At 45.4% G+C, this 71,445-nt stretch overlaps 1 protein-coding gene and 2 non-coding genes across 3 annotated transcripts; 1 reads left to right on the forward strand and 2 right to left on the reverse strand.

Moving 5' to 3' along the window:
* Positions 1-20,268: 20,268 nt before the first annotated feature.
* ARC (activity-regulated cytoskeleton-associated protein) lies at positions 20,269-26,512 on the reverse strand. The gene is made up of 3 exons (XM_014965168.1): positions 23,233-26,512; positions 22,472-22,642; positions 20,269-22,060 (listed from the first exon to the last, which is right to left on the reverse strand). Exon 1 carries the CDS (start codon positions 25,999-26,001, stop codon positions 24,784-24,786), a length of 1,218 nt encoding a protein of 405 aa, XP_014820654.1. The 5' UTR covers positions 26,002-26,512; the 3' UTR covers positions 20,269-22,060; positions 22,472-22,642; positions 23,233-24,783.
* A 16,068-nt stretch (positions 26,513-42,580) lies between these two features.
* TRNAF-GAA lies at positions 42,581-42,653 on the forward strand. The gene has a single exon. It is a non-coding gene; the product is annotated as a tRNA-Phe (tRNA).
* Positions 42,654-52,600: 9,947 nt separating this feature from the next.
* TRNAF-GAA lies at positions 52,601-52,673 on the reverse strand. The gene has a single exon. It is a non-coding gene; the product is annotated as a tRNA-Phe (tRNA).
* Between the last annotated feature and the right edge of the window lie 18,772 nt (positions 52,674-71,445).

Here is a 71,445-nt window from a genome sequence, read left to right on the forward strand (position 1 = left end):
GAGTAGACAAGATGAAGGGCGGAAATGGAGACCCAAGGTCTCAGAGCAGCATGGCAAAGGAGGCAATCCCTTCAGGCACTCAATTCAGCTCCTGCTGTGGTGGCCCATATGTGGCCTCATGCTCAAGGAAGATCTGCCTGTTACCTCTGCAGCTCCATCTGCTCCTAAAGACCCTTTTTGCCGTACAGAGCCACTGAGTAGACAAGATGAAGGGCGGAAATGGAGACCCAAGGTCTCAGAGCAGCATGGCAAAGGAGGCAATCCCTTCAGGCACTCAATTCAGCTCCTGCTGTGGTGGCCCATATGTGGCCTCATGCTCAAGGAAGATCTGCCTGTTACCTCTGCAGCTCCATCTGCTCCTACGTTGCTCTTTCTACAGCCCAGTCGAGGACAAGGCGAACCTGGGAGAAAAACAATAAATGCTGGGTCTGGACCGTGGCTCACTGATGTCCAAGGCAGTCACATGATATTGTTTATTATTTGGTGTTGCTGCTCTCAAGCTTTTTGCTAAGGGATGTTCAACTTGAGGGCATCCATGAGGCTCTCCTGCTTAGTTTTGACCTCTCTTATTTTTGGTGGACAGAAGTTATAGTTTCTAGGACTGGAGTAAGATCCTCTTTCTCCCACTGGAAAGAGCATCCTGGTCTCTTTATCTCTTTGCTCTCCTGCTGGCCCTGTTCCTCATGCACATACCCAATTAAGTCCAGAGATGTTCTTTCATTAGCAGAGCTGAACTAACGTCGCCTGTTTTCCCCTTTATCATTTTGATAAGCTCCATCTGTCCCAGGGGGAGGCAGGGAAGAGTTTCAGAGTGTAACGATGGACTGCTCGAGCCATCTGAAGAAGAAAACCAAAAAAAGGCAATGCACACACAAAAAGGGAAAACAGAGCTCCAGCTTGAGGGCATCCATGGGGCTCTCCCTGCTAAGTTTTGACCTCTATTATTTTTGGTGGACAGAAGTTATAGTTTCTAGGACTGGAGTAAGATCCTCTTTCTCCCACTGGACAGAGCATCCTGGTCTCTTTATCTCTTTGCTCTCCTGCTGGCCCTGTTCCTCATGCACATACCCAATTAAGTCCAGAGATGTTCTTTCATTAGCAGAGCTGAACTAACGTCGCCTGTTTTCCCCTTTATCATTTTGATAAGCTCCATCTGTCCCAGGGGGAGGCAGGGAAGAGTTTCAGAGTGTAACGATGGACTGCTCGAGCCATCTGAAGAAGAAAACCAAAAAAAGGCAATGCACACACAAAAAGGGAAAACAGAGCTATGTGTTGATTCAGCCGTGGTGTTGTGGATAATGGATTACTGACTGGTTCTCTGTCTTTGCATGAGGCCATTAATGATGACTATTGCCTGGCTTGATTTATTTTTAAAGACTGCAGTGCACAGGCAGTATCTGTGAGGGAAAGTATTCAAGCTTTACATATGTCAGGCAGAGAGAGCAGAGCGCGATGGGAACAGGCAGCAGACGGTGAGCTTCAAAGGAACAGACAAAAAAAAATCCCCCTGCAGCAAAGAATGCCTCAGAGACAGAATGAGAAGCCTACAGCCCATGATGCTATTCAGGAAGATTTTATTAGTAGGCTGTAAAACCCCAAGCAGGAGAGATGGGTTGGTCTGTTTTAAAGGGAAGTGGAGGAGAGTTGTAGACTGAGGCAATTCTTAATTCCTGCCAGAACCAAATGTTTGTTATGTTGAAGCCTCAATTGTATTGGTTTTGTCTGGCAAGGAACACATCCATTCACACTGGAGAAGAAATCTTACGCTGTGAGAGTGAGATACTTGCAATCACCTTTCACAATCCCAAGTAGCCAGGCCTGGATACCAAGTATTTGTAGTGCAAACTTAGAATCATAGAATGGTTAGAGTTGGAAGGGACCTGGAAGATCATCTGGTTCCAAGCCCCATTAGATTAGGTTGCTCAAAGCCCTATCCAGCCTGGTCTTGAACACCTCCAGGGATGGGGAAGCCACAAATTCTCTAGACAACCTGTTCAGTGTCTTACCACCCTCACAGGAAAGAATTTTTTCCTAATATCTAATTTAAATCTCTTCTCTTTCAGTTTTAACCATTAGCCCTTCTCTTATCACTCCACACCCCGATCAAGAGTCCCTCCCCAGCTTTCCTGTAGCCCCCTTAGGGACTGGAAGGGGCTCTAAAGGTCTCTTCGAAGCTTTCTCTTCTCCAGGCTGAACAACCTCAAGTCTCTCAGCCTGTCCTCATAAGAGAGGTTCTCAGATCATCCCTGTGGCCTCCTCTGGACTGAGTCTAACGGGTTCATGTCCTTGTTGTGTTGGGGCATCCAGAGCTAGATGAGTCTCTCAGCCTGTCCCCACAGAGATCATCTCTGTGGCCTCCTCTGGACTGAGTCTAACAGGTCCATGTCCTTGTTGTGTTGGGGCATCCAGAGCTAGATACAGTACTTGATCATGGACTTTCTCCTGTTGTGGGTTCCCATGTTGCACTGGTTGACCAGAACTTGGACATCTTAACCAATAGAGCCAAAGACTGAGTAGTCAGTCCTCTAATTAGGCCCTGTAGATACTGAAAAGAAATAAAGTAGGGTACCCTTTGTGACAGGAAAGCTATAAAATGCAAGACATATGTGTGCTACAACTGCACTTGGAGGCCTGGCAGACATAGAAGCCTCCTACCAGCTGGCATTGTGTGTGTATGTGCACATATAATCATAATTATCATAGAATCATCATAGAATGGGTTAGTTTGGAAGGGACCTTTTATATGTGTGTGCATGTGCATATAAGAACCTCAGGAGATCACAGTCTGAATAGATGAAGGTATGAGAAGATGAGAGAGGGGTTTGTTTCAACAGGAAGCAGCTCTAACAGTGCAATTTCTCTCATCCAGGTTGAGCTCTTGAAAAGCTGAGAACTTGATACCTTTCAAAATTCACTGCATATTTAAGCGAAATCATGAGATAGGACAAAAAGTCTTTGGGAGATGCCTTTCTCTTTCTGTTGTCCAGAAAGAAAACCAAGTTATCTAATTTGCATCAGGTGATTAACTTCTAGACAAATTTCAGCCTCTTTTTATGAGTTCTCAGGCTACTATTTCCTCTTTCCCCCCGTGTAGGAGGAGGAGGGAGAAACTAATGGTCATCTGGCTACCTGCAGCTCCTCATGAGTTGTTCAAGTGCGGTTACAATGCAAGCCCAATGATATTAGTTTTATGTTTCCACACTAACAATAGAGCTGAGTTGGTGTGTGACTAACAGGTCAACACAGCAGTATCTCAAACAACATCAAACAGGCAACTAAGCAGTTCAGGGACTAGTGGGAACCTGAGTTTCTTAGACAAAAATCCTTGTCTAGAACTGAGTCATCATGACAGCATTAATGACAGAAGATAAAGTCAGGGGAATAATGAGAAAATGTTTAAACTATGTCATTACAGAAAAAGGGCAAAATGCAAATTAGGCCACTATTGCTGAAAATGAGAGGTGAAAGAATGGATGAGTCCGATTAAAACTGGCAGGCTGAAGTTGCAGAATAACACTTTGTTTTCCCTTAAAAAAGCCACGCTCAAAGAAATGATGAATACATACATTGGAGAGTCCAAAGTGGTCTTTTCCAAGGATACATTCGGATTCAATTGTTAGAGACATTTTAAAATGCTCAGCGTGTCACTGCAGATAAGTGGAAAAAAATCTGGGGAGTAAACTGGTAACCAACATAGCTGTTTTTCTGGAAGAGTTCTGGCCTGTCCTAAAGGCTAGTAACAGCAAGAGAGTGGGAAAAGACAATCTGAGGGACTCCAGAGCCAGGACCCTTTTGGGGAAACCTCTTACAGAAATAGGTTCTCCAAGGTCTGAAAGCCCTTTGGGGTGCAATTTAAGGTCTGAATTCCTAAGTAACTTCTCTGTAGTCATGTTGCTTCATCTCTCCCAACAGGCACAACCATACTTGTCCTACACCTCTACTGAGTCCAGAACTAGTTATAGACAGTCCCACATCTACAGCACATGTGTAATCACCTCTTCGTTAGAGGTTTGAAAGAGCAGAGCCTTGACCCAAAGACTGTTTTACACAGTGTGAATCTTTCTATTATGTGAGTAAGGCTCTGAAGTGGAGGGTAAATGTGTGTGGAGACCTTTCCTCCTCCTTAGCCCCCTGAGTAGATCAGGGCTGAGATGTCTTGCTGGGAAGAGTAGAAAAGGCATAAACTCAGCCTGGATGCAGAGTCTCAGCTACTGACCTGTATAGTTGTTGCACACAGAAAAAAAGTGATTCAGCATCTCTCTTCATCATCCTCATTCCACATCTTGACTCGGAGACTCCATCAGCACTGGTGTAGAAAACCCTGCATCATCAAAAGTGTGTGGAAAAAAAAAAAGAAGCTTTGGGTTTGTTTGCTTGTTGGAGTCTATAAGGGTATTTTCCCTTTTAAAATTCTGCTCTTCCTTTCTTCTCATCACTTAGTACTTGGGAGCCTAATTTCTAAAGTTAATGGTAGGGGAGTACTCATCATGCAGATGCCAAGGCAGCAGTCTCCTTAGCAACAGCAGCCATGGAAGCACTCAGATCTGATTAGCTCTTCAACCCATTCATGTCCCTTGCACTCCCAGCAGTGTCCTGCCTGAGGGATAAGTTGGCCTCTGTATTATTTTACATGTCCTGGGGTGGAGATAATTCTCTAGTGAACATTTGAGCTTACTCCTATTAGAAATCTTTTGGCTTCGTCATTTGAAAATGTACCTGTCGGAAACTCAGCTTCAGTGTTCAGAAAAATGACTCCCAGAAAAGATATGGAAAAAAGAATATTCTTGAATTATGCAGAAAACATACAGATGGAAGCTGGGGAATTTTCTTCAGTGGTGGTCCTCTGCAGTGATATAATTTCCTCAGTGAAATTCAGCCATAGAAAGGGAGAAACTTACTCTCCGAGGTCCATTTTTCCTCAAAAAGGGTGTTAGCCGAGGAGTTTTCCTGAAGGTTATAAATACTCTCCAAAAACATAGATGCCAGATATTCTGGGAGCAAGTAACAGTTCCATGGCAGCTGCTGTCTCTGGTTAATAACCTGCTGAGGAGACCTAAGGCAGGTCTCAGTGGAGCTGAGAGATTTATATAATTCGAAGGAGGACATTACTGGGTGTAAAATAAGCCTGATGAGTGGGAGGACAGACTGGACAAGAAATGGGTGTGCAATGAGAAAGTCCTGGTGCAGAAAATATGCTTAATGAATTAATAAAATCCATACGAAGAAAACAGATTGGTTTACAGCAGCAACCCTATTTAAAGCATGGTCCCATGGACACTTGTATCAGCGAACGGGGAAGGAGACAAACTGAGCCTCCTGGTTCCGAAAGAGAGAGCATCAGTCGTAGGAAGGAATGTGGGAAATTTTTACACCAATTTTTGCTACCGAATTTCCTGTATTTGGAAACTACACCCTGGGGGGTGACGTGAAACCATAGAATTTTTGAACAGTTTGGGTGGGAAGGGATCTTTAATCCCTGCAATGAGCTGGGACATCTTCAACTAGGTCAGGTTGCTCAGAGCCCCGTCCAACCTGATCCTGAATGTTTCCAGGGATGGGGCATCCACCACCTCTCTGGGCAACCAGGGCCAGTGTCTCACCACCCTCATTGAAAAACATTACTTCCTTATATCTAATCTAAATATTCCCTCTTTTTGTGTAAAATCATTACTCCTTGTCCTATTGCTACAGACCCTATTAAAAAGTCTATCCCCATCTTTCTTATAAACCCTCTTGAAGTATTGAAAGGCCACAAGCTCTCCCCAGCGTCTTCTTTTCTCCAGGCTAAACAACTTCAAGTCTCTCAGCACCATGAGCCTGCATAGTAACAGCCCTTCAGCACAGAAAAAGCTTCTGCAAGCAGGAAGGAGCTGTCTTGTTCTCTCTAGCCATTGGTAAAAAAATCCTTACGTAAACTAGTTGGAGAATATGTGAAGTCTCCACCATTAGAAGAGCTTTAAAAATGGTGTAGAACATGATCTGTGGGTTGCAGCATGGCAACAAATAATATTATCCTGAAGCAGGTGGGCAAAATGATCCTACAACTCTCTGTGATTGCGTGATCCCCTAACAAGTGAAGCAGAGTTTCCCAGACTTCCCTCTGCAATGCCACTAAATATACTAGCATGAAACATCTGACTCTTGCAGAAGACAACCACAGGAAATGGGCAGGTGGCCACTTTCCTTCTTATAGCACGGGATGAGCCACAGGAAAGTCTTTGCCAAGTTTTAGCAGGGGACAGGTTATGACTCATTGTATTGGAGGACCAAAGAGCAGCAGGATTCATAATCGACACCATCATCAGCATTTCCTGCAGGGACACTTATTAAACCACTACCCCAGGAGTGACACCTCCTGCTTGACTTGCAATCAGTTTTGGCAGGGACTCACTGAGTCTGTGAGGAGCAGCGCCAAGATCCTAGTGGACAGTCGTCTCCACCATCACTGCACGGTAGTCACAGCCACGTCACACTGCTTTTTATGTCTAGCAAGCTTGTTAAGTCTGATGCTTGGTCCTTCTCTATCTCCCCTTGGTCGTCCCTTGACACTCCACAGTCTTATCCTCAACATAATTACTGCGTGGGAGCTTTTTAATTTGAAGATTCATCTCTAATTTTTCAACCACATCCATGGCCACACTCCATTTCAGATCCCAGACTCCACAATGGCAGGCATAAAGCAACTCATGAACTTTCAACAGTGAATTCATCCCTTCAACTCTTCAGATCCAGTCAGGATGTGGAATAGTCTACCCATTTCTCTTCTTCTCTAGCCCAAGAACAAGCAACTGAGCAACAAAAGAGAAAGGGAAACCATCCACCCACAGAGCAGCTCTGGCTTTGTTTCCTGGCTTGCTTATGACAAAAAAAGCAAAGCAGCAGCAAGGGAACTGTGAGAGGGATGCTCTTGTGGGGGATGCTCAAAATGAGATGATGCAGGGTCCTGAGATCACCTGCCTAACAGGCAAATTTGGGACTGCTTTGGAGAAGTCAGAGCTGGATGCAGTCACGATATGACTTTTTGTACTTTGCACTTTTGACTTTGTACTGAGACTTCTTTATCATGATCCCCCAGGAATAAGTATGCTGCACTGGAGGACCCTGTGTAGTCCCAAAGCAGCCCCTCTGCTTGTATCTCCCTGTTTAAATTCATCCTGGGAAGCTGCAAATCCTTGTTATATCCTGATACCCTCTATGGAGAGAAACTCATTAGATTGATTTTTTTACCTGCATCAATAATTTATTTATTTATACTACGGTGGTAAATAAATAAAACCAGTCAAAGGGTATAGTTCCTTGACTGAGGCTAGAGGGGAGAGGGACAACATCAGGGTCTGCAGTCCAGGGAAGCTAAAATGTTTTTTTTTTTATCTTTTCTAGAACTACAGTGTTATTAATATCTCCAGCAAATGTAAACTGTCAGGATGGGAATCTATGCAGAAAGCCTCTCCATAGGCACCGTCACCTCCATCTCGTTTCCATAGAGACATGGGTCCCTTCTTCCAGCAGTGAAAATCCTGATTGACACTTTGTACCTTCTGAGAGGTAGAGCCTCAGCGTCATAGAAACAAGCTCTGAATGTTTATTAAGCTAGATACAGTACTTGATCATGGACTTTCTCCTGTTGTGGGTTCCCATGTTGCACTGGTTGACCAGAACTTGGACATCTTAACCAATAGAGCCAAAGACTGAGTAGTCAGTCCTCTAATTAGGCCCTGTAGATACTGAAAAGAAATAAAGTAGGGTACCCTTTGTGACAGGAAAGCTATAAAATGCAAGACATATGTGTGCTACAACTGCACTTGGAGGCCTGGCAGACATAGAAGCCTCCTACCAGCTGGTATTTTGTGTGTACATACATATATAATCATAATTATCGTCATAGAATCATCATAGAATGGGTTAGTTTGGAAGGGACCTTTTATATGTGTGCGCATGTGTGTATAAGAACCTCAGGAGATCACAGTCTGAATAGATGAAGGTATGAGAAGATGAGAGAGGGGTTTGTTTCAACAGGAAGCAGCTCTAACAGTGCAATTTCTCTCATCCAGGTTGAGCTCTTGAAAAGCTGAGAACTTGATACCTTTCAAAATTCACTGCATATTTAAGCGAAATCATGAGATAGGACAAAAAGTCTTTGGGAGATGCCTTTCTCTTTCTGTTATCCAGAAAGAAAACCAAGTTATCTAATTTGCATCAGGTGATTAACTTCTAGACAAATTTCAGCCTCTTTTTATGAGTTCTCAGGCTACTATTTCCTCTTTCCCCCCGTGTAGGAGGAGGAGGGAGAAACTAATGGTCATCTGGCTACCTGCAGCTCCTCATGAGTTGTTCAAGTGCGGTTACGATGCAAGCCCAATGATATTAGTTTTATGTTTCCACACTAACAATAGAGCTGAGTTGGTGTGTGACTAACAGGTCAACACAGCAGTATCTCAAACAACATCAAACAGGCAACTAAGCAGTTCAGGGACTAGTGGGAACCTGAGTTTCTTAGACAAAAATCCTTGTCTAGAACTGAGTCATCATGACAGCATTAATGACAGAAGATAAAGTCAGGGGAATAATGAGAAAATGTTTAAACTATGTCATTACAGAAAAAGGGCAAAATGCAAATTAGGCCACTATTGCTGAAAATGAGAGGTGAAAGAATGAGTCCGATTAAAACTGGCAGGCTGAAGTTGCAGAATAATACTTTGTTTTCCCTTGAAAAAGCCACGCTCAAAGAAATGATGAATACATACATTGGAGAGTCCAAAATGGTCTTTTCCAAGGATACATTTGGATTCAATTGTTAGAGACATTTTAAAATGCTCAGCGTGTCACTGCAGATAAGTGGAAAAAAATCTGGGGAGTAAACTGGTAACCAACATAGCTGTTTTTCTGGAAGAGTTCTGGCCTGTCCTAAAGGCTAGTAACAGCAAGAGAGTGGGAAAAGACAATCTGAGGGACTCCAGAGCCAGGACCCTTTTGGGGAAACCTCTTACAGAAATAGGTTCTCCAAGGTCTGAAAGCCCTTTGGGGTGCAATTTAAGGTCTGAATTCCTAAGTAACTTCTCTGTAGTCATGTTGCTTCATCTCTCCCAACAGGCACAACCATACTTGTCCTACACCTCTACTGAGTCCAGAACTAGTTATAGACAGTCCCACATCTACAGCACATGTGTAATCACCTCTTCGTTAGAGGTTTGAAAGAGCAGAGCCTTGACCCAAAGACTGTTTTACACAGTGTGAATCTTTCTATTATGTGAGTAAGGCTCTGAAGTGGAGGGTAAATGTGTGTGGAGACCTTTCCTCCTCCTTAGCCCCCTGAGTAGATCAGGGCTGAGATGTCTTGCTGGGAAGAGTAGAAAAGGCATAAACTCAGCCTGGATGCAGAGTCTCAGCTACTGACCTGTATAGTTGTTGCACACAGAAAAAAAGTGATTCAGCATCTCTCTTCATCATCCTCATTCCACATCTTGACTCGGAGACTCCATCAGCACTGGTGTAGAAAACCCTGCATCATCAAAAGTGTGTGGAAAAAAAAAAAGAAGCTTTGGGTTTGTTTGCTTGTTGGAGTCTATAAGGGTATTTTCCCTTTTAAAATTCTGCTCTTCCTTTCTTCTCATCACTTAGTACTTGGGAGCCTAATTTCTAAAGTTAATGGTAGGGGAGTACTCATCATGCAGATGCCAAGGCAGCAGTCTCCTTAGCAACAGCAGCCATGGAAGCACTCAGATCTGATTAGCTCTTCAACCCATTCATGTCCCTTGCACTCCCAGCAGTGTCCTGCCTGAGGGATAAGTTGGCCTCTGTATTATTTTACATGTCCTGGGGTGGAGATAATTCTCTAGTGAACATTTGAGCTTACTCCTATTAGAAATCTTTTGGCTTCGTCATTTGAAAATGTACCTGTCGGAAACTCAGCTTCAGTGTTCAGAAAAATGACTCCCAGAAAAGATATGGAAAAAAGAATATTCTTGAATTATGCAGAAAACATACAGATGGAAGCTGGGGAATTTTCTTCAGTGGTGGTCCTCTGCAGTGATATAATTTCCTCAGTGAAATTCAGCCATAGAAAGGGAGAAACTTACTCTCCGAGGTCCATTTTTCCTCAAAAAGGGTGTTAGCCGAGGAGTTTTCCTGAAGGTTATAAATACTCTCCAAAAACATAGATGCCAGATATTCTGGGAGCAAGTAACAGTTCCATGGCAGCTGCTGTCTCTGGTTAATAACCTGCTGAGGAGACCTAAGGCAGGTCTCAGTGGAGCTGAGAGATTTATATAATTCGAAGGAGGACATTACTGGGTGTAAAATAAGCCTGATGAGTGGGAGGACAGACTGGACAAGAAATGGGTGTGCAATGAGAAAGTCCTGGTGCAGAAAATATGCTTAATGAATTAATAAAATCCATACGAAGAAAACAGATTGGTTTACAGCAGCAACCCTATTTAAAGCATGGTCCCATGGACACTTGTATCAGCGAACGGGGAAGGAGACAAACTGAGCCTCCTGGTTCCGAAAGAGAGAGCATCAGTCGTAGGAAGGAATGTGGGAAATTTTTACACCAATTTTTGCTACCGAATTTCCTGTATTTGGAAACTACACCCTGGGGGGTGACGTGAAACCATAGAATTTTTGAACAGTTTGGGTGGGAAGGGATCTTTAATCCCTGCAATGAGCTGGGACATCTTCAACTAGGTCAGGTTGCTCAGAGCCCCGTCCAACCTGATCCTGAATGTTTCCAGGGATGGGGCATCCACCACCTCTCTGGGCAACCAGGGCCAGTGTCTCACCACCCTCATTGAAAAACATTACTTCCTTATATCTAATCTAAATATTCCCTCTTTTTGTGTAAAATCATTACTCCTTGTCCTATTGCTACAGACCCTATTAAAAAGTCTATCCCCATCTTTCTTATAAACCCTCTTGAAGTATTGAAAGGCCACAAGCTCTCCCCAGCGTCTTCTTTTCTCCAGGCTAAACAACTTCAAGTCTCTCAGCACCATGAGCCTGCATAGTAACAGCCCTTCAGCACAGAAAAAGCTTCTGCAAGCAGGAAGGAGCTGTCTTGTTCTCTCTAGCCATTGGTAAAAAAATCCTTACGTAAACTAGTTGGAGAATATGTGAAGTCTCCACCATTAGAAGAGCTTTAAAAATGGTGTAGAACATGATCTGTGGGTTGCAGCATGGCAACAAATAATATTATCCTGAAGCAGGTGGGCAAAATGATCCTACAACTCTCTGTGATTGCGTGATCCCCTAACAAGTGAAGCAGAGTTTCCCAGACTTCCCTCTGCAATGCCACTAAATATACTAGCATGAAACATCTGACTCTTGCAGAAGACAACCACAGGAAATGGGCAGGTGGCCACTTTCCTTCTTATAGCACGGGATGAGCCACAGGAAAGTCTTTGCCAAGTTTTAGCAGGGGACAGGTTATGACTCATTGTATTGGAGGACCAAAGAGCAGCAGGATTCATAATCGACACCATCATCAGCATTTCCTGCAGGGACACTTATTAAACCACTACCCCAGGAGTGACACCTCCTGCTTGACTTGCAATCAGTTTTGGCAGGGACTCACTGAGTCTGTGAGGAGCAGCGCCAAGATCCTAGTGGACAGTCGTCTCCACCATCACTGCACGGTAGTCACAGCCACGTCACACTGCTTTTTATGTCTAGCAAGCTTGTTAAGTCTGATGCTTGGTCCTTCTCTATCTCCCCTTGGTCGTCCCTTGACACTCCACAGTCTTATCCTCAACATAATTACTGCGTGGGAGCTTTTTAATTTGAAGATTCATCTCTAATTTTTCAACCACATCCATGGCCACACTCCATTTCAGATCCCAGACTCCACAATGGCAGGCATAAAGCAACTCATGAACTTTCAACAGTGAATTCATCCCTTCAACTCTTCAGATCCAGTCAGGATGTGGAATAGTCTACCCATTTCTCTTCTTCTCTAGCCCAAGAACAAGCAACTGAGCAACAAAAGAGAAAGGGAAACCATCCACCCACAGAGCAGCTCTGGCTTTGTTTCCTGGCTGGCTTATGACAAAAAAAGCAAAGCAGCAGCAAGGGAACTGTGAGAGGGATGCTCTTGTGGGGGATGCTCAAAATGAGATGATGCAGGGTCCTGAGATCACCTGCCTAACAGGCAAATTTGGGACTGCTTTGGAGAAGTCAGAGCTGGATGCAGTCACGATATGACTTTTTGTACTTTGCACTTTTGACTTTGTACTGAGACTTCTTTATCATGATCCCCCAGGAATAAGTATGCTGCACTGGAGGACCCTGTGTAGTCCCAAAGCAGCCCCTCTGCTTGTATCTCCCTGTTTAAATTCATCCTGGGAAGCTGCAAATCCTTGTTATATCCTGATACCCTCTATGGAGAGAAACTCATTAGATTGATTTTTTTACCTGCATCAATAATTTATTTATTTATACTACGGTGGTAAATAAATAAAACCAGTCAAAGGGTATAGTTCCTTGACTGAGGCTAGAGGGGAGAGGGACAACATCAGGGTCTGCAGTCCAGGGAAGCTAAAATGTTTTTTTTTTTATCTTTTCTAGAACTACAGTGTTATTAATATCTCCAGCAAATGTAAACTGTCAGGATGGGAATCTATGCAGAAAGCCTCTCCATAGGCACCGTCACCTCCGTCTCGTTTCCATAGAGACATGGGTCCCTTCTTCCAGCAGTGAAAATCCTGATTGACACTTTGTACCTTCTGAGAGGTAGAGCCTCAGCGTCATAGAAACAAGCTCTGAATGTTTATTAAAGTCCCTCATGGCAGGGGGCTGAGCTTTTCAGGGTTTCCTCATTTTCTTTATTTTTAAAATTATTCACTTTTCTTTTTTTCAGGCTTTTCTCATGCCATGGCAAAGGTGCTGGCTTGACAGCTTTGGAGTCTGTGATGACATCTTGAATTCAGCTACCAGGTAAAACTGCAGACAAATGGCTAGTTCGCACTCCGATTGTTAGAGAAAAGGCTGAGTAGGAGGGAAAACCAAAAGGGCTTGATTGCTTCTGGCAATTAGAACTGCGAGGGAATGAGCTGTGGGTAGTTTCGATAGGGTCTTTCAAAAAGCAAAACACAGTGGTCACCTAAAGCCCTGACAGTGCAGAAAGGGCCAGACAATTTGATTTTATTTTCTGTACCCTGAATACATTGTACGGGTTGGGATGAACTGGGTCCATTGAGTGAAGCCAGTTTTTTCTTGGATGTTGAATGGGCCTGATGTCTGGTCTCATGACCGCCGTGTGATGCTGGTTTTAGACATTAGGCACTAAATATGTCCAGTCCCTGAGGAGACATCTCTGCATGAGTTGGGTGGGTTAAAAGGAAAAAAAAAAAAAATTACCATTAAGACTCTTCATGGGGATTTTTTTGGTGCTTCTAGACCCTGTTTCACACTGCATATTTTTAGCCAGCACAGCTCCACTGTCTTGCTCAAAGGATTGCCAGACAGTGATTTCTGCTGATACAGGTGACAAACGTCCCAGTTTTATTGTGGGTGGTTCCAGGAGAAATCAGCTCTACCATTGTCCCCCTGTTTTGCGTTGACTCTTAGTGGTTTCCTCTGGGGTCATCTAGCTTGGTCCCAGCAAGTAACATCTAGCAGGGATGTTGAAAGAGCCCACCCTCTTTATATAGTATGATTTAAAGTAAAAACAACAAAAAATAGGGAGAGTTGTCAGGAAAAATGTGGATTTTGCATGATCTTGATAGATTATACGCGATATATTCTGAAAAATTACATTTACCAGCTGTTCAAATCTGATGTATAAAAAGCCTAAAGGAAACAAAATTTCCTGGGTTTTCATGGCATTTGTCTGCATTTCCAGATGCTTGGGTTGTACCTACAACATGAATATATGAGTCTGTACACGCTTGCTGATCTAAGGTTGAATCTGTATTTCATTGGTAATGACTGTGATGCAGTAGGTGACCTGTGCAAAGCAGAACCTGGGAAGATTTGAGTGACCTTGTCATGGAGAGGCACCCCTGGGTCTGACCTTCAGGGGAAAAGAGGAAGAGAAGGTGCCTACTCTCTCAGTAGCGTGGATCTCAGGACAATGTCCATCATGTCAGGGAACAGAATTTCATTGGTAATGACCATGATGAAGTAGGTGACCTGTGCAAAGCAGAACCTGGGAAGATATGAGTGACCTTGTCATGGAGAGGCACCCATGGGTCTGACCTTCAGGGCAAAAGAGGAAGAGAAGGTGCCTACTCTCTCAGTAGCGTGGATCTCAGGACAATGTCCATCATGTCAGGGAACAGAATTTGCTGGTAGTGGGTTTCAGCAAAAAAGTTGGCTGGGCTTAGCTGCCTGTTTTTCCAGCAGTTTCTCTGCAAATTTATAGCCTTCCAGTCCCATCAGCACTCTCTCTAACAGAGAAGGAAGAAGAAGTCATCTGTGTAGGAAGGAGACTTCTATAGTGTCTTACAGATGGAGGTTTAAATGCTTCTATTTTCATGGAATCATAGAATGGTTTGGGTTGGAAGGGACCTTAAAGACCATCTGGTTCCAACCCCCTGCCATGGGCAGGGACACCTCCCACCAGACCAGGTTGCTCAAAGCCCTATCCAGCCTATCTTGAACACTTCCAGGGATGGGGCGTCCACAGCCTCTCTGGGCTACATGGGTTGTTATTTTATAGCTTGTTAGGATACTCTTGGGATGTCTGCACCTCCCCATCAGTCCATGGCTTCTGGATGGACTGTCATTGATGGCCTGAATACCACTGCCTGTGACTGAGCCCCCGGGTCCCATCCATGATGAAGGCAGCTTCCTGCAATTGCCACGATGCCTATCAGCTCAAGGTCTATGGGACACGATCAGCCTCAGAAACCATGCCTTCCTGTGGGGTTTGAGAGGCAGAGAAGTGCCAGACCCATTGTAGCATTTGCCTATATGGAGAAGTGCAGGAAAGCTCTTGGGACTGACTTTTACGGTGGATAGCACAGGCTTGGTATGTACAAACCTAATGAGGATCAAAGGAGGCGTTAATTCAGCCAAGCTTAACTCACTTCCAGACATGCCTGTCTGATCAAGCCAAAGGGAAGTGAGCCACGTTGCATTAAGGTCACCTTAATTCTGAAGTAGATTGAATATACAAGTCTAGAAGTCTGCCAAGTAATTTCCTTTACAGCCATGCTTTGACTGTGTTTGGATTTGCTTTTCTCAAAGTCTGTGTAGAGGAGGCCTCCCTGATGGAGGGTCGTTGGAACAGGGTAAATTAGGGTCCGGTTTCTACTTGATTGCAAGAAGATTGAGGAACCTGAAATGTCCATGAGAAACAAGTGGTAGTGATGGCAGAGGAAACCGAAGCTGAGCAGTGGAAGCACAGAGCAGCGACAGAGGTGTTGTCCTGGGAAACCCCACACTATCCTCTGCTTCTCACACTTGCAAATGGTTCAGCTGAGGGCCTCATTTTCCACACCTATCAAATGAGAATAATGTCTGTTAGATGGATGTGAAGCAGTATGTCAGTAGGAGTCCTACTCGGGTCAGAGGTGTCTGCAGCCAGTTTTCTTTCCTGCCTTCACCCTCAAACATTTAAGAAATCCCTCTCTCCAACCTCTGCCTCCTCTGGGAAAACCAGGACATGCCCAGCCCAGAATGTCCCCAGTGACAGTAGGACCACAAGGTGTGCAGGTTGTGACAAAGAGCTGTTGGCCTTTCGCTGGCTGGGGAATTCACTCCATGTCTAAGCTCAGCCTGAATGTGCACAGCAGCTCAGCAGTTGTTCACATCAACATAAGTAGAAGCAGATATTGTGGTGAGATGTTGCTCCAGGTTTATATCAAAGCCAAACCTTATTCTGTAACCAAGAAGAGCATTGTTTACTTGGAAAATTTAGCCAGCTACCATGTCAGATGGACGTGTTAGTGTCCATCAAGTCCTCTGAGTGCTTTTTGGCCACTGTTAAAAGGTACTCTAACCATGCTAGCCCCAGAAGCTGCCTAGGCACAGGGCAGTCCTTGGGGTAAATTTGTCTCTGGTTTCATGGTAGGTCAGGACTGGATCTGGAAAGTGTGTTTTTGGATGGGGCACTGACTGCAAGTGAGCCAGTTTTTCTACCCAGTTTTGAGTACTGTCAGGTTGCTGAGAGGTCTACTAAGCTATGGGGGCCAGGGCAGAAGGGTGGCCACTGGAGGTTCTAACAAGCCCAGGAGCTACGTGAATGGGGACAGAGTAACCCCACAATTTCCTCTGCTGTCCTGGATACGGTTGGTACATGAAGTCCCTCCCAGGCCTTTCTCCACCAGAAGAGTGCTAAAGGAACCCCTGTACTATCTAGAAAGTCTGCTTTGGTATTGCCCTCTCCTCATCAGGTTTCCAGGATCAATTAGTCCATACAGCATGAAAAAATGTCCACAGTGCTTGTGAGTCTCGAAAGAGAATTTTTGGGCAAGGAAAAGGTAATTGGGGAGCCAAAGTGGGGAAGAAGTGCTTTGCTTGGTATCTACGGTCCCTGTCTTCATTGAGAGCACTTTTAGACTATTGTCAACTTCCCCATAACCATGGTTTTGATGCAGGGACACAGCATGGCCAGTTGGGCAGAGGGCTAGATGAGTGCAGGGGGTGGATAGGATGTAATTGAGATCCTGAGCTAGTGGGAGATGATAATACAAGCCAAAATCTTCCCCCCTTCACTGTTAGTCTATATCTGCCTCCACAGCACAACATCATGGCTTTGCCATACACAGCCTCTTGGAAATTCCAATTGTTCTTGTTCCTCAGCCCTGTTGGAAAAATAACTCCGGTTTGGGTAAGGAAGGGATTCACGCTCTTCAAGTGACACCTAGAAAATTCTGTGTCACTGAAGCGTGCAATATAGTAGCACAGAGAGTGTCTGTTTTGCAACAAGGGAAATAATGGAGTTTTTTTAGGTGACTGATCAAATCAGGACAGGGCAAAGTGGGGCAAGGTCAAGTCAGAAGAGAAACTCTCCAAATATCTCAATTGAATGAATTGAAGATGAAAAGAGATTTTTTTTTTCTTGCACCAATTCAGCAAATGCCTCTTAGTCCCCAAACAGATCACTCCAATGTTTTTTTGAGTTTTCTAACCTTTCTCTTCCCTCTTCCCCCCCTCCCCTTTTTCCTTTTGTGTTTTTTCAACTTGAAGTCAGTTTTTAAGTGATGCTTTTTAGAAACAAAAAGTCAAAAAGGTTCATTTTGAAAATGTCAAGATTCTATTCCTTTAGAAAAAAAAAAAAAAGAAGAAACACTTTATGCCACCAAGTGGTTCTGTAAGCTTCAGGACTAAATGAAATATGATTTTCTAGGGACTAATGGCTTGTGTTTCAATTCTTTTAGCTAACATTGCCTGAGCACATTCAGTTTGTGCCTATGTGAGAGCAATGCAACTAAGGTCCTCTTCAACTTTCAGAAATGGGATCCTGAAAGTTCCTAAAAGTAGCCTAAAAGGCAATGAAAATGCCTGCCTCTTCGACACTTATCACCTATATTATTATTTTTTTTTCTCCTAAAACTGCTGAATTGAGAATTGAGCCCAGTTTCGCACATAGCCATCCTTCTTTCAATTTTTAATGGTTAGATATTAGCTGTAAAAAGTATGTCACCTGCCTGCAATTCGTTTTTAGTACGAATTAATATCTGCGGGACTAGATCTAAGATAACGTCTCGCTCAGTGATCAGAGTGAGACACCCAGAGCTCACCAGAGCATCATATTGACGTGATAAGTGGAGCCATTAGAGCCGATTGTGTCAACAATGAAAGTTTCACAACCTTCCTAATTACCCATTGCTTTGCTGGGAAAAGTGGCTCCAGGGGAGCAGTTAGGCTGTTCACAAACACAACCTGCCTGAAAAGTCAATAAATATGATTTACGTGACTGACCGGTGCAATCACTTTGATTAAGGTAAAGGGAAAAAAAAAAATATCATAATTTTCATATACGAATGCAATGCTCTGACAGGGTCCATTTTTTTTTTGTCACTTTCTTTAAGCTACCCTGAATAAACAAATTAAGGAGCTCGTCAGTGTAGCCACAATAATGAAAGAAGTAGAAAATAATAATAGTTACCAAGTCAAGTAAGTGTGAATTAATGACTTTTTCTCAATTCTATAAGTGCCACATGACTTCTCCACTGATGGAAGGATGACAAGGTCCATTTTTTTTGTCACTTTCTTTAAGCTACCCTGAATAAACAAATTAAGGAGCTCATCAGTGTAGCCACAATAATGAAAGAAGTAGAAAATAATAATAGTTACCAAGTCAAGTAAGTGTGAATTAATGTGCCACATGACTTCTCCACTGATGGAAGGAAGGATGCTTGTGAATATCCCTGCATTTTGGATAATGGCCCAGAAAGCACAGGGATGGTTCTCACTTTGATTTCAGAGCAGGTTTAAACAAGTTTGAGGCTGTTAGTCCATTGCTGGGCTATTTCTATCCCAGGTGACTCCCTCCTGATAGAGCCAGGAGCAGTAATAAGGCATTTCTTCATGAAATTAAAGTGTAGGCCCAGTGATTCTTTAGGGATTTTCATCTGGAACTGTCAGAAAGAAAGTAAATAACAATTATTAGATTCAAATCCAGAAGGCTCTGGAACAAAATTGGAAACCTTCTGAGATTATCCGTCACAGTCAGGAATTTCCAAGTCTCATCCACCTTTCACACCTTCTTCAGCAGGGCATCCCCATCCCATCCATCTTGCTCCACCATAACTTGGTCATCTCTCCTTGTCACCTCACCACATCGACCCTTCTTCTATCCCTCTCTCCTTGCCCTCAGACCTCCTCCACTAAAGCAACCACTGATCTCGTATCGCTGAAGCTGTGGAAGTGGGCTGTGCGGGGATGTATGATGACAAGGACAGATTTTTTTCTCTTTATAGCATATTTTAATTTTAATTCCCACAGCATACAATGGAGTTCTGCCCCCCTCTGCTGGAAGAGCTCAGCACCTCCAGCTGAGCAGCTCTTGCTTTTTGCTCTGCAAGGCACTGGGTTGGTCCTTGCAGAAGACCCAGCCCTTTGGCCATGTCCCTAGATCATGCAAAGTCTAACCTTGCTTCCCTGCCCAGTCTCTCCTACACTGCCCCAGGATGGGGTGACAGTGGTTGCACCTCTTTTTCTGGCGTGTCCCCTCAATGCTTATTTTCTCCTCTTTGTTGTTAACAGTAGTAGAGGGCACAAAGGCAGAGTTCAGCTGTGGACCCAAATTGCATCTTCAAGCCTTCTTTATTACTCTTGATAAAAGTTTGTGGTTGAGTGAGCTGTAAAGAGCTGAAGACACAAGGGTTAGCAGCTGTCCATTAGGTGTCTTTGGCCATCAGACCATGTTCTGCCTTTCCAACACGTGTCCAACAGGGATATCTGGGAAGTGCATTTGTCAATGAGCATTTAGTGCCTGTTGTGAAAGGAATCAATCCATTTGTTTCCCCAGCCAACCTATCCAAGTGCATGTTACCAGTTGCATCGCATCCTGGGGTCTTAGTCCTAAATTCCTCCTTTTTGGAGACCAGGGATGGATGGGGGAATGGGGGCAAAATCCACCTGAATGCAAAAGCTTTTCAGAAGAGGTGGGATTTATAGGGGCAGAGCAGAGTCCTCTACCCCATGGGCTGAAGGTCTTCAGTGCTAGAACTTTGAGTCCAGCCTATTGTAAAAATCCTCATTTCACTTTAAAATGAGCTACGTTCCCTGCTATGTTCCCTTCCTCCAATCCCAATGACCCAGAGGTTTTATAGGTCACAAACCCAAGGAATGGAGAATTACCCTGCAGTAGGGGAACACATCAGGTAGCAAAGCACCAGTCTGATAGTAGCTCCTGGGTCTCTTTGGGTATCAAGTAGAGATGAGTCAGGCTTAGAGATTTTTTTGCCTTGCCCTGACTTGCCTCAACTCATCCATGCCTATTACCTCTCAAGCATAGGTGGAAATCTGATTGCCCTGTGTTTCATTACCCTTTCTCTTAGTTATATGCGACAAGAGCCCAGCACAACCCACAGTCCCACAAAGAACTGTTTCTCTCAGCCTCATGGGCTACATTTGACTCAATCTGAGATGCTAAACAACCCCCTTAAACCACCCCCATATTTTCTATATCCAACCCCTCTTCTTCAAAGGCCCAGTACATTTCATTTTTTATGTCAATCATCTGCTTTTGCCAAGAAGGATAATTTAATGAGTCAAATAAACCCAAACAGCTGACAAGACCAAATCTTCAGAGGGCAATAGATAATTGAGTCTCCCATGAACCAAGGGAAAAAGACCAGAAAGTAGGCACAAGGCAATTGAAGCAGATATTTCAAAGTTTTATTGTATAAATCTACAAAAGGCTTTGCTACAATAGCAAACAGAGCGTAGCACTATTCTAATGACAGGTTCTAGTGGCTTGGTGTGATCTTGTAACTCCAACATGACACATGAGGAATAAACTGCCTGATACAGTCAGATCTAGGGCAAGTGATGTCGGCTTACAAAGACCTTTTGGCTTCAACCTCTATAACCTGTGCGATTCAATGTGTTTGCCTTTTGTACAAGGTTGTTTGGATTAATAATATCTCTAGTAAAAATAAAAACTCTGAAGTAGTTTTGTCAGAGTCAAATGTAAAATTTCCTAAGGAAAAAAAAAATAATCCAGTAGTTGAAATTTGCTAAAGTTTCATAGACACAACACATACACACTCCTTCATTCACGTGACTCTGCCCCAGGAAAATAAATTACCAGTCCTTCCTGGAGAGACTGGTGATATAAACCAGGGTGCTACAAGTAAAGCTCCAATCCGCTAGGAGTAATAACTGAAATAAAATCAGTCCAGGAGATTCAGTTCTGCACAATCCAAAAAGTCAGCTGAAAATGTATAAACCTCAGGACCAACTGATCAAGTAGCACACATTGGCTAATTCAGTAAAAAGGCAGCAAAGTCTACGGAAAAATAAAATGCCTGCTGAGGCAGACAGATCCCTTGAAAGGAACTAAGGAATTAAGCACCTCAAAATCAAACATCATTTTGACCTTGGGATAATGCCTATGACGTCTGCCTTGACATGGTTTTATATAATTTTCCAGTCCTGGACATTTTTGCTGAGCATTGTTGGAATGTGCGTTAGGTTCCATTGGCTTAGTTCAAATGCAACAAAACACCACAGAATTTGGTTTGGTGGATTTGATTGCTCAAGACACATACACCCGCACTGACACACACACACTCGTACCCAGGACAGTTGGCTCTGGAAGAGAGAGGAACCAACTGGACCTCTTAAGCTGAGATGTGAACCAAAACTGCCTTGTTCAATTCACTTGAGCTCTTGTCTTTTGCCCATCTTTTGTGCTTCCTGGGTCTGGATGGAAACAGTCATGCCAAAGCCAGCACAAGAACCTCAGTTCTTGCAGTAACTCCGGCCCATGCAGATCCAGGAAGCACCTACTGTCTCACAAGATTCTCCTTTCTGGCAAGACAGCTGGCCCGGTTGTGCAGGCTCAAGCAGTTCAGACAAGCTTCTGGACCACAGGATGCTTCTCCGAACCTCCAGAGCCCTTTGAGGTTTGAAAACTGATACCCGCATGAAATGAAGCTACCCTCAACTCAGGAAAAATGAGTTACAGCATTAAGAGCATGGAGGGTTCGTAGCCTAGACAGGGTCAGTCATTTGGCAAAGTTAATAAGGAAAGGGTTTTTTTTTTTAACTGTTAATCTAGAGAAGATTTCTTTAGGTGAGTCCCAGTGGCCTCAACTTGCAGAGGTATGGTTTCTTCTCAACAGACAGTCAGTACAAGCCCAGCATGCTTGCTGTCCCTGAAGCCCACACAGGGTTCTTCTATTCTCCCACTTCGTTTCTCTTTTCATTCTCAACGCTTACTTCTGTGCTTGGAATAGCTGGACCAGCTCAGACTTTTCTTCGTCCTGTTGGAAGTGGCTTCTTCCTTTCATTCTGGCTCTCAGCACCTTGAACATGGCATTGCACTACGTGGGAGGCTCTTTGGTGCATGGTTTGCCCTCTGTCTTCCAGCAGCACTCTCTTCTCCCCTGAGAAAGCAGGACTCTTGGACACAGAGAAGGAAACTCAGCAACAGCAGCAAGGCTCTCTGTAAAAGAAAATAAAAATGCAGCAGCTCTGGTTAGATATCTAAAGTGGAGAGTACAGGGGAATTCCCAGGACATGGGGTCAAATTCAGCTGTGCCCACTAGGTGCCTGCAGCCTGGAGGTCCCAGTAGGTACTGGTGTCAAAGCATTTGCTTGACAATCTGCCTTCCAAAGCAGAAGGAAAGGCATGGTGTCCACTGTCCCTAGAGCATCAATTATTGGGGCTGGTGCTTGGGTTCCTACATCAAGAAGCTGAAAGCCCACCTATCTGGTTGTGCCAGCCTCTTGCAACTACTGGGGCTGAGGTCTCAAGAGCAGAACAGATATTTGCTCCAGGGCCATTCAATATATTGAGTCAGGGCACTGAGAAGGCTAAGAAAAGGCCCACAAGGATAAGATGAGAGGTAGTTACCTGTTTTGTCCTTCCTTCAGCGGACAGTGGATCCAGCAGTCGGTGGCTGGGGATCCTGAGACCAGGTCTGAGGCTGAATCCTTGGTTTTGAAGCTTTTTCTCTTTGGCTTTCCTTCCAAATCCTGAGCACTGTGAAGTGATTCCTTCTCAGAGGAGGATCTGAGTGAGTCACTGTAACCAAGAGAAGATAATGCTTGTAATGCACGGCCAGCTCATCCTCAGCAGTGACACCCACTCCCCCACCACTCATCCCAGGTCATTAGTGAGAAATGCTCCCTTCTCTCTGCAGACACAGCTGTTACCAAACTAACTCACTCTGAACAAGTGAGAGGAGAGCCTCCCTGTTGTTTCTGATGCCAACTCACTTCTAGCAAGGGTGCAGAGCAGACACACATCTCCCTTGGCCTTTGCATGGACCTGTGATGTATTGTCACAGCTGGGGACTCAAGCCCAGGGTTTCATCTCACTGGTGCTTGGTCTGGGCTGATGAAGAACCTTCCCATTTCCTCCCCATATTAATCAGTGAGTGCAAGTTATTGTCCTGTTTGGAAACTTTTCCCACTCACTGTCCTTTATTTCCCTTTGGCTGACTCTCCCTCCCCCTTTCTCCCAACCCTTATCTGTCACTTAAAATCCTTCAGGTCCCCTTTTAGGTTTTTTTTTTTTTTTTTTTAATCCCAGTGCAAGGTTCCTACTGGGCAGGCTATGGCTAATTTGGGTCTGAGAAGCACAGACAGGAGAATGTCAGAGAGTTGTTTTACCTTCAGCTCCTTGGAAGGAGGCACGCCAAAGGCCTTCTGAGCCACCGGTGCTGCATGTCGCTGCTGAAGTAGTGCCAGGAGCATCTCAGGGGCATTCCTGTTGCTGCATCCCTGCTGCATCTCTTGCAGAGTTGTTGCTTATTTGGTCTGGTGGTGAATGCAGATGATGCTCAAGGTGTGTCCAGCCTCAAGAAGCTTTGAAGAGCCAAACTTCCTGAATCTGTCTTCCAGCAGTTTCATCTCAAAGTCCTATCATCAGCTGCTAGCCAAAGCAAGGTGAACGCTGAGCATTACTGTCTTGACATGGAAAATGTCACAGAGTCCAAGTCCGTCTCCATCCATGGCAAGGAGATGTTGTAGAAAGTTCTTTGTGAATAGACAACACGCTGTCCTCAGGTGCTCCAGGACAGGGGTGCCAGGCTTTCCAAGAGCATTTTGAGTCTGTTTGTGTGAGTAGAAACTCTTTGTTGTGATGCACAGGCTGAAACTGTGCTAGGACACACAGCTCTTCTCTTCACTTCTTTTTGCTTTTACATGGCAAAAGCTCCTTTTTTCTCCACACATCAGCATGGACACGATTTTCTGCTCTGGGGATATTTTGCTCTGGATTTAGGTTGTGTTTTTTTTGCTTCATTCAAAGTATAAGGATTTATTTCCCTTACCTCCCCCCACCCTCTCAAAATAGCTCTGGTGCCTCCTCTCTCCACCTTTATAACCTCTCTTTTCTGAGAGGAAACAGAACTGCCCCTTCAATAAATGTGCTCAGAATTTAATTTGAAACTCTTGTTTCCTGCTGAATGCACAGTATAATGAGCAGAGAAAGGGTGAAATTTGCCTCTGCACTGCAGTGGCCTTGTTTGGAATAAACCAGCAAGAGCCTCTCGAGAGGAAAAACATTAAAGCAGGTATTAGGTGCAGTGAAATGAAAAACACTAAAAATAATCCAGATTCTTAAAGTTTTCAGTTCCTGAAGTCATAGTCTTTCTTCTAAAAAAATATTTAAAAACTATTTAATCCTTTGGAGCAAGTAAGAACAGAAAATTGTCAAGTGAACAGAAGCCCAGTGGTAAATCAGAAATGAGCAAGGGTCAAAAGAAAGATGTCTCCTCAGGACAGGGACACCTCATCAGAAGAGGGAGGAGAGAAGGAGAAGGAGAGATCCAGATGGGTAGGAACCCTCAGCCAATCGCTGTACTCATATGAAGTCCTTGAAAGCTGCCAGCGCTAAGCGGCTGCCTCAGAAGTTGGGAATTGTCTCTAGTTTCTTGTCAGGGATGTCATAAAATTGTCCGTTCCCCACAGTGATGCAAGCAGTATTTCCAGCACCACTGTATTGCATGGCTCAGATGAGGTGGGCAACCACATCCTAAGGTGCCTCTCCCCCCATCTCCTCCCTCCCCCCACAAGCAAAGTCAATTCCTCTGCTATGGGCTGTTGGACTGAGCACCTCATGTCTTGTCTCAGCCGGAACCTCTCTCCAAGGAGAAGCTTCCTAAATATACCCCTTTCTCCCTTTCATGTAACCCAGATTTCTGCCTCCCTTGGACTAACTCATATGACAGTAGCTGGGGGGCTGGGGGGCTGCTCAGGTTGAGTCCCATTGCTCGGCACAGGACTAGCAGTGGTTGAGGGAGGCACGGTCTCCACAGAATCTCCTGATTGAACCTCAGGGGTCCTCTGTGGGCTGGGCTCCTCGGAGTGGTCCATGTTGCCTTGGACTTCCTTCCCTCTTTGGATCAGCTGCTCTAAGGTCTTGGGCAAGGGGTAACTCAAGAAGCGCTTCAGTTTGGGCTGGAGGGTGCCTACCACATACTGGATAATTTCCTCCTCATCTGCATCAACATAGAGGGTCTGGTACAAGTCCCTCTTGCGCCAAAGGAACTGGTCCAGGGGCTCACCCTCTTTCTGAGGCAAATCCAGCTCCCTTTTGATAGCATCCCTAGTCAGAGTCCCCTCGCTATACTGCAGGAACTCCTTCTTGAACTCAACCCAGTTCTTGACAGAGTCCTGCTTGTATTCCCACCACTTTTTAGCTGGGCCGTTCATGTGGTTTTGGATCTGAGACAGCCAGTACTCCTCTGTTCCACCCACCTGCTTTAAGTATTCCTCCAAGTGGCTCAAGAACTCCCGGGGATCCTCAAAGACCTGAGTCTCCACCGGAGAGGCTGGAGCATCCTCTGAAACAGAGACCCACTGGTAGGAATCATGGGCCTGGGGGATGCTGGGCACTTCCCCAGGAGGAGGGGTCAGTGCATACATTTGGCTCATATCAAGGGCATAGTCATAAATCTCACCCTCACTTGGCCTTATCTCTGGGCCTCCCACCCCGACAGACACAGTCTGCTTGCCATGGTCCCCAGGGCAATATTTGCCTCCCATGGACTCCAGACGGTCTGCCCACTTCTCCAGACGGAAAAAGACCTCCTTCCAAACATTCATCTCTCTCTTGACCCACCTCTCCAGATGGGCAATGGTTTCCTGGCACCTGGCCAGGCAGGCCTTGATGGACTTCTTCCATCTTTGGTTATCAGTCGGGACATGGTCCTCTAAGTTATTCTCTAACTTCCCCACTGATTTCTGCAAGCCTTTCAGTTCGCGCTCCACCTGCTTGGAGACCTCAGTCAGGAGGTGCCGGTGGGTCCTCCTGACGTGCTCCAGCATTTCTGCCCTGCATTTCCCTATCTGCAAGATCACATTGGGCTTGTTGGCAACTCCACGGTGCCCCTGGAAGGAGTGGATGCCCGCATTGGTGACATTATCCAGCTGCATGGCTCCGACCGTGCGAGTGTCAAACACAGACAGAACTGGGTTATAAGCCCTGGCGCTAGAGCTTGTTCTCAAAAACCCCACCACAACACTTCCCGAAAGACACACAGAGACTTCTAAACCCCCCTCAAAGGACTTTTCAACACAAACACAACCAAATCAGATATCACCGCAGAGCGAGCTGTTCGGTCCCCGTGGATCCCAGAGAGAGTTGTAGGCAAATTTCTTCCTGTCCCCAGCTGGAAACGGCCGGTCTCACGTGTTCAGAGTGTCCCAGAGAGAGCCAAGATGCTCCAGGAACAAGGAGAGGAGTTAGTTAAGATGTTCCAGTCCTGCACACGTGCCCGCTACCTGCTCGTCCGGAGCTGAGAATCTTGAACAGCAGAGAGTCGAAAAATCACACAGAGATGCACACAGAAGCTGGAAGCTGCTGCAAAAAATCCCTGTGATTTCTCCTCCGGTAAACTTGGCGAGTCCAAAGCGCTTTCACTAGAGATGCAAAGAGCTGCTTCTCTTCCCTGTCTGAACTGCCACTAGTCCAGGCTCTTCCATCTACTTATACCCCACACAGCTCAACATGTGGGTGGTGCCCTGCCTCCTCTCGCACTCTCAGCGCCGCGCTCATTGGAGGAAAAGCGAGGCCGGTGTCTGTGGCAACCCAGATCTTGGCAGCCTCCCTTCGCTTCCCACCCCCTCGCACACGCCCCCAGACTCGACGCGAGATGCACTTGAAAGGTGCTGGAGACAGTTGGGTAGATGGATGAGTAATCGCACCTTCCGCCTTTTTCAGATTGCAGGAAAAATACTTATTCATTCCACAACTATTTACTCAGCAAGGTCATCATTAGCATGCTTCCCCTGGCAGGGCTCACAGTGGGGGGAGCTGGGGAGGAATTTCGGTGTGTCACACCAAGACGGACGCCCACGGGCCCCCCGCACACCCTCCCATGCGCACACACACACACATACGGAGTGTGCTCCCTCCTAATGCAAAAGCTTTGGAAACGGTGGTAAATCAGGGCGGGGGGGGGAGAGAAAAAAAAAAAAAAAGAGAAAAAATGTGCGCTCCCTCCTAATGCAAATGCTTTGGAAATGGTGGTAAATCGAGGAGGGGGGGGGAGAGAGAGAAAAAGAAAAAAAAAAGAGAAAAAAGAAAAGAAAAAAGGAGGGGGGAAGGAGAGGGGGAAACACTCAAAGGAGGCACTTTATTAAAAATTGGAGCACTCTGGACTTTCTAAAGCATTGATAGGTGGAAGTCATCCCCACTGCTTAATTGCACCAGACCAACCGCTATCTTGGGAATATTCGTTAGGGGATGGGGGACAGCATCCTGGTTTTTTTACACCAAATTAAATCCGCCCGTCAAAGCCTGTTCCGTACTTAGCTTGAATCAGATGCTTAATCAGTTAGCCAACCCACAAGCGCAGATGAAGCTACATTTGTTCTTTGCTCTTGACAAAGCAGGAAAAGCCAACCATAAAAGGAGTTCCCGGGTCTTACATAAGCCAGAGATAAAGGATTCCCTAATCCGAGAGAGTTCCCTGCCGGAACACCCTCGGAGAGGTTCTGAGGACATCGGGGGCTTCTCATCCTCTCTCAGTGACAGTGGCTGGAGGCAGTGGGATGCTGATTCATGAATATCACCTAAAAAAGGGGTTTTCAAGCCCGTTGCCAGCAGGGAGGTGCCTTGCCTCCGCTTGAGGTGTGGGCAGGGTGCCAGGGAGGCTTAGGATGGGTTCCCTCCTCCGTGGCTTGTGGCCACGCGTTTCCCAGTGGGACTGCAGCCAGCCTGGTACAAGCAAAATGCAGAGGAGATGGATGGACAGTCCTTCAGTGAAGTCCTGCTGAGAGAAGGTCTCAGTGGTTAAAGCGGAGTCCCCTCAGAGCAAACCAGCAGTGGTTAAGCTGAAGGGCTGGACAGTCCTTCAGTGAAGTCCTGCTGAGAGAAGGTCTCAGTGGTTAAAGCGGAGTCCCCTCAGAGCAAACCAGCAGTGGTTAAGCTGAAGGGCATGAGGGACAGGGGTCAGGACCCCTTTTGCCACCCCATATCCACGTGCTGCATGAAGGCACATGTCTGTTCCTTATCAGGTGATGGCACATGGACAAACGCTTCTGCCATATGGCTCTCCAGAGAAACAGGAGGGTTATTTAGGGCAGCAGCAAGCTGACATAGAAGGGCTGCGTGGTTTGGTTGAAGGTGGGGAGTGCCAGTGAGTGAGAAAGAGGACAAAAGCCTGAGGGTGTGAATTGAGATTCGTAACCCAGCAGACCTTCCCAAAGCCACTTTATCCCCCACAAATATCATGACAGCGATATGACTGGCAGAGAGCTATGCCCTCTGCCTTGCTTACTTTTCCACTTTCACTGAGCTTTCCTGAGCATGAGATTTTTGTGCATCTGTCTCTGTGTTTAGAAAGGGTCAAATGGCAATCATCTGAGGGTTTGGAACAGATCTGGAGACTTTTTTGCTGCAGTCTTTATACCCCAGAGAGTCCACCTTAAACCTGCCTCACCAGTGAAAGGACTGGATTGGGACAGACTTGAGCTGTCTATGTATCTCTGGATTAACACAAAGGTATTCTCTGGAAAGGTTCTCACCCAAGATCCCCAGCAATGGCCCTTAGGAGATTGCCAGTGGATGGACACAGGATGGGGATTGGATTTAACTTCACAACATGACCCAATTTCAACCTCACCTTGTCCCATCAAATGCCAGAGTCTGGGATGAACTGGCTGTAATGCTTACTCCATTAAATCTGTGTCTTTCTAGCCCCTGCTACCTCTTTTTCCTTTTCCTTTAGTTTTCAGTGTGCATGAAACTCATCAGAATCTGAACAACCTCTTTTGGTGCTTAGGTCTGGCCATTATTAAGGTGGATGGGACCTCAGGAGGTTCCTAGCTCAACCTCCTACTCTAAGTTGAGTCAGCTACTGGGTCAGATGAGGTGGTTCAGGTTTCAGATGCTGAAAACCCCAGGGATGGGGATTGCACAACACTCATTGGGCATCCTGGTCCTCTTCATGACTGTCCTTAGAGGGAAAGCTCAAGACTGAGTGTCTTGTTTCAATTTATGCCCAATGTCTCTTGTCCTCTCACCAGCCACCTCTGCACCAGGCAAGTGCTGTAGCCCTGACCATCTCAATGGTCTGTGCTGAACTCATTCCAGTTGATGAACTAGCCTTGTACTAGAGAGCCTAAACTTGGTTGCAGTAGCTAATTATGGTCTAATAAGTCCTGAATAAAGGGGATAATTACTTCCATTAGTCCTCTGGCTGTGTTTATGCTCCCACAGTCCAGGATACTTTTTTTGCTGCCAAGACACACAGCTGGATCACGTTCAGCCTGCTGTCCCCCCAGAGCTCCCAAGTCCAATTCTGAGCCCCGATCAGTCAGTTGCTGCCAGGGACTCTTTCTTCCCAGCCACAGAATTTGTCCTTGTTGAGTTTCATAAAGTTTCTGTGGACCCTTTCCTCCGGCTTCTCCAGATCCCGAAATACCTCTTCTTCAGCAACCTTTCCATAGAGCTCTCCTCCTAATCTGTGTGGTTTTCTTCTGTGGAGGTGGTGGGGGAGACAGGAGAGGCAAGGAGGAACGGGGGTTTTCCTTCTGGACCTGCTGGGGAATGACTTGCTGATTAAGACATAGTGATGAGCGTTTTCATTGTATTTCTAATTAAAGCAAGGTGCGTGGGTAGAGGAGGAGGAGAGAGGGGAGCCGGAAGCCAAGGGAGGAGGGAGACAGAGTGCTGGGAGCTGACGAGGAGAGGCAATTTGAGGCAGACAGACATTTTCCGGGCACAAAGAGACAGACAGGCATGGAAGGACGTAGATAGAGACTGGGACTGACTGGGAAGGGGGCTGTCATTGCCACAGCAGCTTTTTCCCAGGGCTTTACAAAGAGGCAACCAGAGTCATGTTGAAATTAGTTGCCTGGCCTTGGGGGACCTGGCGGTGGGTTGGATGGAGGAGACTGCAGGGCATATGGTGCTCTGGGTGGCCATGGAGGTCCAAGACAAAAGCAGGGCAAGAAGAGCAAAAGGGAGGTGGGAAGAGAGTATGAGGGAGGAAGAAGAAGGGTTAGCAGTTGATCAGAGGTAATTTCCTTCAAAACAGCTGAGCAGGAGCACAGAGGGGAGAAAAAAACAACAAAATCTGTATCTCACAGCTCTGCAAGGATGGTCTAAACGTGGGTTGTCTCCCTGGAGCTTCTTGGACAGTTTTAAACCCCTGTGGATTAGGATCAGACTCCCCAGAAAATGAGGGGAGAGAAAGAGAAAATCAAACAGTAATTACAGGCAGAGAAAAGGAATGTGTGGCAGCGAGCAGCAACAGAAAACCCCTCTGCTGAGGGGACGGGGACCAGATGACAGGGACACTGAGTTGTAGCCAGCACTGGCACCTTCCCCAGGGCTGTCACAACAGTGTTTTGCCAAGGACATGGTGCACCCAGAGCCTGGTGGTACTTATCCCTTGCAGTCGTTCAGGGTGCAGGCTTCCTCTGCACCTCACTTTAGAGCAAACTTGATGGGGTTTGGTGGGTTTTTTTTGGTTTGTGTCCCTTTGCCACCTTGTCTGGATGAGCGTTTTGCTCAGAACTACCTTATGGCAAGATATGCCACTTCTCGGAGATGAGCCTGAGCTGTGAGCCAGATGAACCTCGTGGGTGAGTGAGAAGGGGGAGATCCCAGGGCTTGGGCAAGTTTATGGTGCAGCTGAGTTGTGCTGTCTTTTAGTCTCTTATGCTCAGAAGAGCTCTGCTAGATGTTATATTACCCGACTGTGATGCCAGGGTCCCTCCCCAATTATGGATTGTGATGTGCATTGCGTTTCTTCTCTGAATCAGTGTCTGGAGGACCCTGTCTTTCATCAAGGACTCTGTGAAGTGTCTGAAGTTAAAAGTCTGAAGGCCAGTGTGCAATTAATACCATAGTTTTGCAGGAACTAATTTTTTCTATTGGTAAACAAGGGGGTTTCTGTGTTATGCTGTATCTGCTGTGCTAGAATTTTCCATTTCACTTCCAGAATTGCTTCCTCCTTCAAAGAAATGAAAGAAAAAAACCAAAAACAAACAAAGAAAAGAAACCACAATCCCTCCCCTCCACCTCTGTGCCCTTTCAATCCCTATTGATTCTCCTATAGGTTACCACACAACATTGGCCAGTCATTTGTTTGGTAACAAAACCCCTAGAAGGGCATAAAATTAAGAGAAACCAAGGTGTCAGGCTTTTTAATTTATTAAAAAAAAAAAAAAAGGTGGAAGAAAAAGAATAACGTTTTTAATTTACACCATGCATCTCTATTCATCCGTCTCCAGCACCAGAACCCTTTATTGCATTGAAGCTGGCACTCACAACGCAGAGTTTCGCATTCAAAACAGGGTTCGCGTCAGTGGCTGCATTGTTCCTGGCCACCCATTGTCCTCCACGGCTGGGGCCCACACGTCACGTGCTGGGAGGGTGGGCAAGCAAGCAAGATACCGAAGGCAACCTGCTATCAATATTAAGAATAATCATAATAATTATTATTATTATTATTAGTGCTACTCCTTCTGGTGCGGAGGAGCCTGCAAGTTCTCTCCTTTTTTTTCTTTTCATCTGAAAAGCCCTACTTTGTGGGGAAGATAGAGTGCTTTGTTTTCAGACTAAAAATATCTTCTGTATTTTAGAGGTTTTTTTCCTCACCATATTTAATAGGATGTTTGTTATTTTCGTTTCCTCACTGGGCAGAGGAAATGTGCCACTCCTTCTGGTGCGGAGGAGCCTGCAAGTTCTCTCCTTTTTTTTCTTTTCATCTGAAAAGCCCTACTTTGTGGGGAAGATAGAGTGCTTTGTTTTCAGACTAAAAATATCTTCTGTATTTTAGAGGTTTTTTTCCTCACCATATTTAATAGGATGTTTGTTATTTTCGTTTCCTCACTGGGCAGAGGAAATGTTAATGAGTGCCTCCGTGTACTGCGTTTGCCTCCTCAAGCCTGCCTGAGGCTAAATCAAGAAAGTCAAAGGAGCTCTCAGTATTTTTCATGGCAATAATCTGAACTCTGGTATTGGCTGTTATGACCCTCACGAGGTCAACACAAACAGCAAAACATCTCTAAATGAACTTCATTTTCCTCCCATGCACATCACCGATGAGCTGGTAGAGTATATTTGTTACCAGCAAAACAAGCAAGCCCCATGTCGAAGGGCCTGATTCATACGTGGTTTATGAAATTTCATCTGCCTTTATGCCGCGCGGTTGAGAGCTGAACCTGGTCCAAGTTTGACCACACACTTCACTCTTCCCTCACCTGCCCCCTTTTAGGGTGCCCCTCTAAGTGATCTAGTAAAATTTTCTGAATTTAGGGCTTTTTTTTTTTCTCCTCCTTAGCAGCAAACACTGAAAATCACAGGTCTGCTAAGTAAGGAAAAGCAGTGGGGTGGCTGTGAAGTCCCCAGCTCTGGTTCATCTCCTGGTGTGGCTTGGCTGATAGAGTCCCCTCAGTCCAGGAGAGCTGTGCTCCTCACCATCTGCCAGGATGATGTCCTCGTGCTGATCTAAGGCTTATCTGTGGTCCACGGTCCCAGTCCCACCCTGCCCTGCAGTCCTGGCTCTGCTTTGCCATTTCTATCTGGGTTTCATGTTATCACCTCTATGGCAGTGTGAGATGAGGTCCAGTGGTGATGGTAGAGGATCGCTGGGAGATCACAGCCACACAGGGAAAATGGGACATTGTCCTTTTTGGTGGCAGATTGCCAGTCATCAGACCATACCATACAGGCTGGTCTTCAGTTCATCCAAAAATACTCTTCTCTGACTGAACCACGGATCAGTTGTTGCCTCACTGAATAGAAGGGTAGGGTTTGTTTTGTTTTGTTTTGTTTTGTTTTCTTCCCTTTAGGCACATATAATCCCCTCTAAATGCTTTCTTTGTTCTTATTCAGATTGAAATCCCAAAACATGTTCAAATCTGTCTAGGCCAGCCTGGATAGGATTTGGCCTTATAGGTGCCTTCAGACAACACCCAAGGTTCAAAGTCATCTTTTGCTAATTTAGCACTAGAGTTTCACAGGTCTCCTCAGTGTTGGGACATTCCTAGAGGTAAAGGAAACACCAAATGCATTATTATAACTCATTTGTTTACTTCCTTGTTTCTTGTAATGCTTAGACAGTGATTTCCTTGCCCACAGACCATGAACAACCTTCAGTGGTGGGGTCCAGGATGCTCTGTCCCTCTCTCAATAAGAATGTGTGTCTGGCTCTTTGCAGTGGGCTCCATTAAGGCATCACAAAGGGCACCATAGGGACACAAGGCTTTTCTCTGGTCACAGTGGGGCACGAAATTGCTGTTCCCAGGCAAACTCTTGTCTTCAGAGCTCTGTATGTTGATGTCTGTCAGTTCTCAGACAGCTGCTCTCACAGCCATCATCGACATGAAGCCATAAACTAAGCCACTGCTCACCCTCTTTTAGCAATTGTATCACTTGGTGGTTACAGGATTTACCTTTTTTCAAACTTTTCCTTTTGCTTCTCCTTCTTATAAGCTATTTTCCCTATTTTGTTCTCCCCCAGGCTTCCTTGTTAACAAAGGATTTCCCCTAAGCATCCTTGCTTTCTGTTGCTAATCTCTCCTAGCCACGGGGAGCCACAGCTTGAGTCAGTGCAGGAGATGTGTCCCCTTGGCTGAAGATAACAACAGAGCAGCTGCCTCACGAGGTAACGGGGGAGCCTGCACCAAGAATAACAGAAAGGGTGATGTTAGGTCACTTCTGAAGTGATGGGGGGCTCATTCAGCACATCCTCATCCTTGTCTACTTCAACCGCTTTTCCCATTTCCACCATCTAAGTCCCTCTAAATGAGAGATGGATAATTAAGGACAGCTCAGGGGAAACAGAGAAATGTGAGAAGCAAGCAGCAGACTGCAGTAATTTCTTCTTTCCAAATGTATGAGGCCCCAAGCATCACTAAAAGACATATTAGATCAGGGCTAGCAGGAGCTGGGGAGTGAGCTGCTGTGTAAAGCTCTCCAGGAGCTTTTCCTTCCCCCTCAAAAAAAAATTTGGCACAGTGCTATAGGTCCCTGGTACATCACTACCCCCACACCGAACACAAATGTGTGATGGTCTCAGGCGAGAGATCACGAGGTCCATGGGAGAAAAGCACTGCAGAGGCTTCACATCTCTGCCCTGAAAAAGGTGTGTACTTGGGATCATGCAAAAAATTGGGGGTGTTAGGTGGAGGTGTGTGTGTGGGTCCTATTCAGAGCTTGAGACCTGAAAGGTCCATGGGGCAGGAGCTACAGGTCCCACAGGAGGTGCAGTCTGCTGTGAGACAGCATGAGGAGGACAAGGACAGGGAAGGAGGCACTCTTTAAGGATTAAGCAGCATATGTCTGGGACAAAAGGGATCCTGACACTGGTCTTTTCCTTGCTAATACCTCCCCACACAATCATGGAAATTCACTCAGTCTCCCTTCTCCTCGTGGAGGTTGTCTCTCAGGAGGACCAGTCCCATCTGGATAGAAGACTGGGGAGAAGGGAAGATTTTCCCCACAAATCTGTTCAGCCTTAGCAAGACCAAAAACAGGGAAAAAAAAAAAAAAAAAAAGAAAAATCTCCCCACACAATTGTGGGACTTTACTCAGTCTCCCTTCTCCTCGTGGAGGTTGTCTCTCAGGAGGACCAGTCCCATCTGGATAGAAGACTGGGGAGAAGGGAAGATTTTCCCCACAAATCTGTTCAGCCTTAGCAAGACCAAAAACAGGGAAAAAAAAAAAAAAAAAGGGAGAAAAGGGAAAAAAAAAAAAAACCCCCCCCTCACCTTAAGAAAAACAAAAAAAAGGAAAAAAAAAAAAAAAAAGAGAGAAAAGGGGAGAAAAATAGCTGCAATTGTATCCAGGGTTATTTATGCCTGATTTTAATGAATGGTCCCTAAGGATTGAGGACTTATTTTTTTAATGTCCTTTAGACATGACCTGGGGAGAGCTAGTCCTGCTGTAGGGCTATGGGGATGGGACAGGGAGTGCTGTCCTGTTCCACAGCTCCTGCCTGCAGACCAGTGGGTGCTGGGGAGGCAGTGGCAGCTCCTCCCAGTACAATAGGATTTAGCTCTCCATGGGTCCTCACAGGAATGTTGCAAGAAGAGAGAGGGAAGGATCTGGGGGGAGATGCAGGGGAGTCCGGCCAAGCGAACCGGTGCTTCTCTGCCTTTTACCACCGTTTCTCCTCGCTTGACACAGACGGTGGCCTCACCACTGATCTTCTCAAAGAAACCCCAGCCCACGCTGTGGGGGAGGATGCAGTGTCTTGGGTTTCCCACCTCACACCCCCTGTTTTCTGTCTTGCAGCAGTCGGGGTTGGCTGCGGGGAGGAAGGGGAGGGAAAGGCAGCAGCTCTGTATTAACGGGCTCCTTAACGAGAAGCCTGGTAGAGGTTATCATCCATCCCCGCGGCTACCTGAAGCGTCCCGAGCCGCCCCTGAATGAGACACGGAGGTGGGTGGGTGTGCAGGGGAGAAGGAGTGAGTGGGAGCAGGGGCAGACAAAAGGGATGAGTGTGTGCCAGAAGAGATTGGATCTGCTGCACGCTCCTGTCTGTCCCCCACCTGCCGGCAAACAGGGAAAGGAGACAGTCTGCCAGGTGGGGTGAGCTTTGTGGGGAGTGAAAATGGATCAGGACAGCACCCCTGGGGGGATTGCTAAAATAGGGATGCTGTGGGCATAGCTCCCCAACTGTGGTACCTGCTCCGGAGGAGGTTATAGCTATTTTTCCTCCTCCCCAGGCTCTTAACTGGGGAGGGGGAGAGGGTACCTGCAGTGCTGCTTTGGCCAGAGCCTGGAATGCTCTCTGAAGTGATGCTGGTAGTTAGGGAGTTTGTGAAGGAGGGAGGGAAACCCTAAGATTTCACAGAATCACAGAATTGTAGTGGTTGGAAGGGACCTCAGAGATCATCGAGTCCAACCACAAAAAAAAACCAAAACAAACAAACAAACAAAAAAAAACCCCACACAAAAACCACAAACCACCACCCACCACCTAAACACACAACAACAACCACCAAACCAAAAACCATCACCCACCCACACAGCACCCCACCACAAACCAGTAATCTTGGGCACTGGAGCATGCCCTGAAGAACCATGTCTACACGTTTCTTAAATACCTCCAGGGATGGTGACTCCACCACCTCCCTGGGCAGCCCATTCCAATGCTGGATAACCCTTTCAGTAAAGAAATGTTTCCTACATTTGGAGTTTTATGACCCCCATGATGAACACACACAGACTCCTCTTTTTCATCCACTGCTTACTCTCCAACTCCCTCCCCAAGTTTTGCACACGCGGGATGTGCACCCTTTGTCTGCTATCTCAAGTCTTGTGAGGGCAACAGAATCTCATCAGGGTACCTCCATGTTTCTGCCAGCAGTTGTGCAGGAAGCTGACTCAACATCAACCTCTACCTAAAGCTCTAGTTGCGGACACAAGGGGTCTTAAAATCATGTTTATCGCTTACACTATTAACAGGGAGGTTGTCATTGTCCCGAATAATCATAGGGTAGGGTGTGCTTCCCAGGACTTGCAGAATCAAAACACCTTTCTTTTAACTAGGGCAGGAACTGTGATTTCCTCACAACTGAAGAGCTCTGACCTCCTCATAGCTAACTAACCATCTTCTGCAAGAGCTTTACCAGTTTGGATAACTGATCAAACATCCATCAGGCCAGACCAAGCTATAGACCTGCCAGCCTTAGATCTTGGAATACATACCTCAGTACATGCATCCCATATCTCACAGGAGAGCTAAAACCACCTCCCTACTTGCTCATATTCAGTCACACACAAAGCATAGGGATCTCACAAGGAGTGACCGAGTCTTCTCCTGACCCAGAACACCTCATCAGGTGTTCACCAAAGTTCCCCCCTCAAGAAGGGATCTGAATTCACATCATCCCAACTGGTCACTCCTGTTCACCCACCCTGAAAGCTCCTTCTTTCTTTGCTCAGACCCATAACCAAGGATTTCCCATCAGGCCCTATTAGCTCTGGATGAGTTTGCCTTGCAGCCTGGTAGAGTGCAGAGAAGACCATGGAAGCTCAAAAATCAATTACTCGAGAGCTGCCAGGCAGGGTTCTGCTTGATCTCTGAAAAGACACATTCCTCCCCTTAGTTTGGGGACTGAACAGCCAGAGCAGAACTTTTTCTTTCTCCTTCCTCATCTTCTCTCTCTAAATATTTGTTCAGATTGCCTGTGGCATTTAGAACAGCTAAAATTATCTCAATTAAATATCTCTATTCTTTTCCTTTGTTCTCTTTTTCTTTCTGGCTTTTTCCTTCCAGGCAGCTGGAACACATTCTTTAGACACTCTTTAAAAACAAAAGAAAAAAACCAACAACCCTACCCCAGACACCCAACAGCTAAGACTCATGTAGCTTCAGTTTTGCTTTATTTAGAAACACGAATTAAATAGATGATGTGAAAAACATGAAAAGATCCATGCCCCACACTTCATGCATAGGAAAGAGGGGAGCAGTCTTACTCACCTAGTCTCCACCAAAACCATCCCTTTGTGGATTACAGGTCTGCTGGAGCTGTGGGAGAAAGGGCTAAAGGGTTGTGCACTGATTTTTGGGACGTGCTTTGTACCTTGAGGGAGGATCGTGATAGTGTTGTTGTGCTCCAGGATGTTCCTCCTGCCTGTCCATGTGTTCATCATAACAATATCTAACCCATTTTATTGACCCCTCAGCTTTGCAAATTCCCTGCCAGTCTGTTCTGGGAGAGAAAATTCCTTCCCAGCATCAAATTTGGCAGCTGCCTCATCCCTGTGCCTGACAGCATGAATCACCAGAGTTAAGTAACAAACCCATTTATACATCAAGATACCATCACTGTCCAAGCAATCATTCTTATGTTTTTCAACGTGAAGCTGATTACAGTCGATTCTGCCTGTACTCCTTTTATTCCCCCTCCTTTGTTCCCTAATTTACCTCCCAATAACTTCTGGATGTTTTGCAAAACAGAGAAAAACTTCAGAAGGGGGCTGGGATGCTAGGCAGAATAAGAAAATATTTTCCAGCCCCCAAGAAAGGTTGTTTACTACTAATTTTGTGAGTTTCTGGGAAACCTCTCAGGGAATCTCATCAAAGCCTGTTTGGCAAGAAAAAGTGATTTGCTAATGAGGTGGTACGCCACCTGGTTTGTGTATTATTGTCTTACAAACATACCTACATACCCACACACACTTTAAGGCACCTGTTATTTTTACAAGGGTTTTCTTGGTGCTTTTTTTCCTTCCTTCTTAGTACCTGTTGTATTGCTCCGGTCTATTGACAGTTATTAAAAAGTAATTCCCGAGTGCATTTGGTTTATCCTTCTGAAAATGAAGTTTTGATGGGTTGAAATGGCAGTGGGCGATCCATCTCGAAGGAAAGATCTGGGGAAAGCAGAGTGCACTGTGAGTTTGTGGAGGCAGCGCAAGAGCTGCAAATGTTATTAAGCCTGGGAAAAGCAACAGGACTTGTACAGTGAGAATAACTGCAGAATTGCAATATTCAGTAATAGGCACAAAACAAATTTAGGCTGAGACTTGTGTCTCCCAGCGCTTAGCTCCAAGACAGAACTCTCAGACTAGGTGTTCTGTTGTCTGGTCAGCCTGGGTCCTTGCAGGACACAACCAAGGGGATGGCCATTGCCCTCCCTTTTCTGCACAGCAGCTGAGGTAGCCCCCACAAAGCCCAGAAAATTCTGCCTCAAACACCTTCCTTTGTCTGATTGGAAAAAAGAATTTGATGAACACAGACCTCTACTTTTCCAAATTGCCACACCACTCTGAGTGAAATCCATCCAACATTTCTCAGGTCTCTCTCTTTGCATAACAGACTCACTAGAGCAAACACAGAAATGTAGTTTTCACAGAAAAGAGTGATTCAGACTCAGGGACAGCTTAAATGGCAGGTCTTGGCTTTGTTCTTGCTGTGTTTCCCTACCAGTGACTGTGGGGGTATTTCAGTACAGGGCAGACTACAAATATTTGCCCAGACCCAAGTAATTTCTCTCAGGCAGAGCAGGACCACACTCTGCATCCCTCCATCTAAGGTACATGCACCAAATTTGGGGATACTGCACACAATGACAGCAGTGCTGTTATTCATAGCCTGGATTCCCAAGAGCCAAACCTTAAAGGAAAACTTTTAAGAACCACTAGTGACCCTCCCCCCCCCCGAGAATGAAGTAACAATCTCAGCGTCTTTTAGACATCAGACTTAAGGAGGGAGAAGGAATGGGCTATGTGACAGGCAGAGTTTGGCAGCTGGGCTTCATTACCTCTGTTTTTCAAAGATGCGTTTATCTCTGCAGAATAACAATTGAGTTATCTCAGGCCCCACATTCTGTCCTCCCGCAGCTATTGCAGTAGGTACGGAGCACTGACAGTCCCCTTTGTGCCATTATCTCATTCTTTCCCTAACATATTAAACTGCCATCAAAGATGAGGTTTGTAAACCTAGTTTGTTGCCTATTGGAGCCTTACATTTCCGAGCTACCGCTGCTGCTGTTGCATATTTTGTAGAACTTTTTCCAAGCAGACCATCTTTGTTAATGGGCTCACTTGGGGGTCCGCTGAACTGCGGAGAAAATGGAGACAAGCAACCTTCCTGCTGGGAGACCTTTGCAAACCTCAAGGAACCTTTTTCAGAAACAAGAGTTCCATGTTCTTAATGAGATCGTTTTCAGAAAAGTCTGGAAAAAGAGAAAGAAGAGAAAATAGCGACAGCAAAATAAAGATAATCACTAAAAATGTTTTTCAAGTAAACCGGGAGCCCACTCAGTGTAATGAGACAGAAAAATTTCAAGAAACCTAAAGGCAGAATGTGTGCTTTATTTGACACATCAGAGCAAAGTCAGTATGTGAAAAGCAATAGCATGTCAACCTTGCCATTGTCTGTCACTCCCCTGGTGCAGAAAGCTGGGTTAAGAGTAGAGAAATAGGACAAAATCCCATCAGTGGCATAGTTTGGTGCCAGGAAATCTGCAATAAAACCTAAGATTTCTGGCAAATCTGACGTGCTGAGTTGGGTAGGAAAGGTCAGCTCTCTTCACCTCTGTCTGCTTGATGTGTTGAACCCCATTTAAAAAAAAAAAAAAAAAAAAACAAAACCAGTGTGCTCAGCAAGAGGTGATGAACGCAATCTGGCTCACAAAGACCAGTTTCATGCCTCTCAGTATGGCCAGACACATCAACTGTTTGGATAAGCCTTCAGTGGTAGCTTTCTACATGGATGTAATGCAAGAACTTTTGAAAGGCTGCGTCTGGCTGATGCCAGATGGATAATTTACAAAGCACAGGCAGATCAGTGCCTTGAGTGGCAGGAAACTGGAAGAATGGTAAGAGGGAAAGTGTAGACAGAGGGAACTCTTGTCATCTGACATGGCCAAAGCCTCAAATGTCTGTGTGGGAGTGGTAGATCAAACAGTTGGTTGATGGCATGAAATGACACCTTCAGCATGTCTCTTCCCATTGTGCCAACATGGTTTAACAGGTTGATGCTCTCCTGATGTCTCAAGAAACCAGGGCATAAGCATAGGGAGGTGCCAGCAAAGATGTATAAAAGAGCATCTAGCTCAAAGCCCAGTCTGCAGCATTTTCCATGAGTTAATGTCTATAGAAGTGTATAATAACAGAAAAAAAAAAGAATGCAGTGTTATATCACCAGATACTCTCTTAATCTCCAGAGATTTGTAGCTCAAGCACTGCATGAACCAAAGTAGGTAGTTTCATATTTGCATGCTCTTCATGGAGTTTTTTCCTTCCATTAGTCTGCTCAGTCACCTTTTGAATGTGTCTACAATTTGGGGATCTGTAATATCCTGCAGCAGGGAGTTGCACAGATAACCAGATACTGCATGAGGAAACTCCTCTTTTTAATTTGTTCTGAGCTTGGCACTTGTTTATTTTAACTGATAACCCTTCATCAAAAGACACAATAATCAATCAACTGCTAATCTAACTCTCTAGATCCTATCCTTCCTTTTACCCTTTATTTTTCCAGAATGAATAAAGGAGATTTACACAGCCATTCCCTGTGTGCAAGTGACTTTATCTCTCTTTTGCACTAGTTAGGTTTCTTTCACATCCTTCCTGGCACGGGGACACCAAAACAAAACAGACAGAATTCAAGATGTGTCTGAAACAGGAGTTTTGGTGGGGAGAATGAGGACAGATGAGAGAGGACAACAAGGAACCTTGAGTACAGGGAGCCCACGCCCTACAGAGCCTCTGGGCTGTAGGACATACAGGTGACCAGACGAGAGCACCAGAAGAAAATCAAAGATGAAGTACAAGGCTACCTATTAGAAAGTTTCTGACAGAGGGGGCAAAGTGGGGACAAAGATGGAACCAGGGACACTCTCAGTGTGGGAAATAAGTGTCATGAAGACAGGGTATATTTCCAGCAGGAGGTCACAGTGGCTATATGTCTGTCTTTCAACTGCTGTCAAAGAAGTTTTCCCCCATCTCTGTATTGCACAGCGCAACACTGTGTGTAGTAGGGAGAGGTATCCACAGCTCTGGTTCAAAAAAGCAACATTTGCTAAAAGCTGTGATTTGACCTGCCACAAGGCAGCCAGAGCGGTCACCCTACTTCACTCCTCCTTCCACTTCATTCATTCCCCATAGCAGAGCTGTCTGTGGAGCTCTAAACCTTAGGTCTGAATTGAGCCAGAAGGAAAGGTTTAATATTTTTCTCTTCAATGAGGGAAAGTCTAAGCTTCCAACTTCTCCCATATGACATGTTAAACTGGCAACACAAGTCTCCCTTCTGATGACTTTGCTCAAGACTTTCAGTTGTGATGTTTCACCATCTGAATTAGCCAACTTCCCAGCAAGACAGTTCTCAAATTTCTAATTTAGCTGCAATGTAGCACTTCCTTCAAGGCTTGTTCTTTACCAGATCCTTCGCTTCATCGTTTCCACCAGCACTGCTCACATTTGCAAAGTGGTAGCGTAGCTCATCTTTCAGCAGGAATTTTGTACCCAGCTGAAGCTTGAATATTTCCAGCAAGGCCGAGTGGGTTGTCAAATACCACAGTTCCCATGTTGGGATCATTTCTTCCTGTCTGAGGAAAGGTGGTGAGAAACAGAAGTGCTTTGGTTTCTGCCATCACTTTCCTTGACAAGGAGAAAGCTGGTGAAGCAAAAATGGGACATCTGGAAAGGCAGAGCTAAGTCACAGGTGAGCCAAGCTTCCACAGAAGCTGACCTGGCAGGTCTTCCTTTCCAAGGGAGAAGCCTGCAGATGGCTCCTTGTCACACACACACTTAGAACCAACAGGACTTGGATGATGTGGGCTCTGTGGAGTCTGTTTCTCTCATTGCTTCTGAAGCCTGCACAAAGTCCCATGGAAAGCCTGGAGAGGAGAAGACTCAGGGTGATCTCATCAGTGTCTATAAGTGTCTGAAGGGAGGGTGTGGAGAAGGTGGAGTCAGGCTCTTTTCATTGGTCCCCAGGGTCAGGAAAAGAGTTAAGCAGTCCAGCAAGCCAGACTGAGCAGTAAGTCTGAAAGATAATTATATTGCAACATGTTTGGTGAAAATTAGTAGCACAACAGAGCTGAAGTAGCTCAGTTGGGAGAGCGTTAGACTGAAGATCTAAAGGTCCCTGGTTCAATCCCGGGCTTCAGCAGTGTTTTCCTGTAGTTTTCTGTGCCCTGTGTACTGGTCTCTTCAGTACAAGAGAGTCACGGACATACAGGAGAGAGTCCAGCAAAAGGCCATCATAATGATGAAAGAACTGGAGCATCTCTGCTATGAGGAAAGGCTGAGAGTGCTGGGACTCTTCTGCCTGGAGAAGAGAATGACCAGGAAGCAGGATGCTATCAATATATATCAATACCTGAAAGAAGGGAGCAAAAAGCATGGAGGCAGTTTCATTTCAGTGGTCCACAGCAACAGGATAAGAGGCAACGGACACAAACTCAAGCACAGGAGGTTCCTTCTGACCAGTGGGAAATACGTTTTACTGTGAGGGTGACTGAGCAATGGCACAGGTTGCACAAAGAAGTGGTGGAGTCTCCATCCTTGCAGATAATCAAAAGCTGCCCAGACACGGTCCTGTGCACCTGGCTTTGGATGGCCCTGCTTGAGCAGTGGGTTGGACCAGATGACCTCCAGAGGTCCCTTCCAACCTCAACCATCCTGAGTCTATGAAACAGGGATATAGTTTTACAATCCAAGGGCTTCAGCAAAACTAGCGATATTTCTTTTTGTTCCCTCAACCTTGAGCTGCCTGTTCCTAGCTCTGTGTCATGGACTGGCCTTGCAAAAAAGTAGCAATGTTCTGGCACAGATGAGTTATATTTGCTGCTGGTGCTATACATCTCTCTGTAGAGGACTTAGTGTTTCCCACCACCTCTCTCTTGGTGACTGGCCACTGGCACCCTTACCTCAGGCAGCCTAGAAAAGCCTGCCACAATGAAGATAAGCATTTGGAATAAAGCTTCATTATTATGGGCTGTTGAACAGATAAACCACAGCCAGCTGAAGAAATCCCCTGAATTTAAAACAGTTATTGCCCAGAGAAGCTGTGGATGTCCCATCCTTGGAGGTGTTCAAGGCTGGATGGGGCTTTGATCAACCTGGTCTAGTGGGAGGTGTCCCTGCCCAGGGCAGGGGGTTGGAACTAGATGATCTTTAAGGTCCCTTCCAACCTAAACCATTCTATGATTTTTTAAAACATTAGAGAGATTTTTAGGGCTGGAAAAGATTTTGGGGAGGCATATCATGTTCAGATTTTCCCTGTTCTTACTGTATCTGTTCATGGACAGTACTGGAGGATCTGTGATCTAAGCCAGCACTGTTGTTCACATGGAGGTGCCAGTGACTGCTGCTCACCTCTCACATGGCTGCAGCCCAGCACAACGATGTAGCTGCGATCCAATTATTTTGAAGCTTAATCCACACCTGTAGGAAGGCAAAAGAAAGGCTTCCACTGATCACAGAATGACAAAATGGTAGGAGTTGGAAGGGAACTTCGGAGATCATCTAGTTCAACTCCCTGCCAAAGCAGGCTCACCAAGACCAGTTTGGACAGGAATGCATCTGGGTGGATTTGGAATATCTCCAGAGAAGGAGACTCCACACCCTCTCTGGGCAGCCTGTTCCAGGGCTCTGGCACCCTCAAAGTAAAAAAGTTTTTCTTCATGTTCAGATGGAATTTCCTGTGTTCCAGTTTGTGCCTGTTGCCCCTTGTCCTGTCACTGGGCACCACTGAGAAGAGCCCCAGCCTCTTGACACCCACTTTTTAAATATTGATAAGCATTGATGAGATCCCCTTTCAGCCTTCTCTTTTCCAGGCTAAACTGTCCCAGGTCTCTCAGCCTTCCTTCATCAGAGAGATGCTCTGGTCCCTTGATCATGTTTATAGCCTCAACTGGACTCTCTTCAGTAGTTTCTTGTGTTTCTGGGGGGGCACAACTGGACACAGGGAACCAGGGCAGAGTAGAAGGGGAGGATGAGCTCCCTTGACCTGCTGGCCACGCTCTTTTAATGTAGCCCCCCTCTTTTTAACGCACTGATGCTGGTAATCAGGCTCCCATGTTCACAGTACAGGATATAAAGAAATCCCCAGAGACCATAAAGCTGCTAGAAGTGATGAAAACAACTCCTTCTCCAAACAACCTGGTCCCCTCCTGGCTGAAACAGCTTCAACTCAAACCTCAGTTCCAAAAGTTGTCAAGTTTCCCTGTGTTTGGCTCAAAGAAGGGTTAAAAGTGCTCGGTGGCTCTTGCTCACTGGGAGGCATCGAGGGGAAGGTACAGGATGAATAATGGTGGTGGGCGTCAGGCAGCACGGGGGTGGCTGCCCTGCCAGCACCTTCTCCCAGCCCACACGCCTGCAGCTCCCTCCTCTCACCGCCGTTCAGGTCCCTTTGGCACCAGGGCCCCCACATTGATCAATCAAATCATGTCAAGCCCTGATAACCATCTCCTCCTGAGCACAGTGATGATCCAGCCTGCAGCTCCCCCCCAACAAACGCTCACAGCTCTGCCAGTGCCCTTCAGCTCTGATTTTCTGCTTTTTTTCCTAGTGATTTCCGCCTCTTTCTCTCAATGTTTTCAGTCCCGATTTGCTGCTGCTGTCCTTCTCTCCCGTCCCCGTGACACCTCTCTCCACCTTTCCCACCAAGGGCTGCTGGCACGGATGTCTCCACACGCATCTGCTCTGACTGCACAGCACCAGAGCTGTATCTCACTGCTGCTGAGACACGGGAGCCTGCACTGATAGATCAGCCAGCAAAATACATGGGAAATCCTCAGCAGGAGCTCCAAACCCTTTCTTTCAGGAAAAAAAAAAAAAAAATTAAAAATATCAAACCCAATCAAAAAAAGGTGAAAAGGGAAAAAAAAAATGCAAGGCATATGGTCACTGTAGGATTTGTTAATATACCTGGGAAGTTCCCCCTGAAATTACTCAATGCAGATCACACCAGGGGTTACTACGTATGTGGTGCTTGCTCAGTTGTGGGTTATGGGGTCAGCCAGAAGCCCTCCAGACCTCTGATTTGTAGTCACTGTGAAGCAGTTCTCACTGAAATTACTAAATGCAGATCACACCAGGGGTTACTGTGTATCTGGTGCTTGCTCAGTTGTGGTTTATGGGGTCAACCAGAAGCCCCCCAGACCTCTGATTTGTAGTCACTGTGAAGCACTGTTGCAATGTCAATATAGCTGCTCTGATGAAAAGAGCATGGGGTGAGGCACGCGTGTTCCCAGCATCACCTTCTCTATTTTGCTGATTGTTTTTGTGATAGTTGGCATTCCCGTGGAGTTCTGCTGTCCCTGTCTTTTTATGTTTTTGTACGACCTACTGTAATATATCATAGAATCATGGAATGATTCAGGTTGGACGGCACCCTAAAGATCATTGAGTTCCAACCCCTTGGCCATGGGCAGGGACACCTCCCACTAAAGCAGGTTGCTCAAAGCCCTGTCCAACCTTGGTCTTGAACACATCCAGGGATGGGGCATCCACAACTTGTCTGGGCAATCTGGGCCAGCGTCTCACCACCCTCAGAGTAAAATATTTCTTCCTAATATCTGATCTTTCAGTTTGAAGCCATTAACCCTTGTTCTATCACCACATACCCTTGTAAAAAGTCCCTCTTCAGCTCTCTTGTAGGCCCCCTTTAGATTTCAGAAGGGGCTCTAAGGTTTCCCTGGAGCCTTCTCTTCTCCAGGCTGAACAGCCTCAACTCTCTCAGCCTGTCAGAGGTGATCCAGCCCTAATTGGGCTGATTGGACTGCACATCTGCTTTGCCCCTTGCTCTGACAATGGCTAGCTTGAGGAGAAGGCAATTATTTTATTCATGCCTCAGTTTCACCCAGCAGGAAATTGGGCAAAGTACTCCCGAGTAGCTTTGGAAAGTGCTCTGAGATCTGACAGAGAGAGTTAGCTGTGACGAAGATAGAGGCAGGCAGCACACACAGACAATAAAAGACATTGCCAGCCCTGAAGATTAATTTTCTAAATTACATGGCAGCTACAAGATGAGGAGAAGAAAGGATTATTATTTGCGTGCCATGGGAGCAATAATCCCGCGATTACTACTCCAGGCGTAAAGACATTAAGGCTCGGTTCGTGCTGCAGTGCAGAGCTCTTGGAGGTGTTGCAGCGCTGTGCCACGAGCAGACAGCTTGTGTGTGTGGTCCTAAAGGCAACAACACGTTTTTGCTCACCTGCGTAGAGTCCAGACTGTGATGAAAACCACCCACGCTCGCATTTAGAGATGTATCCTGGGGTCCTTGCCACACCGGGTGCAGAGGCCTTGCCGTGCAGACCCTCTGAGAGCAAATTAGGTCTGCTCATATTCAGCCCTGCCCTCTCTCAGCCCATCCCTGCTGCTGAGATTGGCCTCTAATGTCTTGGCAGTTAAAGTCTCAATTATGCTCTAAGCTACTGAATGTCCCCATTGACTCCAGAGGGGGCCTGGGGTAACCAAGGTCTTTCCTGCATTAAATAAAGTCGAAGAGAAGTTCTGCCCCGAAGAGCCTCAGGCATTACGTGGGAATCAACCCTTGGCCATCCATAGGGGTCTCCAGCTATTCCTAAGAGCTCACCTGAACAGTCAGCTTTTCCAAAAACTGAGCTTATAGCTGCAAATCCAACCCTGATGCCTTTTGCAGTGGGAGCTGCTTGGATTTTAAAAGGCACAGGGTCCTAGTTCTGGTGGAGAATATGGCAATTGTACATGTCTTACACAGTGTTGGTCTTCAGAGAGCAGATACGAGGATCAAGGCAGTTCTTCTCTTCAGGTCATCCAGCAAGGCCCTGGAAAATGTAGAGTTAGGATTTCTTCTCCCTGTCTAAACAGTGTCCTAAAATGGGTTTTGGTCATGTGTTATGCAAAAAAAGAGAGGAAAAAAAAAGGCAAAAAGCAAAAATTTCTCTGTCAGATGCAAGAACTGTGCAGGACCTGCTCTGAACACAGAACGTTAAAACTGGAGAATAACAAAATACTTTTTGGATCCAAGTCAGTTCCTCAGAGGTGTTAACTAAATAGACAGTCAAAATACCTTTGAAGGGTCTTGGTTTTAGTACCTATGGCCGATTAATTAATTGCAATTTAGATTGTTATGTGGGCTGTTAAGTATTTGGACTGTTAACTTTTAGGGCAACGGGCTATTCTTTATTTTTGGTTTGAATAGCGAAACCTAATTTTATTTGTGACTGCAGGGTGCTGGCAGAGGAAAAGGAAAGAACATGAAGCACCGCTCATTACAAGTGGAAGTAGGCTATTTAAATATGCAAATTGTGTTCCAAAAAGCCCAGAGAAAGAGGATTGCGGATCTCCTGCTGTCGTTTATGAGATACAGAGATTTTTTCATTTCCCTGCCCAGGGTGGGATTCAGTCTGGGGTAAGAGTGAATATTCTTCTGTCAGCCTTTAGGAGCACCCAGGAGGTGACAGATTGGGAAGAGTTCCATAGTCCATGAGAAGGGTGGGTGGATTTCAGTTTGGTTATCAACAAGCACCTCCAGCACGGAAAACATCCTTGGCATAGCTCTGCAAATTCAGGAAAATAGTTAAAAAGTACAAGAATCCAGTACAGGACTGATTTTAATTACTAGATAGTATGTAAGGCTTTAAACTACACTTAGAACACCTTTTTAAGCTACTTGACTTGTGCCAGATGGGTTGGAAAGTTCTGCTTTGCTTCAGTCTGTGGAAATTCAACTAGTCTAGAAGAAAGCCTGCCCTGCTGAGTTCTTTTTCAGGAAAAAAAAAAAAAAAAAAAGAAAAAGAAAAAAGCAGAGCCGGGAGTGCTGCAAGTCCCAAGCAAGCAGAAAACAGATCAAATTAAAAAAATGAACAGACAGCAGAAACAAACCCAAGAACATCTTCCTAACGAGCAAGTTCACTGGTTACGGTCAGAAGATGCTGGCCAGGTCTCTCATCCCCCAGGGATTTTGGTGGAGTCGATCCCAGGCTCCCATTTCTTTTCACCCTGACACGGGGAAACTCCTTGAGTCAGTTTGAGTCAGTGTCTCTGCCTCCGATATTTTCATGCCAGCCCGGTTACGTGGGCGATTCTCTGCTCTAGTTTTCAAGCAGAAGTTCTCACAAATTGACGGAGGAGGCTTTGGCACCTCCGCAGGAGGAGAGAGATAGAGAGAGGGAGAGAGAAGTGTATGGAGGAGGAGAAATGAAATGGGCTTTCTGAAAACCATAAAATTAGCATAGAAAACGGCAGCAGCTTTTTCTTTACTCGGACCGAGTGAGAGGCAGTACAGTTGCCTGCTGATTTTAAAGCCACCCCATTAAAGATCTTGATGGGTGGCCACAGATGTGCCGGATCGCCTGTTGCTTGAGGGAAGCTGGTTCTGCAGCTACAGCGCCAACCTGAAAGCTTGCAAAAGCAAGGTTCAGACTTTACCTTGGCTACGGATTTGCCATACAAGCTCCCTAGTGTTGGAGCCAACAAGGAAAAAATAAAAAAGCCCATGTAAATAAAACCAGGGCTAGAAAGCTTGCAATGCCACTGAGGATGTGGATTTTTTTCATCACTTGGATTTTTTTCATGCCAAGCATTTTTAGGCCTTAAGGTCTCAGATCATCACCTCTAACTTTAAACATTTAGCTGAACTTTTTAACTTACGAGCTCCTTCTTTTTTTTCTTTTTTTTTTTTTTTTTCACCAGCCTCTCAGTATAATCAGTAGAGATAAAAATCAGCTCCTTTGCAACTTCAGTGCTTCCCTGGGGAAAGACCAGTTAGCTCAGGGTTTGGAGAGGCAGTCCTCTTTCCACACTGAATAAATTAGCACCTCAAATCTGCCTGATAGTTCTGGAGTGAATGTGAGGAACCCACACACAACCTTAGCCCCACCATGTGCTCAGGCAACACAAATTGTCCAGGGTTTTTTGCAGACTGCAATTCATAGGCACAGATAGGCTTGTGAGCTTTGCAGAGCTGTACCTACACAACCCTTAGGGAAGGGTCTTGGCATCTAGGAAATATAGATCCTGAGCCTCTAATACCTCTCTGGAACTGAAATCACTCCAGGAGATGAGCTTCTAAAACTAGGCTTTCAACTATCTCAATCCTGGCCAGCACCAGCCAAGGAGTCTGCAACAGGATGGAAAAAGCATTTGCTTCTAGCTCAGGACCAAGTCTTTACTGAATTCATGGGCAGCATGTGGTCACCCACTGAGATGAGGGAGTTTTTCCTTCCTTGAGTCTTCTCAGTTGTGGCTGAGAAGTGGCAACATAGAAAATCTTTTCCCTGCCAGCCCTGTAAAGGTTCCTGCGTTGGTGAGCGACAGGGGAAACACAGTGACACAGCACGACAGGGCTGCTGGTGCCTGGAGCTTCATGCTGGGACCTTCCCAAAGATGATTTTCCAGAGAAACGGGATTTGACATCAAGACATCATGTCTCTAGAAACTTGATTTACCAGCTTCTGCATGTGCTGATAAGGAATCCAAGTGACACACACTGAAATCAGATGCCAGCATCTCTGGCGTGACCATTTGTGGGTGCCCCATCCCTGGAGGTGATCAAGGCCAGGTTGGACAGGGCTTTGAGCAACCTGGTCTAGTGGGGGGTGTCCTTGCCTAGGTCAGAGGCGTGGAACTCAATGATCCTTAAGATCCATTCCAATTCAAACCATTCTGTGATTCTATGACATGTGACAGCCTCAGCTATGAGTGGTGGTGTGGGAAGTAAGCCACGCTTTCTTCATCCACTTTGTTATGTGCAATAAAACCTGAGTATCCTCAATTTGATCAGCCACTGTGGCAAAAGAGAGGGTTGTGAAACAAAATGAAAATTAAGGATAGAAATATGGTTCCTGGCCACTACATGTGGTACAACCTCTTTCCTAGGAGAGTCTACGATACTTTTCTGGCAGCTGTTGCCCTTCCTGAAGGACAGCAAAGAACTTGCTCGGATTTGCTTTATTCTGGCTAGTAGAAACCTATGAATTTACAGCTACCACATGTTCTTAGCCAGTTTAGACCCATTCCCCTAATGCTGTCTTCCAGCTCAACAACATATCCTTCAGCCTTGGTGTTTATCTCCTCCAGATAGACACAGACAACAGTCAAGCTCTCCTCACCTTTGCCATGATAGGAAAAATGTTCCAATTTTTAATCCTCTCCATTTATGGGATAAGCTCTCCCTTTTTCAGATGAATCCCAAAGTCCTTCTCTGACATTTAAAATGGTCTGTATCAATGATGACCCAGGCTTCCGTACTCTTTTACATCATCTCTAGTCTATCATACTCTTTCATACACTGTTTCCTCATTATTTACCTCATCTGTCACTGTTGTTCTGTGGTGAGCTGTTCTGTTCTTCCCTATCTCTCCCTCCTCCCCATTTCCGATCAAGTTTGAGGTAAATTCACCTGAAAAGTCAAAGGAGTTCCTAAGAAACAGTCTCCTGAGCACAGCTCCGTGACGCTGATGCCAGCATTATGAAGGCTGTGTTTTCCTGGATAGCATGACTGCTCGTTGTTCTTGCAAATAAAAGGAATTAGAGAAAAAGAGGACTTGAGAGGTGTGTGAGTAATACAGCATCATCCGTGGAATACACGTGCTGGGATAACATGCAACAACAAGCTGAGAACACACCGTACTTTCACCTGCAAGTTAATTCTCAGCACAGTTGGGGAAGGCAGGAAGGTGTTACTGCTACAGCTTGGGAAACTGAGGCACAGCAGCACAATTTGCACAGATCATTCGGTTGGTTTGATAGAGAGCCTAAACTGAGGCTGTTCATGCTTTCTTTGTGAGCTGCAGCTCTCTGGGTTATTCAATAAGTCATAGAACTATAGAATTGCCTAGATTGGAAGGGACCTTTCAAATCATCGAGTCCAACCATCAACTTAACACTGACAGAAAAAAACATCACTAAGCCCTATTTCTAAGTGTAATGTCTCCCATCTTTTAAATACCTCCAGGGATGGTGACTCAACCACTTCCCTGTTTAATTTAATTTAGTTTATTTTAATTTAGTTTAATTTAATTGCCTAATAGAAAGACAAGACTATGAACTTCACCTATCACTTGGTAAAAGGAACCAGAGCAACTGGGCATCCCAGTGAATTTGGACTTCTCTATGATGTCCCCAACTTGTTTTTTCCTTATCTCACTGCTTTTGTCCTCATTAACAGCCAATGTCCCAGCGAAGCCACTTCCCCTTCTTGCAGGCAGATATGACCTAGTGTTGGCTTTAAGTCTTCTATGGGTTGCCCTTGAGTCTGCTGTGAGCCCACCTGAGCAAGGCTGAACACCAAAGCATCATCCTACTACCCAAGGACACTGTCAGAGCGAAATGATCTCCGCTTGCACAGAGCTGGCAACCGTTCCACCCGCTGACTTCCCCACCTCCAAAGAAGGCTGCAGCTCAGCGAGGGGAACAAACATACCATAGAAGGGAAGCGATCTCTGCCAAGTGCTGCAGAAATGGGACACAGATGGTGTCTTAAATGAGAACGGAAGTTTATTTGGGGGCTCTGCGCGTGACGTAGCGGTGCAGATCTTGCAGCAGATGACAGACACTAGGATTTCAGAGCGGGTGATAAGTTAATTTTGAAGCAGTCTCTGTCCGCAGAGCTATCAACTTGTCTAAAAAAGAAAAAGAAAAAAAAAATGAACTCAATAAACGGCTCTTTAAGGATAGGAATGTATAAACTTGCTTTTATTGATATGTAGATCTGGTTGGTCAGTCCCAGTGGTTGCACTGATTGGGTGGCCACTGCTAATAGAAATATTTGAGGATGACATTAGCCTTGCTTTTCTCTGCTATAGACATAAACTTATGTCTTTCTCCTCTACACACAGAATGGTTGGAAGAAACCTCTGGAGGTCATCTTGTCCAAAACCCTGGTCTAGTAAAGCCACTTAGAGCCAGCTGCCCAGGACCACATCCAGGTGGCTTTTGAATATTTCTAAGAAAGGAGACTCCACAACCTCTCAGGGCGACCAGTCCCAGGTCTCTCATCCTCTCTTTATATGAGGAATGTTCCAGTCCATCATCATCATGTCCCCTCCCTGTACTCTCTTCAGTAGCTCCAGGTCTCTCTTGTACTGAAGAGACCAGCACTGGGCACAAAAAGCTACAGGAAACACTGCTGAAGCCCGGGTTTGAACCAGGGACCTTTAGATCTTCAGTCTAACGCTCTCCCAACTGAGCTACTTCAGCCCTGTTGAGGTATGGATTTTTGCCAAACCTGTTGGAATATAATTACCTTTCAACCTGTCCAAACAAGGTTAGTTGACATCAGCTTGTGACTTAAAGAAGTTGTTTCAGGGGACAGGATGCAGACAGAGGTGACTCAAAAGCAATGGTCCAAGGCACCAACTCGGGCTCTTTGTCAAGGCACATGATCTCTGTATATGTGTATGACTTTAATAATAATATGACTCTGGAGGATGTATAGAAGTGGAGAAGGTGTTTCTGAAGAGCTGACAAAGTAAAGTAGTACCTTGAGATTAAAGAAGGACTCTGTCACTCATGAGTCATTGCAAGGAAAATAAGGAGATGGAGCTAGGTCTCTGTAGATACAAAGCTACTGACAATGAAGCTGAATGTGAAGCAATAAGGGTGATGGAGGTTGAAGAAAAAGACAAATTGATTGTAAAGAGAGCTCAAGAGATGACTGTTAATTGGAAGAGAGCAAAAGGGACCATCAAATGTAGACTGCTCTCTCTGTGTTTTTGGTGTTGAAAAATACACCATCTTGTCTCATTCCTTGGACCCTCTTTCCTTTTAGTGCCATTTAGGGTGTCAGACTTGGGTGTCAGTTGTGTTGGCTTTTCTACAGGGTTAGACTTGTCTGGGATGCCACAGCCATTGCTTGGTCCATGGCACATGCTGCTAATTGCAGAGTAGAGATCAGAACTGAGTGGATCAGAGATGTGCTTGCATCCCTGTCAACAAACCAAATAACAGTTTGGGTATCAGTTGTGTTGACTTTTCTACAGGGTTTGACTTGTCTGGGATGCCACAGCCATCGCTTGGTCCATGGCACATGCTGCTAATTGCAGAGTAGAGATCAGAACTGAGTGGATCAGAGATGTGCTTGCATCCCTGTCAACAAACCAAATAACAGCAGCAGAGAAAAAGTGCTGGTTGCGTTTCCAAACTGGTCTGACATAACCAAAATACCAAAACCCCTTCTCCGCAGGGAAAGGCTTGGGTGTGCTGGTAGGAAATATAAAAGTGGAGCTCCTTGCTGTACCTAAAAACTAAGCTCCTTATCATAAAACACAGCTAAAATCTGGAGTTACACAGCAGCCCGATTCAAGGACCAGCCAAGAGCATTAGCATGGAACAGACGTTTCTAATATCTTTTCACAGAGCCCACTGAAGGATCTGGAATTATCCATGGAGCCTGGCTAATCATTTCACATCAATCTGTCCCTCTCCAGCTAGGGAATGGAAAACAGGCATATTCATGCAGTGATATGGGAGATGTTTGCCCAACCCACCAACTTTTTCCACAAATAGAGGACTTTCGCTCCCAGGACAGACAATCTACCATCTTTCACCAGCTCCAATTTCACATCTCCCCAAAATACATATGTGAAATGCACATTAAGTTTTTCATGTCTGCTAAAAAGCTGGTACTGAAAGGTGTCAAAAATACATTTAATCTGGGTTTGAATGTTCAGCTTGACAGCAGCAGATATTTCCTCACAGAGATTTATTAGATAACAGTTGCTGATATCTAGGGCGCCCAAACTAGACTATGGAACCTCTTGCAATATTCAGCCATCAGGATCAGATCTAAGCAAGCTTCCTCTTTGCAAAACCACTTCCACCCCCAGGTCCCAGTGGTGATCCTCCTCATGACCACTGAGGAGCTGATCACACATGCATGGCTGAGTGTCTCATTGTCTCAGTGTTTATGAGGTGGGGACCTTTTTGGACAGCTGAGCACTGCTACAGAGTTTCTGCTTCTTGTCCATTTATGCTTATAAGTTTTCTCCTACATGTGACCTGGAAATCTGCCATATATAGCCCTTGAAAGCTCTATGACGCCTAGAACACAACAAGTCCAGAGCATCACTAAAGACCATGGCCACCAGACATCCAACCCAAACCCCATAACTCTGTTACATTTTGTGTCTGGTAGAGACATTGATATGAGAAGAAACCTAGAATATTGCTCAGGGATTCGGAGCCACAGAAGAGGGATTAAATCTCAGCTCTAAAGTGGAAATGACCAATCCTGATTGTCTGTCCTGTTGAATTTCTCTCTCACCTCCACTTGGACCTCAATCAGTAAGTCTTTCCAATTGCCCATGAAAGAAGACAAGGAAGAAATCTTGCAATCTGCCCCTGCCAAAATCATCCACAAATGAAGGCTGTGTGTTCAGAGCAGATCTGGTTATATTTATCCACAGAAGATGCTTACAGGAACGATTTCCTGAGCTCAGTGACTAAGGATCCTACAAACACAGCTTGGATCAGCCTGCAGGAACAGCAAACTCTTTCTGGTATTTTTTTCCTCTTTTGCATGCTGAAGGAAGTGAGAAAAATTATTGCATAGCCAGATGATTTATTAAATTGTTATTGTGGGGTCCATCATAAGTGTTTGCCTGTATGTAAAGCTTTGCTTTGAAGGGCTACTAATGTTTATTTTGATCAGGTTTATTTTGTCTATTTTGAAACATTGGTGCCTCTGATTCTGTGGAAAGAGCACTGTTTTGCTCTTCCCTTAAGAGCTGTGAGCTATTTAGCATTACCAGTGCTGCTGATGATTACCAAATTCCTAGAAGGCTAGGTGGGGACATGAGTATGACAAGTAAGAAAGACCACAAAAGACCTTTTGAGCCTGTTGAGACTTTTTTCTGCAAACCCCAGAAGTTTGGAAAAGGTTCCTGGGGTGGAATTCATCTCACCCTCAGCCTGTTGAGACTTTTTTCTGCAAGCCCCAGAAGTTTGGAAAAGGTTTCTGGGGTGGAATTCATCTCACCTGACTTCTTACAGGCCGACAAAACAAATTTCTAAACCTGACCTAATTAATATACAGAGCTCATAGAAAGGGGAACACTGGTGTCGAGTTCCCAAATTGAGTCTCCCTTCAAAACCCAATCAAATCAAATCAAACCAAACCAAACCAAAAGAAAAACTTTGAACCTGAACTCTGGAGGGCTCTGTATGACACCTCAGACGTTATCAGCACATGACTCTAGCAAATTGAGCATCCCCTTTGTAGCAGCAATACGTATATAGATCAAAAATAGCATTGTTTTGAGATACAACTCCGTTCCCTAAAGCCACGCCAGAAATGACACTACCCAGTAATGATGAGAAAAGGCATTTCCACTACTGAGTTCAGCAGAGACATTGGCTTTCCCTAGAAAAGACCTTTGTGCACACAGTGTCTGTGTGGTATGAGGGTCACTGGGAGGGTGGTGGTGTCACCACATGAGCATTTTGTTTTGCTGCCCACCAGCTGTCAGAAAGCCAGATCCTCCATGAGGCTGTCCTGGAGCATACCTCATTTTAAAACCACAGCTTAATAAAACAATAACACTATTTTGCTCAGAGTCACCAGATTGTACCATGGGGTTTTCCAGAATCTGTATTATGCCCATAGCAAAGATGGACTGGGTCTTATCAAAAGTTTCTCTCTAAATTTAATTAGAAATTACAACCCATTTCACTTCTGGATCTGCCCAAATCCCATTCATCTTCTAGCTTTTTCTGATTTTTTGGAAAGGGGGGGGTGGGGGGGTGGGTGGGTGTCTAAGCATTGGGATTTAGGTCTATCTGGTATGAAGCAGCCAGAGCAGAGGAAAGGCTTCTCAAGGCCAGTGGTGCCACCTAATGGGAAAATTCCCAGGGAATCATTTGCTCGGAAGTTAAGTCCTTAATTGGAGTGTTGCTAGGTGACGTAGAGACGGAACTCGGCAGCTCTGATGTAAGTCCCTCTTTTCTGCTGCTTTACGACCATCCCTCCGTCAGTCTATTCCCATTTCCCCAGCGTCTGAGCCACACGCATGAGACCGCCCCGGAAAATTCGTTCTGCTTCCTGCTTAAATCCAATCTCAGCAATCCCTGAAGATGATACTGAAGCATTTGTGACCTTCTTGATGCTCGGGGTCTGTCTGGAGAGGAAATTATCCCAGATTTTTCGATCATGAAGAGCCAAGCACAAAACAAGAGGGAACGAGGGGCTGCCAGAGAGGGACCAAAACTGTGATTTTTTTCCTTAGTTCCACACTTTGCAAATGAGAGGCGAGACAGGCTCTCTGCATTGCAACCTCCATGCGCTGTTGCAGCTCAGCAGCATCTGAGATCAGCCTGTGGCTCTGCAAAAGAAGCGATAATGTCTCAAAAGAAGCAGTGCCTGACAAAATTTCCCACATGGCAACCCCCTGCAGCCCTCGTTGCATCATAAATAACCACAAAAGTGGGCAGGATTAAGCTGCAAATTCTGTCCCGGTCTCGAGGGATTGTTTAATTCCCTGATTGTGTTGTCTTCCCAGCACCTACACCCATTTCCACATCACAATCCAGCTCACCACGGCACCCCTGCTGCCATCAGTTTGCAGGACTGTGTTACAGTACTTAGAGCAAGGTCTTGGTCTTTCTCAGATCTCAGCTCTGCTCTGCCATCGATGAATCATAGGTTTTAAGCTGTCTCAGCCAGGCTTTCTTCATTTCAGCTTCTCTGAGGTTGAAAAGGTATTTCCAAGATTCTTTCCTATTTCTTCCTGGGCTGAAGGTGTTTGCACCTTATAGGTATCCAAAAACACCAAAGATGATGATATTACGTGATGTTGAAGCCTTGTTCTTGGGGAGTGAAGGTATGGGGAGATCTAGGGCCACTTTCAGTGCCTCACTGTGACAAAATGCCATAATCACAGGCAAGCTGGCAGCTCACAACAGCCCTGTGCCATTTCATGGCTGAAGAAGAGGTTAACATATAGGGCAAAGGGGAGAAGCTTGCAATTAGGCAGGCTCGATTCATTAATTCCAGCAAGGAGCTAAGCTCTGATGATGATGATGCATCTGCAGAAAATTAGAAAACTGCCTGGCAGAGGTGGCTGGGCACCACTAACGGTCCTTAGAACTCAAGGAATTTCCAGTGACTTTTCTTCTCATATCCCTTGCATTGAACTGAAGAGTTCCAGCAACCAGAAGGGGGTTCATCTGTAGGAATGTTGTGGCTGGGAATCATAGACTCAGAATTGCTGAGGTTGGAAGGGACCTTTCAGATCATCTAGTCCAACCATTAACCTAACTCTGGCAAAACCCATCATTAAACCATATGGTTATAGTTGGAAGGGACTATTTCCAACCCCCCTACAGTGGGCAGGGACACCTCCCACTAGACCAGGTTGCTCAAAGTCCCATCCAGGCTGGTCTTGAGCACTTCCAGGGATGGGGCATCCACAGCTTCTCTGGGCAGCCTGTGCCAGTGTCTCACCAACCTCACAGGAAAGAATTTCTTCCTAATATCTGATCTAAATCTCCCCCCTTTCACTTTAAAATCATTACCCTTCATCCTACCACTGCAGTCCCTGATAAAGAGTCCCTCCCCATCTTTCCTGTAGCCGCTTTAGGTTCTGGAAGGGGATAGAAAGTCTCCCTGGAACCTTCTCTTCTCCAGGCTGAACAACCTCTATTCTGTCTGTAAGTGCAAGGCATGGTGCTCAGGGCTTTTGAGAAGTATCTCGAGGAGTTGGGCAACAAAGGGTTGAGCCCCAGCATGCCATGGAGGAATGATTATAAGATATATGAGAGTCATGGAAAAGTAGATGTAGCTCTCACTTTAGCTTGCTGGAGTATTCAAACCCCTAAAAACAACTCACCTGAGGCATATTGACCTCAGGCATGGCAGTGAGAGTTCAGGTTGGGTATCCAGGAAGGACCAAGCAGGACAAGTTCAGGGCTCTTAGTTGTCACACTGGTGGCCTACAGTCAGGATTTGACTCAATGAGTACTTTCCTCTGACTCTTTCCTCCAACCTGGGAGGTGTGTGGTGCTGGGGAAGGTGAAGTGAGCACCTTCCATCTACACCCTGTCCCCAGACCTTACTGCACCAAGTAGCTTGGGAGGAGAGTGTAGATATATGGTGCTGTGGATGGGACTCCAAAAAACAAGACAAGAACATGCCGGGGAGCTGGGTTGTTTTATCAGGTGTTGGGATCATTAGCTGCAGTTTGAACCAGGGACAACACGTGCTCTTGTATCTGCCCAAAGCGTTGGCTCTTTAACCCTGTCTCTCCAAAAACTCCCACCACAACAAATAGCAACCATGGTTGAAGTTAAGCTCCTCCAAGCACCTCTGCTAGAGGAAAGGAGGAGTCTGTCTTGGGGGAGGCCATTCATAAGCCAATATCACCTTTGCATTGGTGCCCAGATACTGTTCCTCTGTACCCTCACTGCCTTTTCAGACTGGATGATAGTGGCAGGTGCAACCCACTTCTGCTGCAATCACAGCATTAGTCACTGACAGCAGGGTGATGAAGAGTCTTGTTTCTCTGAATCCCTCTCCCTCAACCTGAAGCTTTTCAGTTCCCTTCCCATCCCTGGGGAGATCCTGTTAAGACTCCTATGGCTTGGACTTTTGTGTTTTGGGGCCCTCTGGCTCGCAGCCTACCCCTGGTTTCACCTTCTCCGCTCTACTCCCATCTAGAGATCTTGCAAGCCATACAAGTGCGTGTTTCCCATCTCAGAGCTGCATTGCTTAACTCCTCTGCCTTTTCCTCCTTGAATCTGCACAGAGAAGGGTCTGTTTCAAAGTCAAAGCTTTAGTGTAACAACTCTCTTGCCCTTTCTAGATGCAGACTTTTGGGAGGTGTTCTCCTGCCTTTATAATAAAAATCTGTGATGTTCCAGATGGTTAAACTAAGCAAATATGTTTTCAGGAGCCAGTTTGGTATTTACTGTGTTTTTCCCAGAAGTTCTGAGCAGCAACTCAGTAAAACTAGTCAAAGAAAAATAAAAAGGATCCACTGATTCCCCTGGGCTTCAGTTCCCCCACCAGTAAAAGGACTCTTTCTCTGCTCTAGCAGGTGGTAGCTCTCAAAGTGCTCAGATCTGAGAAGCAGTCAGCCCTCAGTCTGAGCAATAAGTGGCTCTTTAGCTATTCCCCACCCTCCAAAGCACCTCAGAGAGCTCACCCTGGTGCTGATAGGCACAGATTCCCTAAAACATCAATGTCTCTTCCTGAACATCCCTTCCCAGCTTCCCTTACCTCTATCCTCTTAAGTGCAGTCTTCCCTGACTTCCACTCACAGAAAAAAATTTGGGCAATGAAGGAATAAAAATAAAAGGATTGCTGGCCAGAGAATTGAAGGAGCTGAACTGGGATTGTTGGAAAGACCAGCTCATCTAATGGCTCATCAAATGACACGATCCCTGGAGGAAACCTCATGGGCGTGAGTGACTGACCACACAGCAAAGCAAGAGAGAACAGACATCAGCAAAACCCAGGCCAGGAGCAGCCTCTCCCCAAATGCAGACCCCCATGGGTTTCTCTGGTGAAGCACCAGCTGGGAAGCTGGCATAGAAAACAGACTGGAAAACTTTTCAGTTCACTTGGGCTATTATGTCATACATTGTACCATGATGTGCAATTGTTTAACTAGATTTAAATCACTCTAAACTACATAAATTACCACCAATAGTTCCTCTTGTCTCCAAATGCTGACACATTTTATTATTCCAAAACACGGCAATCTTGCCATCTTCCATATAATTGTATAAGATAGGTGCCTCATCACTGCCTCTTAAATAAATACAGTTATGTTCTACAGTATGCACCTAGTTGCACATAATTTTATCTGTCTTCAATTGTTTTAAATAGAAAGGCAGTTGAAAATGATTGGAAGGTATATCCGTGCTTAAGTGTAAAGGCTTTGGGACCAAAAAAAAGAACAATTCCCAAATGTAAATGTTAAAGTTTAACAAGTTAACTTTTAATCACAGTCCCCAAAACTGGAAAGAACACAGTGTATGTTGTTGGGTTGTGCTATTACTCGGTAAATCAGCAAGCTTCTAGAGCAGCTTGTCCCTTGATTCTATCAAGTGGTTTCTGACAAATAAGTTAGTTTTTTGGGCAAGATTTCGAGCCTTGAAAGGTATGAGTGATACTGGCCTTGGGATGTTGTGTGTCAGAGCCTTTCTCTTGTAACTGTGTGCAAGGAGTGGCCCAGGCTGGAGGGTATTCCCAGATAATGTGGACAGGATCAAGCCCTGCAGACACCATAAGCCTGGCAGAGCAAAGACCCTTAGTGAATCCATCTCGCCATCATCATTTTGATGTGTGAAACATGGTAATAATTGACCTTCTCTTTTACTAGGATGTTAGAAGGGCATGCTTTGAAGCTAGGGAGATCCACAAGCAGTAAACAAGATAATGGCTCTAATAAGCCAGCCCTAAGCTATGCAATTGATTCACCACGGCTAATGCATCCAGCATGAAATGGGCCTGAGTGACAACTGAGTTCGATGGGAAGATTGACAGATTTGAGGGGGAGAAGGATTGATCCAAAGGGACTCATGGTAACTTATCTGGGTCCTGAGTGGCAGAACTGACATTGGTAGCATCATCCAGAATCAACTATCCATCCAAGATTTGGAGAAAAAAAGCCTTGCTCTTCTTCCCCTCATATCTCTCAAGTTGACATGTTACTACCCTTTAGTGCCATTAGACTTCTTGGAGAGGGTCCAGAGGAGGGCCATGGAGATGATCAGAGGAGTGGAGCTCCTCTCCTATGAAGACAGGCTGAGAGAGTTGGGATAATTCAGCCTGGAGAAGAGAAGACTCCAGCGAGACTTTATAGCAACCTTCCAGTACCTAAAGTAGCAACCATCCAGTAGCTAAAGGGGGCTACAGGAGAGATGGGGAGAGGCTCTTTTTTCAGGGAATGTAGGGATAGAATAAGGAATAATGGTTTTAAACTAGTGGGGAGATTTAGATTAGATATTAGGAAGAAATTCTTTCCTGTGAGGGTGGTGAGACACTGGAACGATAACGGTTTTAAACTAGTGGAGAGATTTAGATTAGATATTAGGAAGAAATTCTTTCCTGTGAGGGTGGTGAGACACTGGAACAGGTTGCCCAGAGAAATTTTGGATGCCCCATCCCTGGAGGTGTTCAAGACCAGGTTGGATGGGGCTTTGAGAAACCTGGTCTAATGGGAGGTGTGTTGGTAGGGGTAGGGGTAGTTGGTAGTTGGTAGGGGTACCTGCTCATAGTAGGGGTGTTGGAACGAGATACTCTTTAAGGTCCCTTCCAACCAAAACCATTATATGCTTTTATGACTCTATAGACCCTCCAGACAAGCTGGGTCCTGGAATACAAAAGAGTATCCTGTGTACAGCACATCCCTGCCCAAAATAATTTTTTCTTTCCCCCCCTCTACCCTTCTCCATTTTCCAGTTTCTCCTGCAGACACCAAAGTTTCAGTCTTCATCAGGAAAAAAAAAAAAAAAAAAAAACTAAAATGTTCTAGCCGTGAAATGACTGAACTCTGGCTTTCAAAACCATTGTGCCCCAGGTGGGAAAAGACAGGGAGAAAAACCTGTAAACAGAAAATAGCAGAGCGTCTCCCACTCACCGAAGCTGCTGCCTCTCCCTCCGAAGGCAGAGCACAGATGAGTCACGGCAAAATGCATCTCTCTCTCCCCACGGGGCCGGGGCTCTGCCTTGCCCACCTGCCTTCCCCCGCCGAGGAGGTGGGTAGCGTAGTCCCCCAGGCGCTGCCTGTGAGTCAGGAGACCCCGAGGAGTCAGAAATGTCCCCGAGGAGTGAGGTAAAGCCACCTGCCAGCTTCAGCTCATCTGACATTCAAAAAGGTTATTTTTTTTTATCCCAGCAGGGTACAGCAGATTTAGAGGGGTGAAACATGGGGGAGAAGCCCCCCCCCCCCCGTCTCCCTGTGGCTCTGGGATGTCTGTGATCTTGAGTCCTTTTGGGGATGCTGAAAATTTGAGCCACCTGAGGTTTGCAGGAGGGTGGTCAGATCTCCCAACACATTGACAGTTTTTCCCTACACAGAAATTATTTCAGGAATGGTGCTCAACCCAAGAACATAATGAGGCGGAGATGTCAGGGGTTTTTGCTACAGACTGGTATCACTGAGAACTATTAAGCACATAGGCAAAACTAAATCTCTAAATAATCTTTGTCCTTAACCATGGTTTCCTGGCTTATTTTATGCCTACTTTAATACTTATAGCTCTGACTGAGAGCTGTCCCCATTGAAATGGGGGCATTGAGCTGGTGCAAAAAGTATGGTTTTGTATCTCATGGGAACTCAGAGCCTCACCCCTTCCCTAAAAAAAAAGAAAGAAAATGCTCGAATTGAGGGTTCCCACATCCAGGAAGTCTATAGTCTATATATGAGATCATGAAGCAAAGGGCTTAATAGAGATGAAATTGGGGAACAAAGAGTTTGGCCCTCAGTCTGAATTTGCAAATTATTTCAGCACCATACTCTGTATTTCTGTTAGCTAAGTATTTTGCCCTAGATTAAAGGGTGAACTTCCGTTATAACCCCAGTAAAGGACTTCTTGGTGACCAACAGGACAGAGGGAAGAATGACTACCTCTCAAAATTCATGCTAGCTCCAAAGCTGTGTGTTTATTAGGTTTTAAAGTTATTCCAGACATGTAACTACTGATCATCCAGGAACAGCCAGAGGGGAAATAAAAAAGATTAAAAAAAAAAAAAAGATGTTACAGTTGAAAAGTTTTGAACATGAGCAAACGGGATGTTTGCTGAGTCTTCCCCCATCTGCTTCTCTCCACAGCAGTAACTGCATTTGCTGCTGTATTTTACTCTCTTCTTGTAGTCTTAAGTAACAGGTCCCATCTAATTGCAGAGTATTGCCCTTAAATATACAGCCTGGTTGTTTTTAGTTAGACTTTTTTTTTTTTTAACATCTCTCCAGGATGTAGAAAGCCCCTAATTTTTCCACCAACTTAATGCAGCGCAAGCGAGTGGCAGGGGGTGGCTGTTATGTCCATTAGGACACTAAAAGCCAGAAAACTTGTGGACAACAGCCAGCATCTCTCCTAGATGGTGAAGCCTGAGAGTGAAACCCACAAACCCTGAACAACTCTTGTTGGGATTTCAGGGCACAATCCTCATCAGGGTGTTGTTCCTGCAGCTCTAGGGGTGACCCACCAGACCTAGAGAGAATGCTGGGGACTCTGTGGAGTATTCACTATTCTTTCTGGATGCCATGGGTAGTGAGAGTCCAGTCTCCCCCTTCACTTGACTTCCAGCAACACAAAAATAACAATCTCCTGCTGACTCAGCCTGTGAGAAAGGGACTGGGGCTTCAGCCGAGAGAATTTTCCTCCCTAAGATGGAAGGATACAGGCTGTTAGTTAATGACACATAGGGATTAAAAAAAAACAGCCCTTCTGTTACTTAAGTGGCTGAATTTGAAAAATGCCAGCCAAGTATTGTATGCAGACAAGGATATAGATACACGTGCTTGGAGGCAGAGACATATTTCTAAAATAAAAATTACTCTTTTCATAGAACAGCGCAAATATCCGTAAAGCCGTGGACAGATTTGCAGAGAGATGATATTTTCCCAGTAGCAGGGGGAGTCTCTTCTGTTGGCAGGAATCTGTCATGCAGGACACGCCAGCACTGTCTCGGTACCGAGCTCAGAGTGACAACGTGAAAACTAATTGGAATAATACCCACACGCAGCTGTTGGGCTTCCCCCAGGAGAAGACGCAGCCCACGCGGCGTAGGTCGGTGCGTGCGGTGTAGGTCATGGCACACAGCTTTGCTTCACGAAGGGCAACCTTCCCGGTGGGTGATTGACAAGTGTTTCCCTCTGCATCTTCAACAAGTCTAGCTAGCAGACACCCGTTAGCCCCGGGGTTGTCTAATTATACCCAGCGTGTTAGGACAAGAAACCAGAGACGAGTCTGGAAAACTCAGATCTGGGCGAGAAATTGGAGCAAGGATTCCTTCCAGTTCTCACCTAAACGGTTTCTTCAGCTCTTTCTGGGGCAAGAACATTGCAGGGTCAGGATATGGAGGAGTCTGTATGATTCTCAGGATGCCAGTAATGATAGGGGAGATCTTTTCCATAGGTAAATGCTTTCACTAGTGCCTTTGGAACTGAGGTGAGTCATGGCACACCGCTTTGCTTCACGAAGGGCAACCTTCCCGGTGGGTGACTGACAAGTGTTTCCCTCCTGCATCTTCAACAAGTCTAGCTAGCAGACACCCGTTAGCCCCGGGGTTGTCTAATTATACCCAGCGTGTTAGGACAAGAAACCAGAGACGAGTCTGGAAAACTCAGATCTGGGCAAGAAATTGGAGCAAGGATTCCTTCCAGTTCTCACCTAAACGGTTTCTTCAGCTCTTTCTGGGGCAAGAACATTGCAGGGTCAGGATATGGAGGAGTCTGTATGATTCTCAGGATGCCAGTAATGATAGGGGAGATCTTTTCCATAGGTAAATGCTTTCACTAGTGCCTTTAGAACTGAGGTGAGTCAAATCCTGTCTGGCCTGAGAAGTTCCAGCTGGATGTTACAAACCCCTGCCAAGTCCAAAGTGCTTAAAACTCTTGACTAGAGGGCAAGGTCTGCAATGTCCCATCACTGTTACCTGCTTGATAGCCTGGCTATAAAACTAAGGGTATGCAAATGCCTTGCATGACCATCTGCACCTATGCATCTTCACGTCTGTTATCTGCCACAGTCGATTGAGCCCAGGTCCTGAACTGTTGCACACACAGAAATAAAGTCCTTGAAAATAGCAGTTCATTACTGAATGAGAAGTTTTCAGGATTTATAGGTCATAATACTCCTAATAAATAAAAGAGAAGGAGGCATATCTTGGCTAATTGTAGCTTAAGCTATCCTTTTTGCCTTCAGTGCTAAGTCTTTCCCATCTGCCTACCTCTCCCAGGTCCTACCCTCTCCTAGGGTTTTTTTCACCCTCAAGGCCAGTGAGACCTTATTGAGCTCCATGTCCCATACCAAGGACCACCCAAGTATCTAGTTGGTGGGAATTATCAGGCACAAGAAAATGAAGCTCATGAGGTGCCTTAGCCCATCCAAGATGGGTAAGTTCCAGTCAGTGATGTGTCAATGCCCAAGTGCTTCTTGAAGTTACTAAAACCTAGCAACTCCTCTATTTTGGACAACAAAGGTTCCATGGGTGCTTTAACCACTGAGGTTTTGATGGGAAAGGACTGGCATCTAGAATGTGCAAATGCTGGTCAGCTTGGACTCCATTGCTAGCAGAGTGCTGACCATCCCACAGAACTCTACTCATCTCTCTACTGACTGAAGAGACTCCAGATGATCAGCACAGGATACACACAACATTGTTGGCTTCACGTAGGTGATTAATTCCTCCCTGTTGCAGAGCATTTTCAACTTACCTCTCCTCCTTGGTGTTAGTGATCTGAAGACAACCGTCACCACCACCTCCCCTTACAGTTGCTCAGAGTGCACAGCTCCTGACAAGTGGGTGCCAGTAAGTAACTGCAGGAACAGCCCGTGACAGTCTTCCCTGCTACAGGACAAAAGTCTGGTGCTATAAAGTTGCTTCTAAAAGTCCAGACACATTTCAGGACATTAAAATCATGGGGGACAGCCCTGTTTCTGGAGAAGTCCTCTTGTCCACAGGTGATACTACAAACCTACCAAGAAAAAGCAATGGTCATTATTTCTTTTGGAGGCATATTCCTCTTGGAGTTTAAAAGGGGAGAGATCCAAGGGTTTCAACGTACCCTTTCAGTATTTCAGTTTCAAGGCAACTTGAAGGCTGTTTCTTCAAATTGATGTATGAATTTGAGTCCGTTCTGTTTAATGCAATCAACTGCTAATTCAGATGACAGGATCTTTATTAAAGCTGAAACAGAAGATAATTTACATTTAGAGAAAACTCCAGATGACCCTTCTCTGGCATTAACTCCTTTGATACAGACAGAGCTAAAGGCACATTTAACTAGAAAGGCAACATATGAAAGACAAATAGTTGCAAAAACAAGGTTTAAGATGCAGATTTTAGCTGCAGTGAATTGGAGTGCAGGTTGTTTATTCACAGACTCACAGAATGGTAGGGGCTGGAAGGGAGCTTCAGAGATCATCTAGTCCAACCCCCTGCCAAAGCAGGATCACCAAGACCAGGTTGGACAGGAACACATCTGGGAGGGTCTTGAAGATCCCTAGAGAAGGAGACTCCAGCATTGATGAGGTCCCCTCTCAGTCTCCTCTTCTCCAGGCTGAACAGACCCAGGTCTCTCAGCCTTTCCTCATCAGAGAGATGCTCCAGTCCCTTGATGTTCTTTGTAGCCCCTGCTGGGCTCTCTCCAGTAGTTCCCTGTCTTTCTGGAAGTGGGGAGCCCAGAAATGGACACAGTACTCCAGATGTGGCCTCACCAGGGCATGGTCCTAATTTTGGAGTTCATGACAATGTCGCCTTCTCGCTACTGTGGATGAAGAAAATGTAGCAAAATTTCTCATGTAGGTATCAGAGACCTACTGCAGCTTTCCAAGGGCAGAGCATAGATTGCAGATTTTCATTCCTCAGTTCAATTTAACACAGCAAGAAATTTAATGAAGGCATACTTTAATGGCGATTAATAGAGATTTTTTTTTTTTAAATTGATGACGCAGTAGCTCTCAAAGTCCCAATACTCTATGCCAGACAGATTGATGTGGAGATCACAGATCTGAAGGGTAAGTGTAAGATTCCCGCCCAGAGACACTCTTCCCACTAAAAGGTTCCACTAAACCTAAGTTCTTGGGTTGAGAACAGGTGAAAAATGACTGTTTGGGAAATTAAAAATTATTCCTAAGTTTGTGTTATTTTCACAAATTACTCTTCTCAGACAAACAAAAAACTTAGCAGGAAACACAAAATCTGTAACACATAAAGCATCTCATTTAAAAAGAAAATCTTTTGATTTTCTGATTGGAAAGTACATCTGTTTAATCAGAAGTATTTTTTAACAGAAATAAAAAGCTGAGCACTGAAGTGAAACTTTCCCTTTGAGTGAAAGCATTATCTAATTTTCAGTTTGCCAGAGAAAAACAGTGTTTGATCAGACGCTGTGAAAAATATGCTACTGGGCTTTTTCCTTCCCACAAACGCTGTAGACCTGAAGAAACATAAGAAACAAATTTTCTTCCCTGTTCTCATATTAAAGGAAGTTAATGTGACCCCGAGGAGTCAGAAATGTCCCCGAGGAGTGAGGTAAAGCCACCTGCCAGCTTCAGCTCATCTGACATTCAAAAAGGTTATTTTTTTTTATCCCAGCAGGGTACAGCAGATTTAGAGGGGTGAAACATGGGGGAGAAGCCCCCCCCCCCCCAGTCTCCCTGTGGCTCTGGGATGTCTGTGATCTTGAGTCCTTTTGGGGATGCTGAAAATTTGAGCCACCTGAGGTTTGCAGGAGGGTGGTCAGATCTCCCAACACATTGACAGTTTTTCCCTACACAGAAATTATTTCAGGAATGGTGCTCAACCCAAGAACATAATGAGGCGGAGATGTCAGGGGTTTTTGCTACAGACTGGTATCACTGAGAACTATTAAGCACATAGGCAAAACTAAATCTCTAAATAATCTTTGTCCTTAACCATGGTTTCCTGGCTTATTTTATGCCTACTTTAATACTTATAGCTCTGACTGAGAGCTGTCCCCATTGAAATGGGGGCATTGAGCTGGTGCAAAAAGTATGGTTTTGTATCTCATGGGAACTCAGAGCCTCACCCCTTCCCTAAAAAAAAAGAAAGAAAATGCTCGAATTGAGGGTTCCCACATCCAGGAAGTCTATAGTCTATATATGAGATCATGAAGCAAAGGGCTTAATAGAGATGAAATTGGGGAACAAAGAGTTTGGCCCTCAGTCTGAATTTGCAAATTATTTCAGCACCATACTCTGTATTTCTGTTAGCTAAGTATTTTGCCCTAGATTAAAGGGTGAACTTCCGTTATAACCCCAGTAAAGGACTTCTTGGTGACCAACAGGACAGAGGGAAGAATGACTACCTCTCAAAATTCATGCTAGCTCCAAAGCTGTGTGTTTATTAGGTTTTAAAGTTATTCCAGACATGTAACTACTGATCATCCAGGAACAGCCAGAGGGGAAATAAAAAAGATTAAAAAAAAAAAAAAGATGTTACAGTTGAAAAGTTTTGAACATGAGCAAACGGGATGTTTGCTGAGTCTTCCCCCATCTGCTTCTCTCCACAGCAGTAACTGCATTTGCTGCTGTATTTTACTCTCTTCTTGTAGTCTTAAGTAACAGGTCCCATCTAATTGCAGAGTATTGCCCTTAAATATACAGCCTGGTTGTTTTTAGTTAGACTTTTTTTTTTTTTAACATCTCTCCAGGATGTAGAAAGCCCCTAATTTTTCCACCAACTTAATGCAGCGCAAGCGAGTGGCAGGGGGTGGCTGTTATGTCCATTAGGACACTAAAAGCCAGAAAACTTGTGGACAACAGCCAGCATCTCTCCTAGATGGTGAAGCCTGAGAGTGAAACCCACAAACCCTGAACAACTCTGGTTGGGATTTCAGGGCACAATCCTCATCAGGGTGTTGTTCCTGCAGCTCTAGGGGTGACCCACCAGACCTAGAGAGAATGCTGGGGACTCTGTGGAGTATTCACTATTCTTTCTGGATGCCATGGGTAGTGAGAGTCCAGTCTCCCCCTTCACTTGACTTCCAGCAACACAAAAATAACAATCTCCTGCTGACTCAGCCTGTGAGAAAGGGACTGGGGCTTCAGCTGAGAGAATTTTCCTCCCTAAGATGGAAGGATACAGGCTGTTAGTTAATGACACATAGGGATTAAAAAAGCCAGCCCTTCTGTTACTTAAGTGGCTGAATTTGAAAAATGCCAGCCAAGTATTGTATGCAGACAAGGATATAGATACACGTGCTTGGAGGCAGAGACATATTTCTAAAATAAAAATTACTCTTTTCATAGAACAGCGCAAATATCCGCAAAGCCGTGGACAGATTTGCAGAGAGATGATATTTTCCCAGTAGCAGGGGGAGTCTCTTCTGTTGGCAGGAATCTGTCATGCAGGACACGCCAGCACTGTCTCGGTACCGAGCTCAGAGTGACAACGTGAAAACTAATTGGAATAATACCCACACGCAGCTGTTGGGCTTCCCCCAGGAGAAGACGCAGCCCACGCGGCGTAGGTCGGTGCGTGCGGTGTAGGTCATGGCACACAGCTTTGCTTCACGAAGGGCAACCTTCCCGGTGGGTGATTGACAAGTGTTTCCCTCTGCATCTTCAACAAGTCTAGCTAGCAGACACCCGTTAGCCCCGGGGTTGTCTAATTATACCCAGCGTGTTAGGACAAGAAACCAGAGACGAGTCTGGAAAACTCAGATCTGGGCGAGAAATTGGAGCAAGGATTCCTTCCAGTTCTCACCTAAACGGTTTCTTCAGCTCTTTCTGGGGCAAGAACATTGCAGGGTCAGGATATGGAGGAGTCTGTATGATTCTCAGGATGCCAGTAATGATAGGGGAGATCTTTTCCATAGGTAAATGCTTTCACTAGTGCCTTTAGAACTGAGGTGAGTCAAATCCTGTCTGGCCTGAGAAGTTCCAGCTGGATGTTACAAACCCCTGCCAAGTCCAAAGTGCTTAAAACTCTTGACTAGAGGGCAAGGTCTGCAACGTCCCATCACTGTTACCTGCTTGATAGCCTGGCTATAAAACTAAGGGTATGCAAATGCCTTGCATGACCATCTGTACCTATGCATCTTCACGTCTGTTATCTGCCACAGTCGATTGAGCCCAGGTCCTGAACTGTTGCACACACAGAAATAAAGTCCTTGAAAATAGCAGTTCATTACTGAATGAGAAGTTTTCAGGATTTATAGGTCATAATACTCCTAATAAATAAAAGAGAAGGAGGCATATCTTGGCTAATTGTAGCTTAAGCTATCCTTTTTGCCTTCAGTGCTAAGTCTTTCCCATCTGCCTACCTCTCCCAGGTCCTACCCTCTCCTAGGGTTTTTTTCACCCTCAAGGCCAGTGAGACCTTATTGAGCTCCATGTCCCATACCAAGGACCACCCAAGTATCTAGTTGGTGGGAATTATCAGGCACAAGAAAATGAAGCTCATGAGGTGCCTTAGCCCATCCAAGATGGGTAAGTTCCAGTCAGTGATGTGTCAATGCCCAAGTGCTTCTTGAAGTTACTAAAACCTAGCAACTCCTCTATTTTGGACAACAAAGGTTCCATGGGTGCTTTAACCACTGAGGTTTTGATGGGAAAGGACTGGCATCTAGAATGTGCAAATGCTGGTCAGCTTGGACTCCATTGCTAGCAGAGTGCTGACCATCCCACAGAACTCTACTCATCTCTCTACTGACTGAAGAGACTCCAGATGATCAGCACAGGATACACACAACATTGTTGGCTTCACGTAGGTGATTAATTCCTCCCTGTTGCAGAGCATTTTCAACTTACCTCTCCTCCTTGGTGTTAGTGATCTGAAGACAACCGTCACCACCACCTCCCCTTACAGTTGCTCAGAGTGCACAGTTCCTGACAAGCAGGTGCCAGTAAGTAACTGCAGGAACAGCCCGTGACAGTCTTCCCTGCTACAGGACAAAAGTCTGGTGCTATAAAGTTGCCTGTAAAAGTCCAGACACATTTCAGGACACCAAAATCATGGGGGACAGCCCTGTTTCTGGAGAAGTCCTCTTGTCCACAGGTGACACTACAAACCTACCAAGAAAAAGCAATGGTCATTATTTCTTTTGGAGGCATATTCCTCTTGGAGTTTAAAAGGGGAGAGATCCAAGGGTTTCAACGTACCCTTTCAGTATTTCAGTTTCAAGGCAACTTGAAGGCTGTTTCTTCAAATTGATGTATGAATTTGAGTCCGTTCTGTTTAATGCAATCAACTGCTAATTCAGATGACAGGATCTTTATTAAAGCTGAAACAGAAGATAATTTACATTTAGAGAAAACTCCAGATGACCCTTCT

This window comes from Calidris pugnax, unplaced genomic scaffold (assembly GCF_001431845.1).
Source record: "Calidris pugnax isolate Ruff unplaced genomic scaffold, ASM143184v1 scaffold41, whole genome shotgun sequence".
NCBI classification, from domain to species: Eukaryota; Metazoa; Chordata; class Aves; order Charadriiformes; family Scolopacidae; genus Calidris; species Calidris pugnax.

Bases quoted from the DNA above. Each gene is read 5' to 3' on its own strand.
- ARC (XM_014965168.1), bottom strand. From the start codon at position 26,001: ATGCAGCTGGATAATGTCACCAATGCGGGCATCCACTCCTTCCAGGGG.